At 41.6% G+C, this 72089-nt stretch overlaps 1 protein-coding gene across 1 annotated transcript; it reads right to left on the reverse strand.

Moving 5' to 3' along the window:
- Positions 1-1739: 1739 nt before the first annotated feature.
- On the reverse strand, positions 1740-42861 carry thumpd2 (THUMP domain containing 2). The gene is made up of 10 exons (XM_073055939.1): positions 42519-42861; positions 34671-34803; positions 19555-19961; positions 13365-13442; positions 9739-9791; positions 9430-9517; positions 6939-7010; positions 5594-5708; positions 4629-4749; positions 1740-2826 (listed from the first exon to the last, which is right to left on the reverse strand). The coding sequence occupies exons 1-10, from the start codon at positions 42651-42653 to the stop codon at positions 2511-2513; spliced, it is 1518 nt and encodes a 505-aa protein (XP_072912040.1). The 5' UTR covers positions 42654-42861; the 3' UTR covers positions 1740-2510.
- Positions 42862-72089: the final 29228 nt, after the last annotated feature.

Genomic DNA, 72089 nt, shown 5'->3' on the forward strand with positions numbered 1-72089 from the left:
TTCCCCCACTCTCCTCTTTCCACAGGGATTGCTCCCTGTGATTTCCTTGACCACTTGTCCCTCCCTACTGATCTCATTCCTGGCACTTAGCCACATAAACAAATGAAATACTAGACCTGCCTATTCACTTCCTCCCTATATTTCATTCAAGGTCCCAAACAGTCCTTTCAGGTGACTTGCTTCATCAGCAAGTCTGCAGGATCATCTACTGTATCAGGTGCTACCACCTCTACATTGGTGAGACCCGATGTAGATTGGGGAACCACTTTGTCGAGCACCTTTGATCCATCAGCAACAATCAAAATTTCCTGGTGGCCAACCATTTTAATTCCAGTTCTGACACATCGGTCCATGGCCTCCTCTACTGCTGAGCCCACTTTCAGGTTGAAAGAACACCTCATATTCCATCTGGCTTCCCTCCAACCTACCTGAACAAATATTGATTTCTCTAACTTCAGGTAATTTCTCCTCCCTCCTACTTATCTTTTCCCAATCCAGCTCTCCCTTACTTCTTCCCTTCTCTTCACCTGCCTATCATCTCTCTCTGTCACCCTCCTTCTTCCCATGGACCACTCTCCTTTCCTATTGGATTTCTTCTTCAGCCTATCACCTATCCACATTTCCCACCCATCACCTCTCAGCTTGTTTCATCCCTCCTTCTCCCTCACCTGGCTTCACCTATGACTTTCTTGTTTGCATTCCTTCCCCTCCACCCACCTTCTTATTCTGGCTTCTTCCCCCTTTCTTTCTAATTCTGATGAAGTCTCGGACTCCTCATTCCTCTCCATATTTGTTGCCTGACCTGCTGAGTTCCTCCAGCATTTTGTGTGTTTTACTTTGGATCTCTAGCATTTGCAGAATCTCTTACTTCTGTGAGAATGAAGGCCTTGATATTTTCAATTAATTCTTCTCTGGAGAGAACTGTGCAGAAGATGAAACTTCACCAAAGATACCAAGTCTGAAGGTAATAAATCTTGCAGGTCTGATAGTGCATTCATTAATATCACCTATGTGTATAGGATATGTTATCTGTGTAATTATAAAACTGTCACCCTGGACAAGCCAGAGCAGTAGGGAAAGAGACAGTGTGTTGGAGAGAACTATATTCAAAGTCTGGGTTGCCTTTTCTCATAAATGTGTATTCTGTGCTCAAGCCCAGGAGTATGAGGTATCCTACAATTCCCTAATACATGTGATCAAATTGATTGAGTAGGAATATAAAGTGATTTAAACAATTGAACACAACAATATACAGATAACAATATACCAAGCATGAAATGTAATTTCACAGTCAGCCTGTTACAAAGACACTGAAACATTTTGACTATTTCCACAAAGCATGCAATGCACTAGCAGAATTGCTTTCACAGACATTGATTCAGTGTACAGCATGCTCAGTACTAGAAAACATTAATTTCACGAAACACAAGAGAATCTGCAGATGCTGGTGAAGGGTCTCGGCCCAAAATGTCGACTGTTCATTCCCCTCATAGATGCTGCCTTATTTGCCCAGTTCCTCCAGCATCTTATGTGTGTTGTACATTAATATGGCTGTTTCCCTAATGTCAAGGCTGCAGGATATGCTGCTTTCAATGCGAAGATATTACAGGACACCATTACTATATTTTTCCCTCAATGTGAAATCCTAATTTACAAATCATCAACAGGAACCTGTTTGGATGCTGTTACACCAGACAAAACCTAGTGCCTTTGTAATAAAAGAACAAATAATCATGCTATAAAATACTCACACCTTTATTCTTAAAATACTAAGTGCTAAAAATAAAGTGCATTAAAATTGTACAAATGTCTGACATAATGAAAACATACCATATAATTGTGATAACATGTCCTGCTGTTCATAAACAGAGGGAATCATTTATTTCAGGAATAAGTTGATTCAATATGTTTTCTCTTCATTCACAAAGAAATCTGCAGTGTTCAATGCAATTCTTATATTCTGTCCTCTTGCTATCAACATCAATATACTATCAAATATGTAATGCTTTAGACTGCCAGCAGTTCAAGGAACATTTACTCACAGAGCTCTAAAATTTCAGCGTCTGCATTAAGATATTGTAACAGTATCAGAGAAAACTAAAAATTATAAAAAAATTATTTAGATTCAATCTGTTTGAATAGCATTTTCTCGCCCCATACCCCACTTTGTAACTGCAACTCTGTTGCTCGAGGAGTACAATATTGGGACTGTTGACTGAACAGGCCTGTGAATGGCTGAACTTTCACTGATAGGTTTTAAATCATAGTCACCAGATAAAATTGGCAGATCCAACTGAGGTTAAAATCATAGGAGCATGACACATGTTACCTTCCATTTCACCTTGTACCATAAACAATCTTAAGAGGTGAAAGTTAGGATATTACTTGAGGTCATATTCCCTACCAAGAAATTACTAATTTTATCTTTCTGATAACTTTTTCTGCTCACTTTGGATCCTTGCATTGTGCTTAACAAATTGAATATATTCTGTCTATGCCATTCTTTTCACTCATGTTACAGAGATTTTCTTGTACTTGTGTATAGCGGCTTCTGTAACACCAAGACTGACCGGGAAGATACCCTTTAGTATCAGAGAGGCCAAAACTTCCATTTTAACTTCAGAGTGCTCATTTTCAGCTGCTGCTAAGTCCTTCACATTTTCAATTGCTTCTGGACTTTGCTTTGTTGGTAAAGGATTTCCATCCTCCTGGACAGCATATTTTCCTTCATTAATCTGGTGACTCTTTGGTTTCTGCCATTGCTGTATATCCAGTGAGAGTTCTTGGCTAAGTAGTAGCACAAGCGTCCCATCTGCACGTAGCACCCTATTAAAAAACATGACTAAAGGTATTAGAGAATTGACTATAATCATTGAAAATTTTAGAAGACTCAGATCAAGGAAACAGAACTGAGGGTTATTGTTGGGAGTATGGTACTGTAATGGCTATATTACCGAACCAGGGTTCACAGAGGTCCGCACCTTTGATTTACAAATAAGTTCAAATCCCACCATGACACCTGGCAAATTAAAGTAACTAAATTACTCTAATTAAAATAAAAGCTAGTATCAGAAACGGTGACTGTGAGAGTACCTGAATGTCAGAAAATCCATTTGATTTACTAATGTCCTTCAGGGAAAGAAATTTGCAAAAATTTCCACATTTCTTCACGACAAAAAGGAGGCTATTTCAGCCTAACAAGTCCACATTAGGTTATAGAAAACTCCCATTTCCTTCCCTGTAATCTATTCTATACCACCTCCCCTACCTATATTCTAATAACCTGCAGATTCTACCACTCACTCTGAAATTGGGGCAATTTACAGTGGTGAATTAACCTAGTAACCTGCATGATTTTGGGAGATGGAAACAAACCAACCACACAGGTAGCACTGCAGGTCAGGACTGAACCCGGGTTGGTGAAGCCGTGAGAGAGCAGCTCTAACAAATACACTACTGTACCATGATTTACATTTGCCTCCATAAGTACCAACGTAATTGATCTTAACTGCCCTAGCAAATTACATTGTGCAAGGACTACAAACCGCAGCTTTAACAATGACATCCACACCCTGTGAATGGATGCAAAACGGCAGACCAGTCTCTATCACCAATTCCCATGAACACTTTTCCTTGCTGCTAGTTGCATCCAAGTTATTAATAGCAGCACCTCCACTAACATTCAGGGTTCTGATAGGAGAGAATAATTTGTATGGCGAACACAGCTCTTTGGACGCTTGCCAATTCTTTGAAGTACCAATATTTTGGGTGAAAAGCATACAAGCTACAGGAGGCACTACACAAGCTCAGCAAGGTTATTCTGACAGCCCCTCCATCACTTGCGACCTTTTACCACCACAACATCACAAGGTAATTATAAGCAAGTTCCCCAGTGAATCACATCTACCCTGCAGCACCTTCACAAGTATTACAGATGGTAAAAGAGGACTAATTCACCAAGGTGTCAGTAATAAGAAAACGGCAGAAAAGTACATTTAAACAACTAAGTCTGCAGCCAAATAACAATAAAAGGCTGAGTCTATGTGCTAGCATGTTATTCATTTTTGTTTATAACTTATAACTTCCCAAATCTAAATTAGTTACAGATCAGGATTTATATGCTGCAGATGAGACAGATTTTATGTTGTACATGAAATTGTTCACCTATTTAAATGAAATAAGTTTTCCAAAAATTCAGGTCGCACATTATTATTTATTTCAGTTCTATGCAATAGTGCCATATCAGCACTAAGGCAAAGACAGCATTACCAGGGGACAAAGACTAGCTTGAATGCTTCCATCAAAATAAAAAGTACAGACTTAAAAGGTTCAGAATTGGTAGGAACTTTCATTCTACAATGCCTCAGGGTTAGGTATGACCACAAACAGTGACCCAAATAAATGTTTTACAAACAATGGAAGAAAGGTTATAGGGAGAGAAACTAATTTGAATTCCCAGCAGGCAAAATAAGTACTCGAGGAAATAGCTGATAGCTTTGAAGATATCAGCTTAAATGAGATAAAATATGAAGTAGATTGTTTATACATCTGGAAGACTGAAGAATTTATTTCCTTCCTAGCCATATCAAATTTGCAACTTCAATAGAACAGTTGAAGAAATAACATACCTCACCATCTCCTTGAGGATACAGGGCATCATTGCTTTTGTGTCCTGAGTAATTTTAAATTTTTTCCCAAATGGAATATCACAGACGACCACATCAATACTTTCCGTAAGTAAAGGTAATTCTGCAACACACAGATCAATAGTCAGAGTTATAAATTTTAAGCATTACAAATACAAATAAATCATTTTGTAATCCACCAAAAATGTATAAAGTAATTGTTTTTCTATATATTACTAATACTTTTTAACGCCCTTTAAAAAACTGATACAAAACATGAAAATCAACTTTGTATTCTGCCTTCATTAATTTTGAACAAGATTTCTTTAAGCAATGATAAGGTTGAGTATTATTAACTGTCCCTATGAAAGGGAAAATATTTTGAGATGCAACTAGGAGATCATATATAATTTAAGCTACCTTACACAGGCAAGATCATTGAAGTTATTTATCACATCTGAGCTGACACCAAATGTACATTTAATAATGCTCTTAAGGCTGTGACTTATAATTATAAATTACTGTTGTGGATTTATTATATATTGTTTTATTTCACAGTGGCAATTACCACCATATGATAAGGTTGTAAATATATTAGTTCCATGGAATTTTTCCAAAAACAATTCCCTCTCCCACTATATAATATTTAAAAATTTGAGGGAAGTCAAAGGTACTTCCACATATTTAATCCTCAATGAAATTTAAATCAACCCTCGGTCAGGTTGCACTAGAAATAAGAGCAAGATAACTGCATCTAAAAAAACAGGAAGCAGCAACCATCTATCCATCCATCTTAGAATAGAATTTAAGACTACTTAAGAGATTTCCACAGATACAATTTGATCAAATGTTGCATAAAATATTTCTTCTACTAACCATTCACATTCATTAATGTGATGGATAATAACAAATTTCCTCTTGCAAAGATAAGCAGAACGGCTGCTTTGATTCTTAGAACTCCTTATTACCTGTGACAGAAGATCTTGTTAAGTCAATGTTGCTCTCCAGCTTTGCAAAACACACATTAACAGATGCCATCTGCAGTTGTATGGCTGTATTGTCTATTCCATGATAATATGCGTTCTGAGGGAAACAAGAAAAAGATGTGGTAGCTACCCTGAGAGAATAAAAAAGCTCATTTGATAAGCAGATTGGAGTTACACTGAGATTACTAAGAAGATAAAAACATTCCCTTTAGGTTGGGGCTGCATGATATAGTGTAGTGCTTAGCACAATGTTTTACAGTACCAGTGACCAGGGTTCAATTCCTGCCACTGCCCGTAAGGAGTCTGTACGTTCTCCCCATGACTGCGTTTCCTCCCACAGTCCAAAGACGTACTGATTGGTAGGTTAGTCGGTCATTGTAAACTGTCAACTAATTAGGCTAGGGTTAAATTGGGGGATTTTGGGTGGTGTGAAACAGAAATATTACTTACAAGCTATCAACTACATGCTCAATAATTTTTCCTCCAGATGGATAAACATCTGGTCGATAATCAGCACTTTGTTGTAATACATATCTTCAGGGGAGTGATTCCTGTTTGAGAGAGCTGTTCAGTGAAGAGGGATCGAGTATGATTGGGCTATGCACACTAGAGTCTTAAAGAATGAAAGAATATCTAATTACTGGATTTGCAAGGGAATGGCAGAGAAAATGTTATTTTCTTTGAATGGAAAATCTAGAACGGGCAGACATAAAACTTAGATTAAGGGGTTGCTGTCTGGAACAGTGATGAGGAAAAAACTTATCTACAGAACTCAAAGAGCTGTGAATGCTCAGCTGTTAATGAGATTCAATGCTGAAATGGTGTAACTTCTGGAACTGATGGCTAGCAGATAATTAAGGCAGAAGATAAACCATGATTATAGTGACTGAGAGAGAAGGGTACCTGTTGAGCAAAACAATATTTGCAGTTCAGCAATAGTTTGAGGATACACTATATAAAATCATGGCAGGATGTTAATGGATAAAAGACAAATAATTTGAATCAGCACATACTTCTGGATTTAAAACACAATAGTGCAACTCTACAGAGCTTTAACATTCTTTTAGCTGACACAAGAAAAATGAAGCAATCTTCACTATGCGAGATGAGTACATCTGCTAATTTGTTTTGCATCTCTTGGAAATGATTTTTATCAGACTTTTAAATTTTTTGCAGTAGCTAAAAATTTAGAGCACAGCAGCTTTTAATAATTGCAAAACATTATTTAAAGGTGCACATGAATGTAATACTTGCAAAGCAATGTGATTTTTGATACTGTCAGAAGAATGTTGCAGTCTGTAAGCAAGCTGAGTGGGAAGTTACTTACAGGCCACTCTTTGGCAGCTTCCAGCAAAATGGTCCCTAACCCACACATTGGGTCAAGCACAAGTGAGCCAACCTAGAAATAAATAAGTGAATTGTACAGTCAATCACAGCACGGCTGTCTCTCAAATCTTAAATTGTAATGAGTAAAATCTGATCCGATAGTTCAGCAATTGCATGTTGGAAAAAACTGGCTAGAATATTTCACTACTTCGCACATTGTGGATATTTAGTTAAGGAATCTGAAAACAACAAAAGAAAAATCACTGAACATACCTGGGAATGGCATCCTTGTTTTCAACTTTTTAAAGTGTACTTACTATCTAGCATATAACAACTTTGGAAATTATTTCCTCTCCAAAGTTAAAGGTTGCTTCAAAACCAATTAGATCACAAAATGTCTAAACACTTGCAAGGTTAACCTCCAGCTCATACAATTACATATTTAGAATCAGAGAGTTGTACAGCACAGAGATGGGCCCTTGAGGCCAGCTTATCTATGCTGCCCATTTTGCCTATCTACACTAATCCCATTAGGCCTATATCCGTTTATTCATTCCTATACAAGTACCTGTATCTTTGTACCCTTCTCTATCACTTTCTCTGGCAATTTGTTCTACATAGTCACCAGCATATGCGTGTGAAGACTTGCCTCTTAGATCTCCTTTAAAACTTCCACCTCTCACATTAAACCTATATCCTCTAGCTTTAGAGTCTTCCTCTCCTCCCCCCCACACCCAGGAAAAAGACCATCCACCCTATCTATGCACTTCATAAACCTCTATAACAGGGGTTCAAAGACCCCTTTTTAACAAATTTCACAACATATGCCGGTGATTCTGATTCTTAATGGCACAAAAAGATTGGGAACCCTAGCTCTATAAGGTCATACCTCAGCAACCTATTAGAAAGCCTAATGTAATCCGTAAAAGCTTCAGCCCATCTATCCATCACTCTCATGCCTTGTTGCTGACATTTTTCAACTCTTAGCTTAGCTATTCTACATGGATTAAAGCAAATTAACTTTGCACTAGTTCCTTCTATTACTTTCAAAATTTTAAAATTAATTCCTCAGAGATGTCAGAACACTGAGAGCATACAAAGTCAAATCTGTCTTAAAATCCACATATTTTAATTACGTCAAAACAGACTTTAAATAGCACCCAATAAATGATCATGGAACATAAAATTTTATAGATAGTACACTGACTCCAAAGATGACACTTCAGTACAGATGTCAAGAGGAACAACTTTAAAGTTTTGATAAAACAAAGTAAACTACCCGGGTTGATGATGGAGCTTAGTATTTTCACAATACTTAAGCAGAATATGGATGAGTGCTTGAATCACCAAAACACAGAAGTCTATAGACCACGTGCTGAAAACAGGAATTAACAGAGATGGTTGCCATGAATATGACAGGCTGCAAGTTCTATTTCCATGCTGTTTGACCCAAAACATGGAGATATAATAAACAGGGAAGGAGGTGGGATACAAATTAGCTTGAAGTGGTAAATGAGGAGGAAGCATGGAGAAGCAAAATACTGTAAGTCACACAAAGAAAGGAAGGCATGAACAAAAAGATTTGGGAGATTCATAAAGATTACACTTTAAAAAGAAATAGAGACTTAATAAAAACAAAAAAAAAGCTATACTAAACTTGCATAAGACCCATTAGCAGGAGCATTTTTAAATTTTTGAACAGTATATTTTAGAAGAGGAGTTTTGCTAGACTTGGTATTGTAATATGGTCATTGATTAAATGCCAAGAAATGATTTTTATGTTCCTAGGAAGAGGAAGCTTACAAGATTTAAAATCGTACACAAAATGTTACATGCACCTAATGGGTTCTTTTTTTTCCTCACCTTTTTCTTGCTTTAGTAGGGTTTTTTTTCTTCTCTTTTTTTTGTGTCACCATATTTTTCAATCCTTAATATTGTTTTGTTTCTTTTTTGAGACATTGTAAGTGTTACTTACTTTGATGTACTCTTGTATTTTGGATGATAATAATAATAAAAAGATTTGAAAAGAAAATGTTACATGCATACATAGTTTGGATACAAATAAATAAGACTATTTGTGCTTGGTTCAGTAATCTGAAGACAGGCTGAAAGTTGAAAGAATGAGAGTGGAGGATTTGTCCTTTTTCTGAATGTAGCAATACTTTATGATTTTGATTGTATTACATTTCAAAAAAGTAGACGTAAATTCCCAGTAATTTAGAAGAGGAATGACTTTATGCCAAATGAAAATACTGTATTGCTATGGTAAAAAAAACAGGGAACAGAGACTAATTCAATTAATCTTTTGTATCACTTGTACAGAGAAAATGGACTGAATAGCCTCATTCTCTGCGATTCATGGTTCTATAATTTCATTTCGGTATTGGATTATCTATGTATATTTATATTGTCATGGACCCTTCAAATTGCAATTGCTTTGTATGCCTATCATTCAACATATAAACAGAAATTCTAGTTACTGGATTACCTACCTGAATATCACCAAGAGAGGCCATGGCCCATGCCACTGTAGATCTCAGTCCTGCACTTTTAATATAATCCCTGCTGGCTAAAGGAAGTCTAGAAATATAGAGACTTATTTTGAACTGTGTGGGTAATTAGTGTGGAAAAAAAGAAATAAATACAAATACAAAATTATACTATTCTCCTATAATTTTCTTTAAAAGCTATTAAGATATAACTACACTTTTGTATAAATGACATTTTATAAATTTGTATGCATATTAAATATTCCTGGTTTTCAGAACAGTTTTAATTGATTAGTAGTAGAAAATGTCTACCTTAGAATAGGAATTCCAACCACACAATGATTGTCATTGAAATGAATGTAGATCTGCAAAAGGAAAATGAAATATAGCTTAGCTGATACAGTAACATGCTCAGCCTCATTTGGTTCTGAGAAGCCATAGCATGACAATCCTTTAAAACCCTGAACTAAAAATATCCTAACTCCAATTTATTATTCATGATGTTACACTCGGGATGGCCAGTGTGGGGTGGGGACAACCCGTATAGAAGGTCTTGATGATCCAGTGGAGTTAGTGAAGCAGGTTAGGAGGGCAGCAGGAGTTAAATGGATCAGTGCATAAAGTTGTAATCCATGCTCACGTTAAATTAAAAATTTATACTGCCACCATTTTTACATTTCATCCAGTTGGGCTGTTGGAGTGTTAAACACAAAAGATCAAAGCACTCATTAGGTATACACTTCTAATGGTCTGAGGTCAAGTGAGGTTAGAGAAATCAACTGGCTGTAGCAGGTTAAGTGGACTGTTGTTTAGGAATAATGTGAAGCATACATGTTAAAGCAGAACCTTGGTTAGGCCTAGTTTCACATTTTGGACTAAAGAGGCATGCAGATTTCACAAAGTTATATTTGAAATCTTGATGTTCTCATAAGTAGTCTTGAGAACATAAGAAACAGAAGCGGGGAAGGGCAATTGGCACGTCCTGTCTGTTCTATACCTGCCTTTAATATCTCAGCCACTTTTCTCCACAAAGCCATTATCTCTTAAGTCCCTTAATACTGAAAAATATATTGATCTCTATCTTGAATATACTCTGCAAATGAAGCCACAACAATCCTTGAAAAGAGAATTCCAAAGATTTATCATTCTCCAGATGAACAATTTTTTTCCTCAGTAATGTACTGAATGGTTGAACCCTTATTTTGAGAAGTGAGCCCCAGTTTTAGACAACACATTTGGAATGAAGAGATGGGAGGAGGAATGGAAGCTTAGAGAGAGAAAAAAGTAATGAAATCACTGATGTTAACCTTCTCCCCCCCCCCCCCCCGCCCCGTCCTATAAGAGATTCAATCATAAAAAGGATTTAGATTTGGACTACAGTGCATAGAAATAGAAAATCCTGTCACCAGCATCGAAGTTACCAGCACTATAAAACACAAAATGCTGACAATGACCAATTAAGGAAATAACTTTTCCATAAAATTGGAAATATCCAAGAGAGCTTGCTCCTAAAAGGTTAATCAATCTTGGTTCATCCCTTTCCATTTACATCCATGATAATTCACATATTCTCAAACTCAATAACTTTCAATTCCCTATCATTGACTGCCTCATTTTCACAATGGATGCTACATCCACCAAAAGCAGAATTCCCCAACAGTCAAGCATTTTAATTCTTATCCCCATTCCTATTCTAACATATTAGTCCACGGCCTCCTCTTTTGCCATGATGAGGCCACTCTCAGGGTGGGGGAGTAACACCTCATTTCCCATCTGGGCAGCCTCCAACCTGATAGCATGAACATTAATTTCTCCTTCCAATATTTTTCCTCCCCTCTCCACTCTTTTTCTATTCACCATTCTTCTCTTCACCTACCCATCATCTCGCTCTGGTGCCCCTCCTTCTCCCCTTTCTTCTATGGCCCACCCTCCTCTCCTATCTGATTCTTTCTCTCCAACCCTTCTTTCCCACCTACCTGGCTTCACCTATCACCTTCTAGATAATCCTCCTTGCCTCCATCCCCAACCTGTTTATTCTGGTGTCTTCCTCCTTCCTTTCCAGTCCTGAAAAAAGGTCTTTGCCTTAAAATTCAACTGTTTATTCATTTCCATAGATGCTGCTTAACCTGATGAGTTCCTCCAGCATTTTGTGTGTGTTACTCTGGGTCTCCAGCATCTGCAGAACCTCTTGTGTTTACGTTAATCAATCTTTGTTACACACAATGTACTTGGCTGTTCCCAGTACATTTCCACTCAGCTTCAACAGATTTCACTACTGGGCCATGAATCTGAATTTCTGCATTTTTATTCTGACAGGGGATTCCTTGCTGAGACATTGGGTATGAAAAACTATTTCATTTTTTGGCCATTATATGCTTCAACTCAGATGCATGAATTCAAAAGTATTCTAAACTTGTTCAGCTAAAATTAAGATAGTAAATTATTAAAGCATACACTCTGCTTTTGGAGATAGTTTTTACTCTACTCAATGTCTCAAATTTCACAGTTACATGTAATAAAGATAGAAAATCTTAATTTATGTAGGAGATAGAGAGAGACAGTCATTGATCAGTTCTGATGAAAAGTTATCAACCTAAAACATTAACTTTGTTCTTTCTCTATAGATGCTGCCTGACCAGATAAGTGTTTTCAACATTTTCTGATTTTGTTTGAGAGTCCATTTGAAGTTTTAATTTTACTTACTATTAACAGTTACAAGTCATCTTTTCAAAGTGATTTAATTTTTGCTCAAGCACTATAAACTCCAGGGCCAATAAATTTGACATTGTCAAATAGTATTCTTTTGAGCAGTCGTAGAAGATTCTAATTAGAAATCACAGATCATTCCTAACTGATGATACTGTATTTCCCCACTAAGTGCAACAACTGTAGCAAAGCCGTTGCTGTGACTCTTATTATAGTTTGGGGCATTCTGGAGTTTGGCGTTGAAATTTGGCACTGCCTGCAAGGAATTTGTATGTTCGCCCTGTGATCAGAGTGGGTTTCCTCCGGGTACTCCGGTTTCCTCCGCAGTCGAAAGACCTATCAGTTAGTAGGTTAATTGGCCACTGAAAATTATCCTGGGATTAGACTAGGGATAAATAGGTGGGTTGTTGGACAGCATGGCTCATTGGGCTGGAAAGGCCCGTTTTCTGAATAAGATAAAAATAAACTAACAAATACATTTTAAAACAGGTAAGACAGGAGCTGTTTTCATTGGAACAGAGTAGACTTACCTGAGCTATATAAAATTTTGAGAAGTCTAATAATAGAAAGGACCTATTATCCTTAGCAGAAAGGTTTAAAAGCCAGGGGAAATTGTTCTAAAATAATTAGTAGAAATATTAGAGGGAAGATTAGGGCATTTTTCCTTCAACTGTAGGGTGATGGCCCAGAGCTCAATGTTCAAAGGAATGGAAGAGACAGCAACCCTGATCGCATTTGAAAAGATGTATTTGGCTGCATAATTGAAGAGATGGAACCAGCAGGGTTTTTGACTTTTTGCTGGAAAGTAATATTAGGCTAGTAGTTCCTTTTCAAACAGCACAGAAAAGGTGTTCTGAATCATTTCCTTTTGTGTCATTAACATACAATGACTCTTTATGAAATTCCAATGTTTTCTCAAATTATTATATTTTCCACTCCATGAAATCTACTGTGGTATTTTTACTGTGATTTAACCTAGAGAACATATGCAAAACAGCTAATATGTTTACCTTCAGCAGGATTCTTCAAATTCAAATAGGAGGCTCTTTGTTGCTATAATAAACACTTTCAATTACATCATTATAATTGTTCTTAAATAGTCAAAAATAGTCCAAATAATGAAAAAGAGGGTCATACAAAAAAAGTAAAAGTAGATGTGACACTTCTGCATAAAGTTTTCTTTGATGTCTAAACTTTTGCACATCTTAACCAATATCACATGTCCACCAAACCTCCAGCATGGGGTTCCTCAATTCAGCTTTCCAACCAAATTCTCTGCTGAGTGCAATCCCAATTGCTCTTCCTAGCTCCTGTGGAAAAAAACCAATTGATTTCTGAGTAATTAATACATTTCCCAATTTCCAAAGAGACAAAATTTTTAGCTACTGTAAACTTCACTTTCTACCATTATGAAAATGTATTAAACCATGAGGTCTTGAGTGAATGAAGATAACTTCATAGATACTTTTATATGGGAGATTTAATAACTTGGATAAAATCCACATTGCGGTAACTTCATGGATTCTTAAGTATTGGAATATTTTCTTAAATGTCCTTTCAGTATTTCAGTTCCAAATGATCCTGTTTAAAGATATACTCTATTGAGCTTCACCATGTTTGCTCAAAGGTGATACAAAATTCACAGCAATATAGTTGACCCTTAATTGCATACTGAAATAGCTGGGTAAGTCACTCAGTGGCAATAAAAACTGCGATTTCAAATACATTTTACTAACGCCTGAGATGAGAACTAAACAGAGAGATTAGCCATGCAACAGCCACGTCAAGCCTGTCTAAACAAGCAGAAACATACAAGCACAGCAGAATCTGAATTCAGCTATGCACCTAAACTTGTTCCTGACAGCAATGTTCCCAACCCTGGCTATGCACTTGGACTACACAATCTGGACTCTGCCAGACAGTCCAGACCACACACCCAGTATGTACTCCAGACTTCTAATGAATCACATGCTGAACTGCTGAGATTTCCAAATAATCAGGTAGCAACAGATCTAATAGATGCAGTGGCACATTGATAAACAGGTCACAGCCCAGGCAATCCTCAACATTGATTAATTCCACAAAGCCCTGAGGCTACAAGGTCAGAAATGAACAATTCAGATAGGCTTTTAACTTAAGCAGTCTCGTGTGTGTCACCTTGTTAAAAGCCTTCTGAAAATCCAAGTACACAATATCTACCGATTCTCCTTTGTTTGTTATTTCTTCAAAGAATTCCAACAGATTTGTCAGATAAGATTTCGCTTCAGGGACTATGCTGACTTAGCCTATTTTATTATGTGCCTCCAAGTACCCCAAAACCACTTCTTTAACAAATGACTCCAGCATCTTCCCAACCATTTCCTTTCTTCCACCTCTCTCCCTTCTTGAAGAGTGGAATGACACCTGTCATTTTCCATTCCTCCAGAAACATGCCAGAATCAATCGATTCTTGAAAAATCATTACTAATGCCTCCACAATCTCTTCAGCTACCTCTTTCAGAACCCTGGGGTGTATACCATCTGGTCCAGGTGAATCATCTACTTTCAGACCTTTCAGTTTCCAAGAACATTATGGATTGAACATAATGGCAACTTCACATACTTCTGCCCCCTGACACTCTTGAACTTCCAGCATACTGCTGAAGTTTCCCCACAGTGAAAACTGATGCAAAATACTTATTCAGTTCAACTGCCATTTCCTTGTCCCCCATTACTACCTCTCTAGCATAATTTTTCAACTGTCTGATATCTACTCTCGCCTCAGGTACGAGAGTACGTTTTTCTCAGGTACGTTTGTGTAGCTTACCTTCGTATTCCATTTTTTCCTTCTTTATGACTTTTTTAGTTGCCTTCTGTTGGTTTTTAAAAGCTTTCCGATCCTCTGACTGTACTAATCTTTGCTTTATTATACGCCCTGTATTTGGCTTTTATGTTGGTTTTAATTTCTCGTCAGCCACAGTTGTGTCATCCTGCTTTTCGAAAACTTCTTCCTCTCTGGCCCAAGATGGCGCCGTGTACGGCAGCTGTGTTGTGTACTCCAAATTAGCATTGTAATTTTCTGCTTTCTCTCTACTTCTTTCTGCACTTCTCTTACAAGAAACTGAAAGTCACATCAGATAGATAGATAGATACTTTATTCATCCCCATGGGGAAATTCAACTTTTTTCCAATGTCCCTTACACTTGTTGTAGCAAAACTAATTACATACAATACTTAACTCAGTAAGAAAATATGATATGCATCTAAATCACTATCTCAAAAAGCATTAATAATAGCTTTTAAAAAGTTCTTAAGTCCTGGCGGTAGAATTGTAAAGCCTAATGGCATTGGGGAGTATTGACCTCTTCATCCTGTCTGAGGAGCATTGCATCGATAGTAACCTGTCGCTGAAACTGCTTCTCTGTCTCTGGATGGTGCTATGTAGAGGATGTTCAGAGTTTTCCATAATTGACTGTAGCCTACTCAGCGCCCTTCGCTCAGCTACCGATGTTAAACTCTCCAGTACTTTGCCCACGACAGAGCCCGCCTTCCTTACCAGCTTATTAAGACGTGAGGCGTCCCTCTTCTTAATGCTTCCTCCCCAACACGCCACCACAAAGAAGAGGGCGCTCTCCACAACTGACCTATAGAACATCTTCAGCATCTCACTACAGACATTGAATGACGCCAACCTTCTAAGGAAGTACAGTCGACTCTGTGCCTTCCTGCACAAGGCATCTGTGTTGGCAGTCCAGTCTAGCTTCTCGTCTAACTGTACTCCCAGATACTTGTAGGTCTTAACCTGCTCCACACATTCTCCATTAATGATCACTGGCTCCATATGAGGCCTAGATCTCCTAAAGTCCACCACCATCTCCTTGGTCTTGGTGATATTGAGACGCAGGTAGTTTGAGTTGCACCATATCACAAAGGTACGATCAATTGACTCTTTTGAACATCGGAAAGACGGCATTCAATCATAATGTGTCGCCTTTTTACCACTGGGAACCCCTGCTCACACGAACCACAGGAGGTCCATTCGCCACACCAACATTACTGAGGAAGCATCGCTGGAAGCGGGGAAGAAGAGCTGGTGTCTTGGTTAGGTTAAGATGGCGCACAAATCAACCGCTGCTCCCTAGCAAACTCTTGGCCAAAGTACAGTCCCTGGACAACAAGCTGTGTGAGCTGTGAGCCAGAATATCCTACCAAAGGGAAACAAAGCACTGTAACATCTTACACTTTACTGAAACCTGGTTGTCAGAAGAAATCCCAGACCAATCCATTGAACCCATCAGGTTCTCTGTGTTCCAAGCGGACAGGTCTAAAGACCTCGCTAGGAAAAGGTGGGGGAGTATGTTTCATGCTGAACAATGCTTGGTGCGATCCAGGTAGCGCACACACCCTCAAATCCTTTTGCTCCCCGGATCTGGAGTACCTGATGCTGTTATGTCGACCTTTCAGGTTGCCTAGAGAATTCACATCTGTTATTATTACAGCTATGTACATCCCGTCATAGGCCAACACAAATCTGGCTCTCAATTAACTTTGCGAAATTATCAATATCCATGAAACCACACAGCCAGAGGCTGCTTTCATCATCGCTGGAGACTTTAACCACAGTTTACCTGAAGTTCTGCTAACACATCAAGGTGAGCACACGGGAAGGAAGCATACTCAACCACTGCTACTCTCCCTTCTGCAATGCCCACAAAGCACTTCTCTGCCCTCTGGGTGGAAAGTCTGACCATTTCTCCATCTTGCTCCTATCCACCTACAGGCAGAAATTGAAGCAGGAAGTGGCCAAAATGAAAACTATCCACTGCTGGTCCAACCGATCAGACTCAATGTTACAAGACTGCTTTGATAGCAGCAACTGGGAGGTATTTCGAGCTGAGAACATCTCCGAATACACAGAGGTGGTCACAAGCTTCATTCGCAAGTGCACTGAAGACAATGTTTCCCAAAAATCAGTCCGGGTCTATCCAAACCAGAAGCCTTGGATAAATAGTTCAGTGCGTGTTGCTTTCTGTGCAAAGGATAAAGCCTTTGCCTCTGGAGACCAACAGGAGCTCAAGGGATGCCATTACTTATGTAGAGCAAGGTGGCCAAACAGCAACACAGACAAATTTCAGTCAGAACTCTGTGACAATGACATGCAGCGTATAGCAAGGACTGCACACCATCACGGACTTCCAAGAGGAAACACAGCAGTACAGCCAACATTGCCACCTTGCTCCCAGATGAGCTAAATGTTTTTTTTTTAAACACTCGATTCAAGACTGATAGCACTGAACCCCCGAGGAGAGCCGTCGATGAGACCTGCACCTTGGTCATTTCCAAGGCTGAGGTACGTAGAACATTCCAATGTGTCAACAGCCACAGTGCAATGGTACCAGATGGCATCCCAGGGCGTGAACTCAAAGTGTGTGCTGAACAGCTGGCTGCTGTGTTTACGGACATCTTTATTCTTTTCGCCCTCCCAGTGTTAGTGCCCCTGTTTCAAATGGTCCATCATTGTCCCTGTACCTAAGAAAACCAAGGTAGCATGCCTGAACAATTGGGGCCCTGTCACACTCACCTCAATTATAAGCAAATGCTTTGAGAGTCTGGTTGAAGACTACATCTGCAACATGTTACCACCCACACTGGACCCACTATAATTTGCCTACCGATAGGACCAGTCTACCTCTGACGCCATAGTCACAACTGGAGAAGGGGGACGCATACATTAGAATTCTGTTCCTGGACTACATTTCAACATTCAAAACCATAAGTTCCTTCAGACTTGACAGGAAGCTCAAAGATCTAGACCTGCACCCTACCTTGTGCAGATGATCCTCGACTTCCTATCTGATTGACAACAGGTGGTAAGGATACAATGATCTCTGTTAAGATCCCAGCAATTTCCTCTCTCAATAACCTGGGATAGATCCCACCAGGCCCTGAGGACCTATCACCTTAATGTTCTTCTGGAGACCTAACTTACTTACTTCTTACTTCTGCAGCAGTTCAAGATGGCAATTCTCTAGTACCATGTCAAGGAAAATCAAGGTTGGGTAATAAAAACTGAACTTACCAGTGACATCCCTATCCTATGTATGAATAAAACCAAACAAATACAGAACATCCAAAATATTATTTATTCAATGAAAAATATAGTTTGATTGAAATTTGCAAGATTTATTTTACATATCACATGACATTTGATAATTCAATGAGGAGATTATAGTATTATAATCTGTGGACAATGTTCATGAATCGTTTCAAAATATAAAACTATAATTTTTATAGTGTCTTCAATGTAATTAAATCACTCATTCGCAATCTATACATTGAGGTTTTTTTTTGAAAAACTACCAGACAATGATGTAAACTGAATTTAAAATTAGTGGTGATGGAATGATGGATTTTTTTCCAGTATTTCCAGTAAACTGCTTTTGTTTATGTTCTCTGATTAGAGACCAAAAACAATTCTATACTATGGTGACAAGTAGATGTCTTGCTTTCAGGTTACACGGTATTATTTTACAGAATTTCAAAGAAGATTGATATTCTGTCAATAACTAATTTCTTGAACTCATTAGTCTACCAACAAGCTCCACACAGTGGGTTTACTTATACTCCAATGCCACTGTGTCTAAAGTACCATTATCAGCAAGGTCAAATGATATAATGGAAGAATGATGTATGAGTGAATCTACTAACTTCAAATGGTACAGTTGATGATTTACTCACCCAATCAAATCATTCATACCTGAAATAGTATCTTATATTAGCAAGCTATCTGAAATGGCCATTGGGAATCACTGAATACCATGCTGATCATCAAGCTGTCCATCTATTAGAATGATTTCAATGGGGCTATGATTTATTTTTAATGTTTAATTATGCTCATGAATAACAGTTCTTCCATTAATAGCTCTAATTGTGCTTTTAATGATATGCTTTTGCCATCAACATCAAGCACTGAAAGTGAATAGAAGCAACTCCCCCAACAATCAGAGAACTGGCTTACTGTTGTTCACTTTTAAGACAAACAGTGCATAACTGGGTGAGGTGTTGAGTGCCACTCTTATCCGTAGATCAGTAAAAAGTCAACAACTTCGAGAGAAAAGGAAAAGAAAGCAAAAATAAATGAATATAAAATACCACACCTGCTTACGTTACACCATTATTCAGTTTGGAATTGTTTTGTTATTTAAGAAATTAACACCAGTACGAGCAGAAAAATCCCAATGTCATCACATGAACTTATTCAGATACAAGCAGATATTTGACATAGTAAAGGATTTAAAAATAACATTGCTACCCAAGTTACAAACCTACCTCAGTTTGAAAACCAGCAATATGCACAGCATTTATCTTTGAAGCTTTGCTTAAAAAATGCCAATTTCAGAGTGTCTTAAATACAGAACTAGCATTAAAAAAAATAGAATTTACCTGTGACATAAATTTTTTAGCAATCTTCCCACTACAGCGACACGATACTCTGAAAGGCATGCAGGATACAGCACTTTCACCCTTGGGATTATGCAGCTTTGCTGGTGAAGATGGTGGCTGTACCACATTATTTGGTGTGCTTCTTTGATTTACTGAACAAAGATCATGGTGTCCTGTTAGACTTACATCAACAGCAGTGGTATGAGGTACAGCCAGTTCTAATTTTGGTTTTTTTCTTCTTTGGCTGTCATTCTGTTGTGTTGACTGTTCTCTCCCAGTTTCTGTAACTTCCAAAGTACATTCATGTTCTTTACCGATATTCCAAAGACACTTCCATTTGGAAACAACATCCAGCCATTTATTTGGTTCTCCAATCACATACTTCTGAATTGTATGAATTCCCTTACCTAGGAATTCAAAGAAAATTCTTGTTCACTTTTTTTTCTTGTGGAGTATACAGCCAAACTGAAATGTAGCAAGTTATAAATCCAATAAAAACGTTACTGAAATAACCAAGACTGGTGAAACACAAATTCCTCAACTTGCAAGTTTAAAGAAATGCTGTGAAAATACTATGTCATCATATGCCTTAATACCTTTAATTCACTTAGATTTAAGTAACTCTCATCTATATATATTTAAAAGATAGCATTGTTTTCTACGTGTTGATGCTAGAAACTACCAGAAACTCCAATTACCAAACCCTACAGAGCACACTACCATTTATTTCACTCAGGTTACTAATGAGTTTCAAGAAAAGTCACTTACCTTAGAAAACTACAACAGGGAATATTTTTACCAGAGTAGCTATTAATCTAATTCTGCCTTCACTTAATGATATCCAAAGGTCACCAGATAACAATCAAAAAGCATGAATGATTACTCTCTCCTGTTGATTCAGATCATGATTAGCTAATTCAGCAACCATTAGTGATCAATTTGCGGCCAAATCCATATGGTTCAGCCAACTGATCTAGATCAATTGGATATATCAACTTGAAAAATAAATCCATTTTCCAACTTGACAATTGTCAAATTAAAATTGAATATTCCTGAACTCTTTTGATTTTGTGTTTTATATTCTGCCATTTTATCTTTTTTTTTGTTGCTGTTTGGACAATTTTTTTGGGATTGCACAGGGGCTGATGTTGTTTCCATGGTTCTCTTTGTTGCGTGGCTGTCTGTGGGGAAGATAAATTTCAAGGTTGTATACTACATACATACTTGAATAATAAATTTACTTGGAATTTTAAAAAGACACATCATGCCATTTCATGAAATGTTTTCATATCTTTCAGGATGTTGGTGTTGACAAGGCCAGCATTTATTACCCATCCTAGCTGTTCTTGAGGTTAGATGAATCACTTTGGGGTGATGAACGTACTCTGACATCAGTTTGGTAGGGAATTTCAAGGTTCTAACCCACCAACAATGAAGGAATGTGGTGAAATTAGTTGTTTTGTGGCAGCAATACATTGCAATACGTAAGAATAAAGAAGTATATTTAAAAAATCCAATTAACTCAGCAGTGGAAAAAAAAGAAAAAATATTGAGGTAGTGTACATGGGTTCATTGTCCATTCAGAAATCTGAAGGTAGAGGGGAAGAAGCTGTTTCTAAAATATTGAGTGTGTGTCTTCAAAGTTCAAAGTAAATTTATTATCAAAGTACATACATGTCACCATATACAATCCTGAGATACATTTTCTTGTGGGTATTCATAATAAGTTCCTTAATGATGCATGCCGCCTTTTGAAGATGTACTTGATGGGGGATGGGAACAAGTGCAGAGAGACAGAGGGGTGTAAAATGAGGGTAGAAGCAAAAAGTAGTAAGGTGAAAAGTAAAAGTGGCAGGCAGGCAAATCCAGGGGAAAAAGCAAAAAGAGCCACTTTTCAACATAATTGTATAAGGGCTAAGAGTGTTGTAAAAACAAGCCTGAAGGCTTTGTGTGTCAATGCGAGGAGCATTCGTAACAAGGTGGATGAATTGAATGTGCAGATAGTTATTAATGAATATGATATAGTTGGGATCACAGAGACATGGCTCCACAGTGACCAAGGATGGGAGCTCAACATCCAGGGATATTCAATATTCAGGAGGGATAGACAGGAAAGAAAAGGAGATGGGGTAGCATTGCTGGTTAGAGAGGAGATTAACGCAATAAAAAGGAAGGACATTAGCCTGGAGGATGTGGAATCGATATGGGTAGAGCTGCATAACACTAAGGGGCAGAAAACGCTGGTGGGAGTTGTGTACAGGCCACCTAACAGTAGTAGTGAGGTTGGGGATGGCATTAAACAGGAAATTAGAAATGCGTGCAATAAAGGAACAGTAGTTATAAATGGGTGACTTCAATCTACATATAGATTGGGTGAACCAAATTGGTAAGGGTGCTGAGGAAGAGGATTTTTTGGAATGTATGCGGGATGGTTTTCTGAACCAACATGTCCAGGAACCAACTAGAGAGCAGGCCATTCTAGATTGGGTATTGAGCAATGAGGAAGGGTTAGTTAGCAATCTTGTTATGTGAGGCCCCTTGGGTAAGAGTGACCATAATATGGTGGAATTCTTCATTAAGATGGAGAGTGACATAGTTAATTCAGAAACAAAGTTTCTGAACTTAAAGAAGGGTAACTTTGAAGGTATGAGACGTGAATTAGCTAAGATAGACTGGCAAATGATACTTAAAGGGTTGATGATGGATATGCAATGGCAAGCATTTAAAGATCGCATGGATGAACTACAATTGTTCATCCCAGTTTGGCAAAAGAATAAACCAGGGAAGGTAGTGCACCCGTGGCTGACAAGGGAAATTAGGGATAGTATCAAGTCCAAAGAAGAAACATATAAATTAGCAAAAAAAAAGTGGGACACCTGAGGACTGGGAGAAATTCAGAGACCAGCAGAGGAGGACAAAAGGCTTAATTAGGAAAGGGAGAAAAGATTATGAGAGAAAGCTGGCAGGGAACATAAAAACTGACTGTAAAAGCTTTTATAGATACGTGAAAAGAAAAAGATTGGTCAAGACAAATGTAGGTCCTTTACAGTCAGAAACAGGTGAATCGATCATAGGGAACAAGGACATGGCAGACCAATTGAATAACTACTTTGGTTCTGTCTTCACTAAGGAGGACATAAATAATCTTCCGGAAATAGTAAGGGACCGAGGGTCTAGTGAGATGGAAGAACTGAGGTAAATACATGTTAGTAGGGAAGTGGTGTTAGGTAAATTGAAGGGATTAAAGGCAGGTAAATCCCCAGGGCCAGATGGTCTGCATCCCAGAGTGCTTAAGGAAGTAGCCCAAGAAATAGTGGATGCATTAGTGATAACTTTTCAAAACTCCTTAGATTCTGGATTAGTTCCTGAGGATTGGAGGGTGGCTAATGTAACCCCACTTTTTAAAAAAGGGAGAGAGAAACCAGGAAATTATAGACCGGTTAGTCTGACATCGGTGGTGGGGAAAATGCTAGAGTTGGTTATCAAAGATGTGATAACAGCACATTTGGAAAGAGGTGAAATCATCGGACAAAGTCAGCATGGATTTGTGAAAGGAAAATCATGTCTGACGAATCTTATAGAATTTTTTGAAGATGTAACTAGTAGAGTGGATAGGGGAGAGCCAGTGGATGTGGTATATTTAGATCTTCAAAGGGCTTTTGACAAGGTCCCACACAGGAGATTAGTGTGCAAACTTAAAGCACACGGTATTGGGGGTATGGTATTGATGTGGATAGAGAATTGGTTGGCAGACAGGAAGCAAAGAGTGGGAGTAAATGGGACCTTTTCAGAATGGCAGGCAGTGACTAGTGGGCTACCGCAAGGCTCAGTGCTGGGACCCCAGTTGGTTAAAATATATATTAATGATTTAGACGAGGGAATTAAATGCAGCATCTCCAAGTTTGCGGATGACACGAAGCTGGGCGGCGATGTTAGCTGTGAGGAGGATGCTAAGAGGATGCAGGGTGACTTGGATAGGTTAGGCGAGTGGGCAAATTCATGGCAGATGCAATTTAATGTGGATAAATGTGAGGTTATCCACTTTGGTTGCAAGAACAGGAAAACAGATTATTATCTGAATGGTGGCCAATTAGGAAAAGGGGAGATGCAATGAGACCTGGGTGTCATTGTACACCAGTCATTGAAGATGGGCATGCAGGTACAGCAGGCGGTGAAAAAGGCAAATGGTATGTTGGCATTCATAGCAAAAGGATTTGAGTACAGGAGCAGGGAGGTTCTACTGCAGTTGTACAAGGCCTTGGTGAGACCGCACCTAGAATATTGTGTGCAGTTTTGGTCCCCTAATCTGAGGAAAGACATTCTTGCCATAGAGGGAGTACAGAGAAGGTTCACCAGATTGATTCCTGGGATGGCAGGACTTTCATATGAAGAAAGACTGGATCGACTAGGCTTATACTCACAGGAATTTAGAAGATTGGGGGATCTTATTGAAACGTATAAAATTCTAAAGGGATTGGACAGGCTAGATGCAGGAAGATTGTTTCCGATGCTGGGGAAGTCCAGAACGAGGGGTCACAGTTTAAGGATAAAGGGGAAGCCTTTTAGGACCGAGATGAGGAAAAACTTCTTCACACAGAGAGTGGTGAATCTGTGGAATTCTCTGCCACAGGAAACAGTTGAGGCCGGTTCATTGGCTATATTTAAGAGGAAGTTAGATATGGCCCTTGTGGCTAAAGGGATTGGGGGTATGGAGAGAAAGCAGGTATAGGGTTCTGAGTTGGATGATCAGCCATGAGCATACTGAATGGTGGTGCAGGCTCGAAGGGCCGAATGGCCTACTCCTGCACCTATTTTCTATGTTTCTATGTTGGGGAGGCCAGTGTGCATGACAGAGCTGGCTGAGTTTGTAACTTTCTGCAGCTTTTTCTGATCTTGTGTAGTCACCCCTCTACACCATAACGGTGATGCAACCAGTTAGTAAGCTCTCCACTATACACCTGTAGAAATCAGAGTCTTTGGGGTCATACCAATCCTCCTCAAACTCCTAGTGAAAAACAGCTTTTGTTGTGCCTTCTTTGTAATTGCATCAATATGTTGGGCCCAGGATAGATCCTCAGAGATGTTGGCACTCAGGAATCTGAAACTGCTCACCCTTTCTACTACTGATTCCTTGACAAGGACTAGTGTGTGTTCCCTCGACATCCCCTTCCTAAAGTCCACAATCAATTCCTTGGTCTTGCTAACACTGAGTGCAAGGTTGTTGCTGCAAAACCACTCAACCAGTTGATTATATCACTCCTGTATGCCTCTCCTTGTCACCATCTAAAATTTTGCCAACAATAGTTGTCATCAGCAAATTTATAGATGGTGCTTGAGCTGTGCCTAGCCACAGTCGAGGTTGTAGAGAGAGTAGAGCAGTGAGCTAAATACACATCGTTGAAGTATGCCAATGCTGATGTTATTTCTGATCCGCATTGACTGTGGTCTCCCAATGAGGACGTCAAAGGTCCAGTTGCAGAGGGAAGTACAGAGGCCCAAGTTCTGGAGCTTGTTGATTAGTAAAGATGTGTTAAACTTGGAGAGGAGCCTACAAATGGTAGTGTTCCCATGTGCCTGCTGCCTTTAGCTCTCCATGATGTTACAGGTCATTTGAGAAAAGGGGCAGTTCATTTGCTGTAACTAAACTATTCCAGTGGATGTAGGAATGAATGTTTAGACTGCTTGATGAAGTGCCAATCTAGCAGATGTTTTGTCTTGGATGGGGTTGATCATTTGTGGATGTACACGCTGCACTCGTTTAGTCAAGTGAACGTTATGTGAATGATCAGAAATCAAACAGAGATCTAAATTTTGGTATCCAAATTTAGACTTACTTTGAAACTTCATTGTTATAATTGTGTTTAATTTAATCATACTAGTTATGTACCGAGTAGACAGGATGGCAATTACTATTACAAAATGAACCTTTGATTTATTCCAACCCAGTGAATAGATCAATAGTCGATTACACAATCCCAAGTTTTGGGGTCTCAATGTCATGCTCACCAGAAACGCAGTAGATCTGTATGCCATCAGTTTCAACATGGATTTGAAAGCATTAAACAAAGTATTTATGCTTTGTTTACTGGCAATTTAATACATTAGAAATGGAGAGTAGCTTGTGAGTTTACAGAGATTTACTAATTTTAGTTCTTTCTCGCTCTACAATAACAATTCCATATACACTCCAGAAATTCCTCCTCTAGGATATTGTCACTAATTCAGTTGATGAGTGGATAAGAACCACCCACAAATTACAGCTGTATCCTTATTTTCTACACCTCTAATTACATGCTTAATATCACCTCTAGCATCACTCCTACAGTTTGCAGGGCAAGTTTTTTCTGCCCAGTGGTAATTCTTAGCTCTGCCCATACAGATGCCACATTATCTGAGCTAATATGCTTCTTCACCTATGCATTAACCTCCTCTTTACGTAGCAACACTCTCCTAACTCCTTTTCCTTTTTGTCTTTCCTTCTTAAATTATTGGAAAATCTCTCCATTGCTAACTATTAGGAATTAATACATAGTTTTATAGTACTGTAGTAACAGAGGTAGCAATCTAGTTTGTTCTGTATTTCATTCAAATACAAAATTTGTTGCTCAGTTCAACAGTAGTTTGCCTTTTTAAAATTATTTCCATAAAACTTCAGCTAATTGGGGCAGCTGGTTAATTGGGTCAAAATATACTGGTCTCGATGTGTCCCAATGAACCAGAATCCGCTATATTCCACAATCTATCAGTAGTTCTGGCTCTATATAGATTGCAGCTGATCATTAGCTACATCTTTGATACTCTAGCTGCACAAATGTGTACCAATGACAGTGAACATGTTGCTGATCTCCCATGTAGACTGAATGGAGCATGCCAACATTTAGAATTCTCCTGCCATGACTTATCCTTCAATTGCTTTAAATTGAATTGTGTCCTAATAACACTAGGGCCTTATTTCACTATTAACACTCCCCAAGACAAAGACAATGTAAACTTCCTGTTTCTGTAACCCCACCATTTTTAAACTCCTGGGGTCTCTATTGCTCCTCCTTTTAAGCTTCAATTGCTTTTAAGAAGGCAATTAGAAATGTATTAAGGTTGAGGAATCAAAAAGTACATATTATTAGTTTACAGCGAGAGGGGAAAGATTTAAAAGGAACCTGAGTAGTTAGTTAATGCCTGTTATGTTGCTGACATTTAGGGCAGCAATGAAGGTCCTACATCGCTGCCTGTCCTTGGCCATCTTCTCTATTGTGCTCAAAGTGTGGAATGGCGGCAGCTCAGCAAGGTTGTTCTCGGTCACGCACCAGCTTTCTGACCCATACATCGCAGCTCTGGCACAGTTTCATCTTGGTGTGGATGCTGTACTTGATAGATCCCCATAGGTTGCTTATTGATCTGAAGACATTTCTAATTTTGCTGAGTCTGCACTGAATGTGGTCCTTGGTCCCTTCCATTCTGCCAAATGCTGCTGCCCAGGTAGATGAATCTGCCGGTGCTGGGTAAGTTGATGCCATATGCCTTGACAGGAGGAAGAGACTCTGTCAGGAACCTGAGGGGCAATCTTTTTCACGCAGTAGGTAGTGCATACATGGAACAAGCTGTCAGAAGAAGTGAAAAAGGCATGGACATTTAGAACTATTAAAAAACATTAGAATAGTTATGTGGATAGGAAAGGTTTAGAGGGATATGAGTGAAACCTGGGCAAGTTGGACTGGCTTAGATGAGAATTTTGGTCAGTGTAGACCAGGTGGGCTGAAGGGCCCAGTTTCTGGGCTGGATGACTCTACAACAACCATTTGTAGGTTATAGGGAAGAGCTTGGTCTGGAGAAATGCAGACAGATACCTTATGGGTTTCTTTTTACCTGTCATACCTACAAACTAACCTTTTCTGTAAGGAAGTTGAACTGGAAGAGTAAAGAATAATTATTGCAATTACATAGTATATAGAGCTTTTGGTCCATTTACCTACATAAGGACACACTGGGCTTAGACAGAATGCAATATCTCTGGGATTGGAAAGCTTTCTTACAACAAGAAATAGGATGGCCTTACAGTCCCTAGAGTTGAGTAAGAGAGGTGATTGTATTGAAATGCATAAAATTCTTGAGAGCTTGGAAGGATGAATATTAAAAGGCTCTTTCTTTTCCCAAGTTGAAGAGTGTAGAAGGGTCAATGACAGGATAAAATATGTATCCATCTAGCGCCAAGATTTTAATCACTTTATCACTTAGCTTGCTGCAAGTTTCTGGAACTGACCTGAAGGCCATGGATGCTTAGTCATTCAATGCAGTTAACAGAGAGAGATAGCTTTATTCAGCACTGAGCTCATGAAGACATACAGTGACTGGAAAATAATGATCTTAATTGAACAAATTCAAGGGATGTTATTGTTTTATTCCAATGTCTCTTTCATATACTTGCCTTATATTAAATTGAATGGTCCTATCTGGTCATTCTATGCTAAGATATTATGTATTATCATCCGATGATTCATAGAAACATATTGAGCTTGACTAAGAAAAAGCCATCCTCTCTCGAAATATACTTGCCATTTAAGATATTATTCTACTTCTCCACTTTGTGTCCATGATCCTCATAGTTTTACAATTATTTAGCTTAATTTAATAACGTACTTGCTACTATTTTGACTACTGTATTTCTTGAACATGCTTTCTATCAGTTAGATCTGTAGAGGTGAGTGTGCAAAAATGGTTCACAAATTTCTTTAATTTCAATGTTTACTTGTAGCTAATTCATCTACCCCATGTTATTTCAGTTCAAACCTACTTCCCCCCCTTTATTTCATCACCATTGTTCATAAGTGTATATTACATTATTATTCAGATTAATTTATTTATCACGAGTACATCGAAGTATACAGTGAAATGTACCATTTGTGCTAATGACCAACACAATCAAGGATGTGCTGGGAGCAACCCACAAGTGTTGCCACACAATCCAGTGCCAACCTAACATGCCCACCATGTTCAGCATAACAACACTTCAAGAAAACAACAGCAAAACAAGCTCCTTTGCCACCCTCCTACCCATCAGCCCACTCATATACACAGACAGGACTCTAAACCCAGAGCAGACGCCTCTGGGCTTATGACCGCCAATCCTTGGCCCCAGACTCTCAGAATGGGCGGACTGGCCAGGACTTGCAGACATCAGGCTTTGAACTCTGAACATGCCAGCCCAGGGGTGGAGAGGGTCAGTAACTTTAAAGAGTGTTACTATTTTAGAGGACCTGTCCTGGACCTATCATATAATATAATTGCAAAGAAAGCATGACAACACCTCTACTTCCTCAGGAGTCTGCAGAAATTCAGCATTTCATCACAAATCTTGGCAAACTTCTATAAATGTGTGGTGGAAAGTGTGCTGACTAACTGTATTGCGGCCTGGTATGGGAACACCAATGCCTTTCAGCTGAAAATCCTATGAAAGGTAGTGGATTCAGCCCAGTACATCATAGGTAAAACCCTCCCAACCATTGAGCACATCTATATGAAGCATTCTCGTAGAAAAGCAGCATCCATCATCAAAGATCCCCACCACCCAGGCCATGTTCTTTTCAAGCTGGTGCCATCAGGTAGAAGGTACAAGTGCCTCAGGCTTCACACCACCAGGTTCAAGAACAGTTACTACCCCTTTGTCTTGTTATTTCATGCTCTTATTATCTATTGCTATTTATTTATATTTGCATTTGCACAATTGTTGTTCATTGATCCTGTTTACAATTACTGTTCTATAGATTTGCTAAGTATGCCCAAAGGAAAAAGAATCTCAGGATTGTATGCGGTGACATGTATGTACTCCGATAATAAATTTTAATTTGAAATTTCAATCTTTAGGCATGCTGGCCCAGGGTCTTCGAACTTCGGGCCTCAACCTTCAAATTTGCTGACTTTGGTCTTCGACCTTCAGGCTTTGATCTCTGGACTCACCTGAAAGTTAAAGACCAAAGTCGGCTTCAACCTCTGGTTGCCAATCCCTAGACTCGTTCTCCAGATTTCACTGATCTCTGGGTATCAACCCTAGCACTTGTCAATCATGTGACATGATTTTGACCTCTAGATTTGCATGGGCCTCACCCTGCAGCTTGCTGACCTAAGAGGTCACTGGACCTCATACTTCTTGCCGCCCAAACCTCCAACCCTAGGATTTACCAACTTGCGTATTGACTGTACGCTGTTCTGCTCTTTTGATTAACTGTAAATGAACAAAATCAGCAGAGTCAACTAGTACAAATAATGGACTGCCTGCATACAATGCATTCAATGACTGCATCTCCCAAGTCTTAATTTTCTTTGTAATATTTAAGATTATTGTCAATACCTTCAAATTCTTCATAGTTCCTAACTTGAAGTAGTGAAATCATTTCATTTTCACTCCCGATTGTTTCTGGCATCTCCAAGCCTGAATGCTTGAAACAGTTAAACATAGAAACATAGAAAATAGGTGCAGGAGTAGGCCATTCGGCCCTTCGAGCCTGCACCGCCATTCAGTATGATCATGGCTGATCATCCAACTCAGAACCCTGTACCTACTTTCTCTCCATACCCCCGATCCCTTTAGCCACAAGGGCCATATCTAACTTATTTATCTTCTGATTTATCTTCCTGCTTATTTCTCACCAACTATCCCAGTGACAAAAATCACTGCTTTTTGAACACACACAACTGACATTATTTAAAAATTCATTTTCTCTAAGTACAGTACAGTGTCTAACAGCCATAAGAAGTGACAGACACTATTTAGATACAACAATCTCCTGTCCCAATTAAGTAGCATGGTTCTCAAACAAATGAAGGGAATCCCAGCTATTTTCTTGATTTGTTTTTGTTCTCTATGAGTTGTCCCAAATAACTGACTGCTCCTATTAACCGAAGGCCCAATGAACCGGAATCCACTGTGAAACATCTAAAATATGTAAATGAAAAGTGTATTGGGGTAATAATAAGCATAATATCCAAAAGTGTTAAAAAAACAATGTCTGTCTGGCACCAAAGTGACATTGATGCAGAAAATTATTTTCAATTATGAATGTGTACATATATCACATTTTTTGCTGGTTTCTTATGTCAGAAATTAGAATCGGAACCACAACAAGAGGTCATTCAGCCCATCATGTCTGTGCTGGTCAACATTGATCTAGCAGCCCAAGACTGGGCATCTATGAGACTCTGTGGGCCAACAGCAACAGCAGAATTGTATTCTACTACAATCTGTAATCTCATGGCCTAGCATATCTCCCGCTCTAACATTACCACAGGCCAGGGGATCAACCCTGGTTCTATGAAGAGTGCAGCAGGGTGTGCTGAGAACACCACCAGGTATACCTCAATATGAGGTGTCACCTTGATGAAGCCACAATACAGGATTACTTACATGCCAAACACCATAAGCAGCAAGTATTACACAGAGCTAAGTGATCCAACAATCAGCGGATCAGATCTAAGCTCTGGAGTCCTGCCACATCCAGCCGTGAATGGTGATGGACAGTCAAACTCACTGGAGGAGGAGGCTCCACAAATATCCCCATCCTCAATGATAGAGGAGCCTAGCACACCTATGCAAAAGATAATGCTGAGGCATTTGCAACAACCTGCAGTCAAAAGTGCCAAGTAGATTATCCAGCTTGACCTCCTCCAGAAGTCCCCAGCACCCCAGATGTCAGTATTCAGCCAATCCGATTCACTCCATGTGATATCAAGAAACAGCTGAAAGCACTGAATACTGCAAAGGTTGTGCGTCCAGACAAAATCCTGGCAATAGTCCTAAAGACTTTACTTGCCACACCACTAGCCAAGTTGCTCCAGTACAGCTACAACACTGGCATCTCCCTGACAATATGGAAAATTGCCCAGGTATGTCCTGTACACAAGAAACAGGACAAGTCCAACCCAGCCAATTACCACCCTATTAAGCCTTCTTTCAATCATCAGCAAAGTAACAGAAGGGGTCATCAACAGTGCTATCATGCAGCACCTACTCAGCAATAACCTACTTACGGATGCCCAGTTTGGGTTCCGTCAAGGTCACTCAATTCCTGACCTCATCACCTCCTTGGTCCAAGCATGGGCCAAAGGGCTAAATCCAGAGGTGAGGTGAGAGTGATAACTCTCCACATCAAGGCAACATTTAACCGAGTATGGCATCAAGGTGCCCTAGCTAAAATGGAGACAAAGGGAATTAGGGGAAAACCCTCTGCTGGTTGGAATCATACTTAACACAAGTGAAGATGGTTGTGGTGGTTGGAGATCAATCATCTCATCCTCAGGACATCACTGCAGGAGTTCCTCAGGGAAGTGCCCTAGGACCAACCATCTTCAGCTCCTTCAACAATGACCTTCCTTCCGTCATAAGGTCAGAAGTGGAGAAGTTTGTAGATGACTGCACAATGTTCTGCACCATTCGTGACTTCTCAGATGGTGAAGCAGTTCATACCCAAATGCAGCACGACCTGGACAATATCCAGGCTTGGGCTGACAAGTCACAAGTAATCCCTCCACCATCGATGAACAGTTGCAGCAGTGTGTACTATCTACAAGATGCACTGCAATAATGCACCAAAGTTCCTAAGACAGCAACTTCCAGACCCATGACCACTACCATCTAAAGGACAAGAACAGCAGATACCTGGGAACACCACTATTTGGTAACCCCCTCAAAGTCACTCACAATCCTGACTTGGAAATATATCGCCAGTCCTTCATTGTCGCTGGGTCAAAATCATGGAATTCCCTCCCTAACAGCACTGTGGGTGTACCTACACCTCAGGGACTGTAGCGGCTTAAGAAGGCAGCTCATCACCACCTTCTCAAAGGCAACTAGGAATGGGCATTAAATGCTGCCTTAGCTGATGACACCCACATCCCGTAAATTAAAAAAAAATTAAAAATGACCTGCCCAATGTAATCCCCCATATTCCCTCACTAGTTTCATATCATTTCAGTTATCTTCAAAAATAGCCCCAGGTGATATGATCTACCATCCTTTCAGATACCACGTTCCTATGATTGGGAAAAAAAATTAGGCTGGATATGTTTTCACATTGATGACTGATTAGTAATCTTTTTATTAATCCATCTATTAATATGAAAATAAATCCATCCTAACTAACCTATTTGGGTCACGCATGATTTTAAACCTCACAATTAAATTTCACTTCAGCCTTCTCTCTTCCAAAGAAAACAACTGCAGCCTCTCCTTCATAGCTAAAATCTTCCAGTCTTGGCTGCAAAATAATAAATTTCTTCTACGTTCTCACCAAAACAATCACATTTGTTAAAGTATATTTCTGTAAGATATTGAATTAGGTAATGTAACCCACCAAATTAATGCCTGTTCTCAGAATAAGACTATCAATTGCACTCCTCCACTTATTTCTTTGTTACCAGGGAGGATTGGACAGCTAGTCAGAGCCTCGGTTATTTGGTGATTTGGATGCCTCGGGTGTATTTCATCAGGGCCAAATGCTCTGTTTTAATATGTTTATCTCACTTAATGTTTCACACACATTCACTTCAACTAGAATGAAATTCATCTGCAAGACTCCATCTTCTGTGAAACAATTAGACTGACACATATTTAGACCAAGGGAAATGTATGAATTTCCCCAAGCACTTCAGATCATAAAAATAAATAAAAATAATTTACATTTCCAAGCATTTGTCTGCTGTTCACTTGTTAATAGCAAACCAGAAAATATTTTGCATAAAAATATTGTCAAATAGATTGCGAATGAAGAAAGTACTTTAAGGACAGTATTTTCTCATAACTCACAGAATATATTCTTGACCATCTCTTAAAAGCTTCCTCAATAATTAGATCACATGATTGAGAAATACCAACATTGTTCAAAGGGCCATATTTTGGATGAGATATTAAATTGAGGCCACGTCTGCATTTTAAATGGATGTAAGAGATCCCCTGATTGTTTCGTTTTTTGAAATCAAGCAGGGAAGTTACTCCCAGAATCCTGGCTAATACTTGCCCCTCATGGGCCAATTAAAAATTAGACAATGCAAAGCAGGGATTCCCAACCTGGGGTCCATGGACCCCTTGCTTAATGGTATTGGTCCATGGGATAGAAAAGGTTGGGAACCCCTGTTGCTGAGCAACTGGAGATTTGACTTTCACCTCGATCTTGACCAGCATTAATATCACTCGTTCATCTATTTGCAACATCTGGAAGGTCATCATTTATCAAAAGCTTTCCTGGAACAGCAATGTCAACATCAGGGCTTCCAAAATAGGAACAGAGGATGGACAATTAGAATAAGTGGTTCACTCCACTCAAAGGCTTGGCATTATTTACAAGCACTAGAGGAAACACATTTTCCTTCCTTTGTTTGCTGCAGGTTGAATTATACTTTCAATTCAATACTTTCTAATTTGGCTAAAAATCCAAGTGTTTTGATTGATGATTGAAGAATAGGCAACCAAGACTGAATTTCCTTTGAGATGATTGCTACCTGGCACTAATGGGATTCAATTTTTATTTGCCACTTGGCAATCCAATCCTATAGTTGAAGTGGGCTGCTTCATTATCAGAAAAGTTTCATATGTCACTCAATAGTGTCAGTAAATAGCACAAACAGTGAGAAAAACAGTAGGTCACCAGTGAAGCTGTTGAAGGGCATGTGACAAATGACCTCTAACAACTGCCATTTGCAGAATGATAAAGTTGTAGCCACCAGAGGGCATTTTCCATTTTAGAATTAGCATTCTCAGTTTTTGCGGAGGGTTCTGAAACCACCTTCAACAAAAGACTGTCCTGACATTGAGGTAAGCTACTCTTTCCTATTCCAAGATAATTAGGCCTCGCATACATGCCTATGGGGTGAAGTCAGGTTGTGGGTGAGCTGGTATTATTCCTGAATTCCTGCGATCATTACACTCTTATAGAAAACTGACAGAACAGTACTTCACCAAAATAAATGCTTTTTCCTACATTTGTTATACCCAGATAATTGACATTATCTACAATGCCAACATCTACTATATTGCAACAAAAACTATTTAGAAAAAAATGCACAAATAAACTATGTCAGAACCACAGTTAACATTAGAAACAAATATGAAAGTTAAAGATATTTTATAGCACCTTTGTATCTTGGCACCTGGATCGGGGGCAGCTTTTTCACCAGTAAAAATAGTCGCTCTGCACATTTCAGACTCTTTAGCTGTTTTAAATCTGTCTCAGCTGTAAAGAACACTTTGCCTGATATCTGCTCCACCTATATGAACAAGGGAGGAATACAAAGTCAGTATACTTTCGCCTTTATCTACAGGCCATTTTTGTTGTATTTCCCTGGTTTTCTTTTTGTTTCAAAACAACTTTATTTCAAAATACATTAAATTTAAATGTTTTGTGGTCTACAGTGTAGTGCTCTTGTATACCCATTAGTTGTGGTAGGCCTGTGGGAAACCAGAGGATGCTACATATACATTCTCCAGGACACCAAAGCATGAATACAAACTTGGAAGGGGGCACGCAGATGTCCGAGTCACCCTGCTCACCCAGGCTATTTAACAGCGTATCTCTATGATGCTATACTAATTCAATTGCAGAGTCTACAAGCTTCTACAAAACAGATACATTAGCACACATATTAACAACTTAATACAATAGTGGTAAGTACATAAGACAAAAATTAAATCTCAAAAGTCTGTTTGAGGGAAATTTTAAATTATAGTGTATTCAAAGGCTGCAAGAACGCTTCAAAACCTATGTAATTCATAAGTGCACTGATGTAATCCTACAACTTGCACGCAACTAATTGTTTAAATATTCATAAGTCATTAAAAAAAACAATAGATTAGCACAGAATTCTGATGAGGAGCTTCAAATCAACCTTTTGAATGGTATGTATCAACCATTTCTCAATAAACCAATCTTCTTGGATGAGGAACATTTACTTCACAGTTCCAAATGACGTATCGATCAAGTTATAAGCATTCATCACTTTTAACGGAAATAGGTTTCATCATGTGATGACAGGAAAATCAGTGGTTACAACATGCAGTTTTATTTTCCTGCAGCTTTATTTCATCAATGTGAAATTTGATTCCAACTCAAAATTATGCCCTCAGTTATCTACATTCTCAGAATTTCAAACTATATAAACAATATAATTTCATTAAACAAGGTCATGATTGGACTGGTTTCAATCCATGAGAGTTTCATCAAGATATTGTCTGATTAGGGAATTTCTGCTAAAAGCAGAAACTGGACAGGCTGGGTTTGTTTTGTTGAGTAGACTGAAAAGGAACCTAATAAAAGGTACACAAAATTCTGAGGGACATAGATAGGGTAGAGAGTAGGATCTTTCCCCCCACAAAAGTACAGATCTCAGGGCCCACACCACCAGGTTCAGGAACTGGTGTGGATACCTACTCTGAACGATATTACAACCTACAGACTCACTTTCAGCTGTCCTTAGTATTTTTTTTATTTGCATAGTTTACCATTGTTTGCACTTTGGCTGTTTATCAGACTTTTATATATAGATAAAGTAGTTAGAAATTGGCAGGTGTGATGTGATCTTCACAGAGTCATGGTTGAAAGCATGGGACGCATGAAATCACAGCTGGGAGCTTAACATTCAAGATACATATTGCAGGAAAAGCACTAGCAGGTGGGCAGAGTTTTTTTGGGTTAAAAAAATCAAATCTTTCAAAAGAAGTAAATAGGATCAGAAGATATAGAAACCTTGTAGGTAGAGTTAAGAACCTGAAAGGGTAAAAGGATCCCAAAAAAAGTTACATGCAGGCTTTTGAATGGTAGCCAGGATGTGGGACACAAATTACCATGGGAGACAAAAAAAAGGCATGCAAAAGGGACAATATTACTCTGGTCATGGTGATTTCAATATGCAGGATGATTGGCAAAATCAGGTTCCTTCAAGATAAGGAATCTGCAGAATGTGTACAAGATGGCTTCTCAGCAATACAGACAAAATGCTGGAGGAACTCAGCAAGTCGGGGAGCATCACTGGAGAGAAATAAACAGTTGAAGTTATAGGCTTAAAATGGAATCCCGTGAGTCTTTGTAAATCAATAAAACAGTATTTTACAAGTTACCACCTAACTTTATAAAATGTTTCTAAGCAAACATGTCTGTTTATGACATCCTCTACTGCAAAGATAAGGCTGAACTCAGAATGAAAAAGTAATACCTCAAAAACAGCATAAAAGCAAAAGAGAGGGCATACAATAGAGCAAAAACTAGTGGGAAGCCAGAGGATTAGGACACTTATAAAAACCAACAGAAGGCAACTAAATAAGCAATAAGGAGAGAAAAGATGAAAAATTAAGATAAACCAACAATATAAGAGGATACCAAAATTATTTTCAGTTATATAAAGAGTGAAAGAGAGACAAGAATGGACATCAGACCATGAGAAATTGATGCTGAAGAGGAAGTAATGGGGAACAAAGAATTGGCGGGCGAACTGAATAGGGATTTTGTGTAAATCTTCACTCTGGAAGACACTAACAGTATGTCAGAAATTCAGGAGCATCTGTAAGCAGAAGTTATGTGCAGTTGCTATTACTAAGGAGAAGCCGTTTGGGAAGATGTAAGATCTAACGATGGACTACATCCCAGGGTTTTGGAAAAGATAGGTGAAGAGATTGTGGAGGCATTATTAATGATCTTTTAAAAATCACCGTATTCTGGAATGGTCCCAGAGGACTAAAAAATTGCAAATATCACTCCACTCTTTAAGAAGGCAGGGAAGCAAAAGACAGGTCAGTTAGCCTGACTTCAGTGTGTGGAGAGATGTTAGAATCTATCATTAAGGATGAGGTTTCAGGATACTTGGAGGGACAGGATGAAAAAAAAGGCCAAAGACAGCATGGTTTCCTTAAGGGGAAAACTTGCCTGACAAATCTGGCTGCAAATCTTTGAAGAAATAACAGGCAGAATAGTCAAAAGAGAATCAGTGAATGTTCTTTGCTTGGATTTGTATCACAGGAAAGATATTAGCATGGACAGAAGGCAAAGAGTGGGAATAAAGGGGACATTTCTGGTTGACTGATCATGAACTGTGGTGTTCCACAGAGGTCAGTATTTGGCCCATTACATTTCATGTTATCTGTCAATGATTTAGATGATGAAACTGATGGCTTTGTGGCCAAGTTTGCAGATGATATAAAGATAGGTGGAGCAGCAGTGTTGAGGAAGTAAGAAGTAGGACTTGAACCAATTAGGATAATGGGCAAAGAAATGGCAGATGAAATAGCATAAGGAAATATATGGTCATGCACTTTGGTAGAAGGAATAAATGGGGAGTAAATTGAGAAACTGGAAGTGCAAAGGGACTAGTAAGTTGTGACTGAGAGCACACAGTGAAAGCACTCCTCACACACACAAACACTGCCTTGTCATTCTGCTGTTGTGGCCCTGAATGTACACACTTCAATATCTTCTCCAGCATATTCTCAAAATGGGTCCTAAACCAAGATGATCTGCTCAGGTTGGCTTTGTGATGCCTTTCCTGCCAAACACAACAGAATATTCTATTTCTTTAGTAATAGGGATGTGTACATGTGTATATGGTGTTTGTATTTCAGTGGTCTCAGGGCCTCAAGCTGCGAGGTTGCTTGATCTTCAGCCACTGAAGGAGAGGCCTCCAACACATCGCGCTCTACCGGGGGCCGTGTAGCGCAGTTGTGGTGACTGAACATTTAAATTGGACTTAAGGGTCTGGACTATATACATTTGTCTAATTGGGTTTTTACTAATATTCTATATATGCTTGTATATGTGAGGACTGAGTGGCGTCACGTGTGGGGAGGTGGGGCCTCAGGACTCTTATTACATGATTGTGATCTTGTGCGTGGTTACTGTGTGTGTCTGTTGGTAATGTGCTTTTGCACCTTAGCCCCATCATAACACTGTCTCACTAAGCTGTATTCATGAGTATTCATATACTGTATGGTTAAATGACAATTAAACCTGAATCAAATTGAATCCTGGATTTAAGGTCGATTCTTCTGTTTATTTTGTAACATGATTGTACTTACGTTGTGGGATGCATCATATTCTAATTCATGTGTAGTCTTAAGTAAACTTTGTTGGTAATTAAAGATGGTATGTCCGGTTACCTAAAAAAAGATCTCTTCACCCTCAGTGGGTGAGAGTATGGGAGCTGCCAGATCACAGCGAGTAAAAAAAAAGTACAAAGCTAACATTGTGTTTTCTGGTAGATATCTTTTTGTAAATATTGGCAGTTTTCTTTTCATTATTTTCATTAATTTATGTAAGTTTGATTTATGATGAGACTCCAGCCATTTTCCCTTTGGTCATAACCCACGTATCTAACAGGAGTCTTAGTGCAGGATAAAGGTTAATTTGCAAGTTGAGTCAGTAGTAAGGAAGGCAAATGCAAAGTTAGCATTCATTTTGAGAGGATTAGAATATTAAATCAAGGTTGAAATATTAAGGCATTGGTCAGACCACGTGTCAAAGTCAAAATACATTTTTTCTCAAAATATTCTGAGCAGTTTGTGCCCCTTATCTAAGGATGTGCTAGCATCGGAGAGGTCCAGAGGTTTATGAGAATGATCACAAGGATGAAAGGGTTAACGTATAAGGAACATTTGAATGTTCTGGGCCTGTACTCACTGGAGTTTGGAATAATGAGGGAGGATCTCATTGAAAACTACCAAATACTTAAAGGCCTAGATAAAGTGGACATGTAGAGGATGTTTTCCATAGTGGTAGAGTCTAGGACAGAGGACAGCTCAGAATTAAAAAAAAATTCTCTTTTGAATGGAGAAAGGAAGAATTTCTTTAGCCACAGGGTGGTGAATCAGTGGAATTCATTGTTGCAGATCCTGTGGAGGGCTAGTCATTGGGTATGTTTAAAGTGGAGGTTGATTGGTTCTTGATAGGTATGGGTGTCATAGATTACAGGGTGAAGTCAGGAAAATAGAACTGAGAGGGTTAATTAATCAGTCACTATGGAATGGCTGAGCCTAATTCTGCTCCTATGCCTTATGGCCTTACAGTTTTTTGTAAAATTCTATTGCATTTCCTTTTTCCTTATAAATTCCTGTAAGAAAATGAATCTCAAGGTAATACAAGGTAACATTTATTTGATAATAAATTTACTTTGAACTTTGAAAATTGGAAGGAATAGGTTTAGAGTAAGGTGCAAGAGGTTTAGAGAGGGAATGTTTTTCTTACCCAGAGGATGGTTGAAACATGTTTCTTGTGGATAGTAGAGGCAGATATTCTCACAACTAGTCAAGGTAAAGAGGCTATGGATCACACATTGATAAATGGGATGAGTACTGACAGGTACTTCATAGTCTGCATGAACGTTATCAGACGCTTCTTGCTTTCCTATACTACTCCAAGGCTCTACAAGCTTAAGAGCTGCATAAACAGCCATTTTTATTGTTGGTTTGTATGGCTGATCCAAATCTTATGATCAGGTTAAACTGAAATCTTGTGAAACTTCACAGTGGAGAGAAAAAAAGAAAAGAGACTGGGGGTCAAGGAAAAATCAGAATGGTGGGAAATGAGAGGATAGGGAGCAGATCATATAAAAAGAGGATGAAAAACTAAAGAATCTGTGCAATCATGGGGACAGACAAGACCAGCCAGGGTTCATCTTAAAAGATAAAAAAGACACCACCTGTGGGCAGAGTGGAAATAAAAGTTGGAGCAGGATTGATTAGGACCTATCATTGTTTGAAATGGTTTGGATTTTGTGGTTACTTTGTTCTTGACTCCAATTTAATCCAACATAGCAGTGGCAGAGAATCACTAATAATGACCTCTCTTCCTGTGTCCAGCAGGATAGCGAAATGCACACATCCTTTTACGTGCACACCTGTTTCATCCTGCCCATGAATGGCATCTTACAGGCACAAATGAGATTACAGTGCAGCTGAAACATGGCTGAAAATAAAAGACAGCGTTGGGTAATTAGAATTGTTAAGTAGAAGAGGCGGTGTTGGGTAATTAAAATCGCCAAATGTTGAGAGAAAAAAATGAGGTTAAAAAAAAGAGGCAGGACAGTACCGATTAAGGAAGACATAATTTGAAGGGAGATGTCTCTGATGTGTTGACAAAACAAATTAGGGTAAATCTAAGAAGCAAGAAGGTTGTCATCACAGAGATGGTTTGTCGATGGTCACTGGCATGAAAATTGCTGAAAACAGTAAAAAAAAAACAGTAGTGATATTGGAAAACATGAACTACAAAGAACTTAAGGGATGGTAGGGAATTCTGTAATATGATCAAGAAAACTTGAACAAAATATATTAGATAGATAGATAGATAGATAGATAGATACTTTATTCATCCCCATGGGGAAATTCAACATTTTTTTCCAATGTCCCATACACTTGTTGTAGCAAAAACTCATTACATACAATACTTAACTCAGTAATAATATGATATGCATCTAAATCACTAACTCAAAAAGCATTAATAATAGCTTTAAAAAAAGTTCTTAAGTCCTGGCAGTTGAATTGTAAAGCCTAATGGCATTGGGGAGTATTGACCTCTTCATCCTGTCTGAGGAGCATTGCATCGACAGTAACCTGTCGCTGAAACTGCTTCTCTGTCTCTGGATGGTGCTATGTAGAGGATGTTCAGGGTTTTCCATAATTGACCGTAGCCTACTCAGCGCCCTTCGCTCAGCTACCGATGTTAAACTCTCCAGTACTTTGCCCACGACAGAGCCCGCCTTCCTTATCAGCTTATTAAGATGTGAGGCGTCCTTCTTCTTAATGCTTCCTCCCCAACACGCCACCACAAAGAAGAGGGCGCTCTCAACAACTGACCTATAGAACATCTTCAGCATCTCACTGCAGACATTGAATGACGCCAACCTTCTAAGGAAGTACAGTCGACTCTGTGCCTTCCTGCACAAGGCATCTGTGTTGGCAGTCCAGTCTAGCTTCTCGTCCAACTGTACTCCCAGATACTTGTAGGTCTTAACCTGCTCCACACATTCTCCATTAATGATCACTGGCTCCATATGAGGCCTAGATCTCCTAAAGTCCACCACCATCTCCTTGGTCTTGGTGACATTGAGACGCAGGTAGTTTGAGTTGCACCATATCACAAAGTCCTGTATCAGTTTCCTATACTCCTCCTCCTGTCCATTCCTGACACACCCCACTATGGCCGTGTCATCAGCGAACTTCTGCACATGGCAGGACTCCGAGTTATATTGGAAGTCAGATGTGTACAGGGTGAACAGGACCGGAGAGAGTACGGTTCCCTGTGGCGCTCCTGTGCTGCTGACCACTGTGTCAGACCTACAGTCTCCCAACCGCACATACTGAGGTCTATCTGTCAAGTAGTCCACTATCCAATCCACCATGTGAGAGTCTACTCCCATCTCCGTTAGTTTGTGCTTTAAGATCTTGGGCTGGATGGTGTTAAAGGCACTAGAGAAGTCAAGGAATGTAATCCTCACAGTTAAAGAAACTAGCTGCAGTTCAAATTAATAATTCAAGATAAGTGGAATTGTAAAGACTAAAGTTATAAATTATTTGCTTATCAACAGTATATACTCGAATTATGTGGCTGGCGTGTTTTTATACATTCATTGTGAGCAATACACACAAAATGCTGGATATTTTGTGTGTGTTGCTCTGGATTTCCAGCACCTGCAGATTTTCTCATGTTTCTGATATCTAGCATTATGTTGTATTTATATGCCAAGTAATTTATGGTAGCTATACCGATGAAGAGACAGAAATGCACACCACACCACTGGGGAAACCCAACATTGACGGGCAAAAGCACAATGGGCCGAATAGCTTCCATGCGGTCAGTTTCTGCGACTGCACACAGACTCGGGGTCACAGTACGGGACCGTTCCACGCCACTGCGGCCCTTAACCCCCTTTCAACTGGAGTGCACCGGGTAGCTCAGAGGCCGGGGCCCGGCCCGGTGCGGGAGGCCTGCCGCCTCACTCACCTCGTTGGTGCCCAGCTTGGCGCGCACCTCCTCGGCCAGAAAGCGCTCCAGTCCCCGGCTGACCGTGCAAAAGTAGCGGCCCGCAGCACTCGGGCACCCGACCGTCAGCCGAGCCGGTTCCTCGGGACAGAGCATGGGCGGCGGGCAGCGATCGGCGCCGGCTGGGCCGCGGGAGGGCGGTTGCCGGGGAAACAGACCGGAACTCCCGTGGCCAGCCGGAGCCCGCGGTTACCGGGCGCGCGAGCGCTGACTCGTGTTTGAAATTCACCCGGCAGACAGAGGGACGGGAGGGGGCTGGAGTCCTTTCCACCGGGCAGGATGTACATTGATCGGCGGGCTGAGGGGCCTATTTCAGTTTCTGTCCTGCTGACACGGGGGTGGGAATTCGGCTGCACTACTGAGAGCAATGCACTGGTGGGGACGGGGTGGGGGGGGGGGGGGGAGCCGCACTGTTTGCACTGGTGGGACAAGGGGGGAGCCGCACTGTTTGCACTGGTGGGACAAGGGGGGGAGCCGCACTGTTTGCACTGGTGGGACAAGGGGGGAGCCGCACTGTTTGCACTGGTGGGACAAGGGGGGAGCCGCACTGTTTTCACCGGTGGGACAAGGGGGGGCTGCACTGTCTGCACTGGTGGGACAAAGGGGGAGCTGCACTGTCTGCACTGGTGGGACAAAGGGGGAGCTGCACTGTCTGCACTGGTGGGGCGAAGGGAGGAACTGCACTGGTGGGAAGAAGGGGAAGCTGCACTGGTGGGACGAGGGGGGAGCTGCACTGTCTGCACTGGTGGGATGGGGGGGCTGCACTGTCTGCACTGGTGGGACAAAGGGGGAGCTGCACTGTTTTCACTGGTGGGGCGAAGGGGAAGCTGCACTGGTGGGACGAGGTGGGGAGCTGCACTGATGGGACCAAGGGGGAGCCACACTGTCTGCACTGGTGGGACGAAGGGGGAGCTGCACTGTTTGCACTGGTGGGATGAGAGGAGAAACCACTGTTTGCACTGGAGCAGAAGGATGGGGTTGCACTGAGGAGGGTCAAATAAAATGGTATGGAGATTACAGAAGGGTTTTCTATAACCTTTTGATATTCATTATCTATGGGGAAATAGTAGGAAACTATGAGGTATCTATGTAACACTTATTAAAATATTTGGAAGGACAGGACCACCAACAGCAGACTAATTAATTTAACTTCATTGGAGGGCAAAATTAATCAGAACTTAATGCAGCTTTGCACTAAAAAGTAGGCTAACAGTTTCCTTAAAAGCAAATAACATTTGATCAACTTGTGACTTTTTTGATGATGGTAGCTGAAATGACTGCTGAAAGGAGTGCATTAAATACCTAATTGGATTTTCAGCAGACATTTGATTTTAAAAAAGACTGATTAGTAAATTGTGGCTCAATATAGTTAGTGGTAGCAAGGATAATTGGCAAAGGCAGAAATTAGAATAAATGGTTGTTTTTCAGACTCAGAATAGTGAACTGTGATGTTCTTCAAGGGTGAATGCGAGAACAACTGAGGATTTCAGTGTTTACAAGTAACGTAAATATCTGAGACGTGGTCGACCACGTGAAGGGTAATAATGGGTTACAAGAGGCTGGCAGAACAGATTAATCTGTGGAGCTGAAATTTAGTGCAGTGTGGACTAGTATATTTTTCGAGAAAGAAGAGACAATGCAGATTAATTTTAAAAATAATATAATGAAATAAACATTATTCATAATAAATATATTTCTGAGAATAAATGTTGCATGCCTTTTCATTCTTTACATTCAAAGTCAATGGTTTCAGTACTGTTCTATGACATTCCTACATATTCCTACAGAGCTAAGGAACTGCAAGGGTAAAAAGATCCCAATGTGAGTTGTATATAAACCCCCAAACAGTAGCAAGTTTGTGGTCTACAAATTACAATGGGAGATAGAAAATGCATGTCAAAAAGCCAATGTTACAAAAGTCATGGGGAATTTCAATATGCAGGTAGATTGGGAAAATCAGGTTGGTGCTGGATTCCAGGAGGGGTAATTTCTAGAGTGCCTAGGAGATGGCTTCTTAGAGCAGCTCATGGTTGAGCCCACTAGGGGATCAGCTGTTCTGGATTGGGTGTTGTGCAATGAACTGGAATTAATTAGTGAGCTCAAGGTAAAAGAGACCCTATGGGAAAGAGATCATAATATTGAATTCACCCTGAAATTTGAGGAGGAGAAGCTGAAGTCAGATGTATCAGTCTAACAGTGGATTGAAGGGAACTACAGAGGCAAGAGAAAGCAGGTGGCCAAAATCGATTAGAAAGGAACACTGGTAGTGATGATGGCAGAGCAGCAATGGTTGGAAATTCCGGAAGCAATTCGGAAGACACAGGATATATACCTCCCAAAGAGGAAGAAGTCAAGGCAAGTCGACACAACCTTGGCTAACAAGAGAAATCAAGGCCAACACAAAAGCCACAGAGAGAACATACTGTATAAGAGAGCAAAAATTAGTGGGAAGTTAGAGGATTGGGAAGCTTTTAAAAACCAACAGAAGGCAACTAAAAAAAGTCATTAAGAAGGTAAAGATGGAATACTAAGGTAAGCGAGCCAGTAATATTAAAGAGGATACTAAAGTTTCTTCAGACACATGAAATGTAAGAGAGAAGTGAGAGTGAATATTGGACTGCTGGAAAACAATGCTGGAGAGGTTATAATGGGGGATAGGGAAATGACGGTTGAACTGAATAAGTATTTTGCATCAGTCTTCACTGTGGAAGACAGGAGCAGTATGGTGGAAGTTCCAGCTGTCAGGGGTCATGAAGTGCGTGAAGTTACCATAACTAGAGAGAAGATTCTTGGGAAACTGAAAGGTCTGATGTCACCTGGAGCAGATTATGTACACCCCAGGTTCTGAAAGAGGTGGCTGAAGTGATTGTGGAGGCATTAGTAATGATCTCTCAAGAATTACTAGATTCTGGAATGGTTCTGGAAGACTGGAAAATTGCAAATGTCCCTCCAAGAATGGAGAGAGGCAGAAGAAAGTAAGCTATAGGCCAAATAATCTGACCTCAGTGGAAAGATGTTGGAGTAGATTGTTAAGGATGTAGTTTCAGGGTACTTGGAGGCACATGATAAAATAGACTGTGGTCAGCATGGTTTCTTCAAGGGAAAATCTTGCTTGACAAATCTGTAGGAATTCTTTGAAGAAATATCAAGCACGATAGACAAAGGAGAATTGGTGAATGCTGTGTGCTTGGGATTTTCAGAAGCCACACATAAGGCTGTTTAACAAGCTACAATTCATGGTATTTCTGGTAGAAATGGTTAAAACTAGTGTATGATGGGATACTTGACCACTCTGGAGCAGCTGGGCTTAAGACTGCTGACGCATGTTGAGAATAACTTTGAACGATAAGTGCAGTTTCAGGAACTCCAATAAGTAAGATATTAGGCCCCTGGAATCAGAAGGGAGGATGCCTCTGGGGGTAAATTATAAGTCCTGATAACAGGAAACAGGAAGAATTGTTAGACTCATGCTGAGAGATAATTGATATGTCTTTTAAACAATTGATCATGTACTGACTGTGAGATACCAAACAAAGTTATGTGAAGTTGTTTGTCTTGCTGTATAAATTTGGGCTCTGTGCAACCTAAAAATCAGAGCTCTGGTGGCGGTGGAGACTGCTGCAGACTCTCCATGATATCATGTTAATAAACTCTTACAATGAAACTTGAAGTCACTCTGGGTGTTATTACTAGTTAGTGTTTCCATGATAGTATTACAGGAAAGGTTCTAGCATGGACAAAGTAGCGGCTGATTGGCAAATGGCAAAAAGTGGGTATAAAGGGAGATTTTTCTGGCTGCCGGTGACTAGTGATGTTCCACAGGGGTTTGTGTTGAGACCAATTCTCTCCACTTTATACGTCAATGATTTAGATGATGGAATTAATGTCTTTGTTGCAAAGTTTGCAGATGTTATAAAGACAAGTGGAGGGGCAGGTAGTTTTGAGGAACTAGAAGGACTTGGACAGATTAGGAGAATGATCAAAGAAATAGCAGATGGAATACAATGTCGGGAAGTGTATGATCATGCACTTTGGTAGGAAAAATGAAATGGAGAGAAAATACAAAAAAATTGAGATGCAAAGGGACTTGGGAGTCCTTGTGCAGAGTTCCCTAAAGGTTAATTTGCAGGGTGAGTCTGTGGTGACAAAGGCAAATGCGATGTTAGACTTCATTTCAACTGAACTATGATATAAAAGCAAGGATGTAATGTTGAGACTTTATAAAACATTACTGAGGCCTCACTCAGATTATTATGAGTAGTTTTGGGACCCTTACCTTAGAAAGGATATACTGAAACTGGAGAGGGTTCAAAGGAGGTTCACAAAAATGATTCCAGGATTGAATGGCTTGTCATATAAGAACGTTTGATAGCTCTGGGCCTGTATTCACCAGAGGTCAGAAGAATGAGGGGTGATGTCATTGAAACCTATTGAATGGTGAAAGGCCTTGATAGAGAAGGTGGGCGAGGATGTTCCCTGTGATGAGAAAATCTAAGACTGGAGGACACAGCCTCAGAATAGAGGGGTGCCCTTTTAGAATGGAGATGTGGAGGAATTTCTTTAGCCAGAGAGTGGTGAATCTGTGAAATTCTTTGCCACGGGCAGCAGTGGAGGCCAAGTCTTCATATTTAAGACAGAGGTTGACGGATTCTTGATTGGCCAGGGCATGAAGGGATGCGGGGAGAAGGTGGGACATTGGGGCTGAGAGGAAAATTGGATCAGCCATGATGAAATGGCGGAGCAGACTCGACGGGCCGAATGGCCTAATTCTGCTCCTATATCTTATGGTCTTATATCTATCAATAACTCTGCCGCCGCTCGTGTGGCCCTACTGTGGTGCCCAATTTCAATAAATGAGGGGCTTCCTACCCCAGCCCAGTTCCTCCCTCTCCAGTAGCAGAAGAACCCTCCACAGGGGTCCTTACCTGCCGAGACCACGCGTGAGTTGCACTAAGCTTCGGTGACAGCAACGCTGTGTGTTTGCAGTTTGTGGTCTTTTGCGTGCAGGTTGAGCGTCCAAGTTGGTGCAATCTTTCATCTATTCTGTTATTGTTATTAATGATTGATTGAGCAAGTCCGCAAGAAGATGAATCTCAGTGTTGTATGTGGTGACACTCTGATAATAAATTGACTTTGAACATTGAGCAGTGAGTCCATCAGCATGTATTCCTGCATCCTGGAGAGTGAGGTCTGGTGCTGAGGCACTTTGACAGGTAGTCCGGACAGCCTGCTTAGGGAACCACCCTAGAGTATCCAGCACGTCCTTCTCCTGCAGTGTCTGCATGAGCTTCTGTGCCGACCAGTGATGGACTTGTCAAAGGTCAGGAAGGACTTTTCCATGAGGGACAGGTAGGGTGGCAATGTCCAGCTGACTGGAATGTTGCAGACAATGGGGCCAGACCCGTCCTTTGCAACACTGGGGACAGATGGAACCTTGGCACACAGTGCTTAGGGTCCACACACAATCTGATGCAGCCACACATGAACGTGGTCATCAGAGTGAGGGTGATATTCGGTACGTTTTTATCCCCGTTGTCCAGGGACTTGGGCATTGTGACCTACTGGGTGATTCCCTGGAACAGCAGGAGAGAGGCCACCCCTCACCAAGTACAGCAGCCCCGAGAGCACCACACCACACACCTGATGACCAGGTTCTTCCCCGTTATTGAGAGGGAGACTTCTCCCCACAGTCCCAATTTCTGTTTTACCTTCCCAGTCCACTCCAGCCAATTCTTGTTGCAGGCCTCAGCCCCTCTGACCCAGATCCCCAGCACTTTCACATAATCAGGCCTGATGGTGAAGGGGACAGTGGATCGGTCGGGCCAGTTGCTGAAGAGCACGTCCTCGACCTTCATGTGGTCAACCCTGGCCCCTGATGCCAACTCAAACTGGTCACCTGCTGATCAATCTACGAACTGACTTCTGATCTGAGCAGAAGACGGTCATGTTGTCCAGGTACTGGGAGGTTTCACTTAGGTGCCTCCACAGCCGGACAGCATCACCCTCTTCTGCTTTTGTCCTTCCTGATGGTTTTGGCAAAAAATGGCTACAGCATACAAACCAGACAAGGGAGAGTGGGCAGCCCTGCCTGACTTCAGACTTGATGGTGAAGCTGTCCATTGATTTGAACTGTACTACAGATGTCCCTGTAGAGCAGTTGGATCTAATTCCCGATTCTCTCCCCAAAGCCTATTTTGGAGGGTACTGAGAACTTCTCAAAGGCTTTCTCCTTGTCTACAGAAGTTGCTGCAACTCTGGAGTTTACACAGCTCCCTCTGACCCTGTCTTGGTTTCTGAACCATTTTGCTGATGAAAAACCCCTGGTGTTTCCTAGGTCGCTTCCCACCAGTGAACAGGGAAACCAAACAGAGGTTTCAAGGTTCTCCAACCTGTGTAGTCCTTCTCAAGTTCCTTAATGTTCTCTGGGGTCAGCAGCTTAACGTTCACATTCCGCGGATCCCTGCCTGCCTTCTGGACCTCCCGTAGGTGACCGGAGGCAGCGGTCAGCAACACCGACGTGAAGTCAATGGATCTGACCGTGACGGGCTCTGACACGGAGAGGAAGCCGATCCGGGAGCGGGCTGAGCCGGCTGATCGAGACCGGGTGGGTTGCGGCTGCGCTCCGCCTGCCGGGCTATCTTAATCGTTTCTACCGGACATCTGGAGGCGCTGTCCAGCATAGCCGGCCGAAATTAGCCGGAGAGGTGTTTTCGTCCGTTACATGTGCCACAAGAAGGCGCCCCCCAACCATCTCCCTGATTTGGATGATTGAGGAATTGTCTCCCCGTAGCGGAAAATCCAAGCCGGAACCGTGTCAGTCACTAGCCCCCCACACAGACCAGCCATGAAGCCACCTTCACGACCACCTCCGGGGGGCTGTTGAGGTGTGATAGCCCGCACTCCTGTCGGAAATGTCACACCGGCCCCGACCTTGTCCAGGTATTGTAAGGCGTTGAGACACTTACAGCCCGCTTCGCTCGTTCTGAGCCGCACAGCCTTGGCTAACTCCCGGGTGCTGAGGGTGACCCTCACCGGTGGTGTGCCTGGGAGGAGGGTGGCCATTGCTTCTCCTCCGGCCGAGCCGCACCACCACCCACCTCTCCGGGTGCGCCGGGCGCTTGTCAGCTTTCGGACTCCCGGAGCTCGGTAGGGACGACTCCTGTGCTGACCTGGTCGCCCGGAGATGGAGAACCCCGTCTTCCCGGCCTGGGGTTTCGGTCGGCAGAATTCCTTCCCTAACCGTAACCGGGCGTTGGCACTTCCCCACCATTTCTCTCTCTCAGCCTCCGTCTGCTGCCCTGCCATGTTCCTCACGTTTCATTTATTCTCGGCAGCCCGTTGTCTTTGGGATGACATCTTCTTCTGGGGCTTCATCCTCTTTACCACCGCCATTTCTCTTCTTGCCCCTCTGCCCTTTCCCCTCCTCCGTGGACATCGCCATCTTATGGAGGGGCCTGGGTTTTTTTGGCGGGGTGGTCAGCCGCAGTCCGTGTTTGGGTGTGTGGTGACCACCGTGTTTGCACTTCATGCAGATCACTGCACCCCATTGGGCCACAACATGGCACAGACTGGGTTGACTGGCATACCCTGCGTGATCGTGGCCCCCTCCAATGGCAAAAACTGAGGGAAGCTGGATGATGAATCCACCCTCAGCCTGACCTCCACCTGTAGCATCTTGTGCTGCTGGGGCCCATCCACTTCGAGGTTCAAAGTGTTGTGCTCCACTTCACACCACTGTTGTAAGGTGTTCTTTTTAGTTACTGTCACCTTCCTGTCAGCTTGAACCAGTCAGGCCATTCTCCATTCTCTGATTACCAAAAGCATTTTCGCCTACAGAACTGCCACTCCCTGGATTTTTTTTTCCCCACACCATTCTCTGCAAAGTCCATAAGTCCATAAGACGTAGGAGCAGAATTAGGCCATCCGGCCCATCGAGTCTGCTCCGCCATTCAATCATGGCTGATCCTTCTTTTCCATCTCCTCCTCAACCCCAGCTCCTGGCCTTCTCCCCGTAAAGTCTAGACTAGAGGCTGTTGTGCGTGAAAATCCCAGGGGGTCAGCAGTTTCTGAGATACTCAAGCCACCCTCTCTGGCACCAACAATCATTTTACAGATGTTAGATCAAATTCTTCCCCCCTTCTGATGTTTGGTCTATTCAACAACTGAACCTCTTGACCATGTCTGTGTGCTTTTATGCATTGTTCTGCCACGTGATTGGCTGATTATATATTTATATTAACAAGCAAATATACTGCTGTACCTCTGAGTGTACAACCTTGAGATTCACTTCTTGCAGGCATTTAAGGGTTAAGAAAAAGAATACAATAGAATTTTATGAAAAACTATACATAAACAGACAAAGACTGACAAACAACCACGGTACAGAAGAAGACAAACTGTGCAAGAAATAAAAAATACCGAGAACCTGAGTTGTAAAGTGTCGTTGAGAGTGAGTCTGTGGGCAGTAGTATCAGTTAAGAGTAGTGGTGACTGAAGTTACTCCTGCTGGTTCATGAGCCTGATGGCTGTAGGGCAATAACTGTTTCTGAACTTGGTGGGGTGGGAACTAGGACTTCTGTACTTCCTGCCCAGTGACATAGCTGGACAAGGCTATATGGCCTGATAGTGGGGGTCTTTGCTTTCTTGTGAAATCATTCTATCCAAGTTTACTCAATAGTGGGGAGGGCTTTGTCTGTGATAGACTGTGCTGGTATCCACCACTCTCTTTTTCCTGGGCATTGGTGTTTCCATATCAGGCTACGATATAACTAACCAGTTAGGATGCTCCCCATGATTGTTAGTCAAGATAAGTGAGTTGTCCCCATTGGTAGATTGTTCAAGGAACAGGAAACACTGGTTTAAAATGGTGGGCAAAAAAAAAGCACGGGGTGGGAGTTAAAAATATGTTTTTGAATATGTAGAGCATTTAAGACTTTGGACATACAGTATATGAAAAAATAATGTACAAACCTATTTGGAAAGGGTAATAACATTTCGCCGGCAGGATTGGTTTACAAATTAAAAGGGTTTGATGAATCAAATGGCTACTTTGATCCTGTGACAATTTCATGACGGTGATGCAGCTTCATTCTCATTACACTAATTAGAATTATGCAAAGCTGTTTTTTTAATGCAGCTAGAAAAGGATGTTGCAGCAATATTGAATTTGAGGCAAATCGATTATTTGGAAAAAGTTTGGAGATAAATAAATTATTGAGCTCATGTCAGGAGACGTGCCCATTACAGTGCTGGATACATCGAAGAGTTCATGAGTATAGTTTAAAAGAAAATGACGAGGGATGAACATAGAACAGTACAGCACAGTACCAGGTCTTTCCAGCCATGATATTTGTGCTAAAAATGATGCCAACTTATACTATTCCTCCTTTTTCCATGTGATTTAGATCCTTCCATTCCTTATATATTCTTTGGATGACGACCAAGGACTTAACATTTTCAAGGAAATAGGATTGAATAAATAATGAAGTATGACAGGTCCTTAATGTGGTACCAGTTTTTAATAATGGACTTACGAAGACTGTAAATTTTAGGCTTTTGCAGCTGACATCAATGATAATTAGACTGGTCTGTCAAAGGCAAGGCATTATAAGACCATAAGACATAGGAGCAGAATTAGGCCATTTGGCCCATTGAGTCTGCTCTGCCATTTCATCCTGGCTGATCTATTTTTCCTCTCAGCCCCAGTCTCCTGCCTTCACCCCGTATCCCTTCATTCCCTGACCAATCAAGAATCTATCAATCTATATATACATAAAGACTTGGCCTCTTCAGCTGCCTGAGGCAAAGAATTCCACAGGTTCACCATTCTCTGGCTGAAGAAATTTCTCCTCATCTCCATTCTAAAAGGACACCCCTCTATTCTGAGGCCGTGTCCTCTGGTCTTAGACTCTCCCACCATAGGAAACATTCTCTCTACATCTCCTCTATCAAGGCCTTTCACCATTCGATAGGTGTCAATTAAGTCACCCCTCATTCTTCTGAATTCCAGTAAATACAGGCCCAGAGGCATCAAACACTTTTCATATGATAAGCCGTTTAAATATAGAATCATTTTCACGAACTTAGTTTGAACCCTCTCCAGTTTCAACACATCCTCTCTAAGATAAGAGGTCCAAACATACTCACAGTACCCCAAGTGATGCCTCACCAGTGCTTTATAAAGCCTCACCATTATATGCTAGCTTTTATATTCTAGTCCTCTTGAAATGAATGCTAACATTGCATTTGCCTTCCTCACAACAAATTAACCTTTAGGGAATCTTGTACAAGCACTCCCAAGTCTCTTTGTGTCTCAGTTTTTTGTATTTTCTCTCTGTTTAGAAAATAATCAACTCTTCATTACTTCTACCAAAATGCATGACCAAACACTTCCCAACACTCTATTCCATCTGTCACTTCTTTGCCCATTCTCCTAATCTGTCTAAATCCTTCTGTAGATGCTCCCTCAAAACTACCTGCCCCTCAACCTATCTTCATATTATTTGCAAACTTTGCAACAAATCCGTCAGTTCCATCATCAAAATCATTAACATATAATGTAAAAAGTATCGTTCCCAACACAGTCCCCCGTGAAACACCACCAGTCACCAGCAGCATAAAAGGCTCCCTTTATTCCCACTCTTTGCCTCCTGCCAGCCAACTACAGCTTTAGCCATGCTAGAATCTTCTCTGTAACACCGTGAGCTCGTAGCTTGGTAAGCAGCCTCATGAGTGGCAGCTTTCAAAGGCCTTTTGAAAATCCAAGTACACAACATCAACCGATTCTCCTTTGTCTATCCTTCTTGTTATTTCTCAAGGAATTCCAACAGATTTGTCAGGCAGGATTTTCCCTTGAGGAAACCATGCTGACCACAGTCTATTTTATCATGCGCCTCCAAGTAGCGTTGACATCTATTTTAGGACACTCTGGAGGACTTTATAACCATTGAGTACATTACAGCGTGGCCACTGATCTCATGTAGGAAACTGACCAGTTGAGTTGCACGTCGCAAGCTGCCATAAATAGCAAAATGATTACGTTTGGAGAATCTGCTAATGGTGTTCTTCGGTAAAAGATAACTGTTGGCTTGGACTCGTGGCATAACGAAATGAAATTACAGAATGTTCTATATTCATCTAGAGAGCAAACTTGGCCTTGCTAAGCATCTCCTCAAAAACAGAGCATCTCTGGCAATGCAGCACCTCCTTAGAGAGCCAGCTGAAATTTTGGCTGCACGTTGCTTGGATAGATCCCAGAACCTTCTAATGCATTTCTTGAGCCATTATGTTGGCTTCACTATTCCCACAGTCTCAGTAATGAATAGAGACTTATTTGATCACTCTCCTGTAGCATTCCTCAGCTACACTTCTCAACCTAAACATTTCCTTCTTGATCCATCCTAGAGTATGCATGTTAACAACTCATCTACCTCCGTAGGTCCATAACTTCAATTGTCAAGCCTTGGCCTTCCAATTGATATTTTAATTTTCTCAATCCACCATGCTCAGCCTCTTCAGCTAATTACTCACTTAACCTGACTGCTTCTTCACTACAGTCCTCATTTCCATACTTTCAAGTCCTATGAGTGCATACAAATAGTTCTGACAAACATCTGCTTCAGGCACTCATTTCCATGTTTGCTTGGTGCCATAAATCTCTAATATGTTCTGCTCTAATTTGCCGTGACAGCACACTAATTCAGGATCGCTTTGGAATACCAAGTTAAACCCTCGTTTTCTTCTCTCAACAGCAAATCATCTTTTAAAAAACTTGTTACTGTATCCTCTGCTCTGACAACTTTCACGTTCTTGCTGGGGACGTCAATCAGGCTAGCTTGAAGAAATCGCTGCCCAATTACCACCAGCATCAGAGGACCCAACATACTCGACCACTGCTTCACTACCATCAAGAATGCCTACCGTTTCATCAATCGACCATGTTTCATGAAATCTGACCATCTGGCAGTCCTCCTCCTACCTGCATGTAGGCAGATGCTAAATATCAAAGCACCAGAGGTAAGGACAACAAATACGAGGTCACAGGAGGCAGACGAGTGGCTACTGGACTGCTTTGACTTGGTGGACTTGGCCATGTTCAGGGTCTCATTAGGGACCTGAATGAATACACAATGGTTATCACGGACTTTATAAAGAGATATGTCCCCACAAAATGATTCAGAATCTTCCCCAACCAGAAGCCCCGGATGAAACACGAGAATCACAATCAGCTGAGAGCTAGATTGGTTTTGTTTAAGACTGGTGATCTGGGAAGGTACATGAGATCCAGGTATGACCTCCAGAGGCCTTCTCATGTGTAAAATGGTGATTCCAGACTAAACGAGAATCATAGAGGGATGCTTGACAACTGTGACAGGGCTTGAATGCCGTCACCTCTTACAGAGTAAACTGAGCAATGTAAAAGGCAAAAAGGTTTTGCTCCCAGATGAGCTCAAAAGCTTTTATGCTTGTTTTGACCAACAAAATGTGGAGGGATCTTCATGAACCCTCACAGTCTCTGATGAACCTGTGACTTCAGTCTCTGAGGCCAACATGACAGCATCCTTCAGGGGGTGAATCCATGGAAGTCAACTGACCCAGAATGTGTACTTGGCCAAGTACTGGACACCTGTGCTAATCAACTGGCTGGAGTATTTGTGGATATCTTCAACCTCTCACTTCAGCAGTGTGAGGTACCCACCTGCTCCAAGAAGGCATTAATTTTACTGGTGCCCAAGAAGAATGTGGTAACCTGCCTCAATGACTTTCATTCAATAGCACTTACATCGACTGTGGTGAGGTGCTTTGAGAACTTGGTCATGAAGCGTATCAACTCTTGCCTGAGGATTGACCTGGATCCACTCCAATCTGCCTACTGTCACAGCAGGTCACCTGCAGATGCCATTTCATTGACTCTTCACAACATCTAGAATGTGAAGATGCATATATCAGGTTGCCCTGCATTGACAAAAGCTCAGCACTCAATCCTATCATGGTCCCAAAACTCAACACTAAGCTCCAAAACCTGGGCCCTGATAATTCCCTGTACAACTGGATATTTAATTTCATCACTGGCAGACTCCTGTTAGTATGGATTGGCAATAGTACTTGCTCCACACTCACCATCAGCACAGGTGCACTACAGGGCTGCGTGCTTAGCCCCCTGCTCTACTCACTTTATACTTAATCTTGGGTGGCTAAGTACAGTTCAATCAGTTTTCTGATGATGTCACTGTTTTTGGCTGAATCTCGCTACTACCACTGGGCAGGAGGTATAAGAGTCTTAAGTCCCATACCACCAGGTTTAGGACCAGTTATTACCCTTCAACCATCAGGTTCCTGAACCAGTGTGGATAACTTCATTCACTTCAATGCTGAACTGACTCCAAAATTATAGACTCACTTTCAAGGACTCTACAACTCAGTCTTACTTATTAACTTTGAAAAAAGTATTTGCAGGATTTATCTTCTTTTGCACATTGTTGTAGTCAGTTAATTATAGTTTTTCGTAAATTCTATAATTTCTACAAGAAAATGAATCTCAAGATAGTATATGGTAAAATACATGCACATTGATGATAAATTTACTGAACTCTTGCCTCCACCGGTTAGTAAGAGGAGCAGTTGAACTTGTTTATCACGAAGAACAACCATAAGCTGTTATGCCATTCCCTCCTCTTCCTCAGGACTTCTGGGCCAACACTATAGGTTCCCCAGTTCCAGACACAAATTACTTCTTTCTCATTTTTGTTTAGTCCTTGTGGAAACCAAGGGGGAATGTTCCACAAGTTGGAGTCATAGCCAGCACGATGAAAGATTCTTGTTATCAGTTCAATTAGTTCATCCCAGAACACTGCTGAACAATGTCCTCTATCTCTTTATTCACTTCATCAATGACTTGCCCTCTGTCATCAGAGCAGTAGGGCTATTTATTGATGATTGAACATGTTTAATTCTACTCAGAATGCCTCTCATAATCAAACATGTGCTTACATGCAGGAAGACCTGGATAATGTTTGAGCTTGACCTGATTAAGGCTAACTCACATTAGTGCAAAGCAAGAGCCATTCAATGACTGTCTTCAACAATCAATAATATCACCATCATCATTATGTGCCATGTCATATGGCATGGGCGATCATGGTCTCCATGACCATCATTGTTCTTGGCAAACTTTTCTACAGAAGTGGTTTGCTATTGCCTTCTTCTAGGCAATGTCTTTACAAAATGGGTGACCCCAGCAATTATCAACACTCTTCAGAAATTGTCAGTCTGTCGTCAGTGGTCACATAACTAGTACTTGTGATATGCACCCACTCCTCATACAACCATCCACCACCTGCTCCCATGGCTTCATGTGATCCTGATCAGGGAGCTAAGCAGGTATTGCACCTTTCCCAAGGGTGGCCTGCAGACTAGTGGAGGGAAGGAGCACCTTACATCTCTTTTGGTAGAGACATATCAATACCCCGCCACCCTAAATCAAGGATATAAACCTTTAATAACTTAAAAGTCAATTAAATCACCCTTAAACTCTTATTTTCCAGGGAATGCATCTTAAAATTATGCACAGCTCCTCCTGTCCTCCTAATGTAATCCTAGCGTTGCAGCACCTCACCAAAATGTATTCAACAATGCTTCCCTGAACCATGGCACCTATCATCCAGAAATCCAGGACACTGGGTGCCTGTGACTGTCAAAGCTTTCAGTTTCCTCTATAAGTCAAATAGCATCGTGACTTGGAAATATTTCCCTGATCTTTAATTTTCAAATGGTCAAGATCCTAATGTTCGTGGCCTAACAACAATGCAGGCTCCACAACTTTCTTGTGATCAGTTAATAGAGGGATATTAATTTAAATAACTCTGCAATTCTCTGAGTAGAGAATTTCAGTGATTCATCACTGTTTCTGAAAAGAAATGTCTATGGATGTCAGTTTTAAATGACTGCCCCTTATCTTGCAACGAGCTCTCTTTGCGATTTTCGCATTGGTGAAAGTATCTCAACATCTACCCTGTTAGGTGTTCATAGGATTTTATATTTCAGTAAAATCACCCCTCATTCTTCTAAACTCTGAAAACATTGATCTAGTTTCTTTACTGATAGGATATCCCTTGCTTCTCAGGAATTAGCCTTGTGAATCACTTTAAGATAGCCTCCAATGCCAGTACAGTGGATTCCGGTTAATTGGTCCATCAGTTAATTGGGGCAGCCACTTATTTGGGACAACTCTTAAAGAACAAAAACTAATAGAGAAATTCCCTTCACTTATTTGGGACACTATGCTACCTAATTGGGACAGGAGACTGTAACCGAACAGTTTTAAACTAAAAAAGGATCTAGTGCTTTCCTGGTGTATATGACAAATAAACTCTTCCTGGGCTTCCAGCCAGGTACAGGTATCAATTTTAACTGATGTTTTGATGACAAACTCTGCCACCTTTATCTGGACATGTCTTGTCCGGTGGTATATATACACCCATTGTCTGGTTCTCCTGATTGGTTAGTCCCCATCCAATCAGGTTTCTGCTGACCCACCATATTTACAATCAGATTCCAGTTCTTCCTTAGAGCGAGACCTTCATCTTCGTAAAAATGCTTTTTCTCTGGCTTTATTTCAATAGCTTCCTTCACCAGGTGGTCCCAAATGCCATTGGTGAGGCACAGTAGTTTTGTGCAGTCGAAGAATCTGATGGCCATGCGGATGCAATGTTCTAATTCTGTGGAAACTGGATGAAGATCTCAGATATGGCATCTATCATAAACCCCCTCACATGGACTTATACCTCCACAAGAACAACCACTATCATGCCTCCCAACATAGAGCAGTTCTTTCCACTTTGATTAACTGTGCAAGAATTATTTAAGACCCGGAGTCTCCGCGAGGTACTAAGATGATTATGCATGATGTTCCTACAGAATGGCTACAAGGTGAGGGAAATCAATCGGGCCCTTAAAAGGGCCGACAGAAAAACCAGGAAACCTAACAACAAGGAGGAAATTGTCGCTACCGCCTGTCTTCCCTATATTTCCAAGGTTTCTGGAAGGATTGCCAGGATCCTCAAGAAATACTGGATTAATACCATCCACAAACTGGTAAGGAAGCTCAAATTGCAGCTTATGCAGATCAGAGATGACCTGGGACTCAGAACGGCTGGTGTTTACAGGATTCCCTGTGAATGCAGAGCAGCATATATTGACCAGACGGGATGCACGGTGGAAACCCACAACAAGGAGCACAGGAAGTGTATCCGTTTGGGTTACCCAGAGAAATCGGCAGTAGTAGAACATTGCATTCACAATGGCCGTAGGATTGACTTCAACGGTACAAAACTACTGTGCCATACCAGTGGCTTTTGGGACCACCTGGTGAAGGAAGCCATTGAAATAAAGCTAGACAAAAAGAATTTTAACAAAGACGAAGGTCTTGCTCTAAGTAAGAGCTCGAATTTGATTGCAAACAAGATGGGACAGCAAAAACCTGTTTGGATGAGGACTAAGCAATCAGGAGGGGCGGATGACAGGGGTATATATACCATTGGAGTAGATGTGCCTAGGCATCATCCTTGATGAATATGGCAAAGCTTGTCATTGAAACGTCAGTTAAAATTGATCCCTGTACCCGGCTGGGAGCCCGAAAAAAGTTTATTAATTTCTAACTACTATCAGTCATGATGCTCTCAATTGTGCCCCTGTAGAAAGTTCTTAGGATTTGGGGGCCCATACCAAACTTCCTCAACCATCTGAGGTGAAAGAGGCGCTGTTGTGCCTTTTTCACCACACAGCCGGTACGTACAGACCACGTGAGATCCTTGGTGATGTTTATGCTGAGGAACTTAAAGCTGTTCACCCTCTCAACCCCGGATCCATTGACGTCAATAGCGGTTAGTCTGTCTCCATTCCTCCTGTAATCCACAACCAGCTCCTTTGTTTTTGTGACACTGAGGGAGAGGTTGTTTTCTTGACACCACTGTGTCAGAGAGATGACTTCTTCCCTGTAGGCCACCTCGTTATTGTTTGAGATTAGGCCAATCAGTGTAGTGTTGTCGGCAAATTTAATTAACAGATTAGAGCTGGGGGTGACGACACTGGTATACAGGGAGTAAAGGAGGGGACTTAGTACACAGCCTTGAGGGGCTCCTGTTTTGAGAGTCAAGAGGGGTGGGGTGAGGGAGCCCACTCTTACCACCTACCGGCGATCTGACAGGAAGTCCAGGATCCAGCTACACAAGGCAGGGTCAAGGCTGAGGTTTCTGAGCTTCTTGTCGAGCCTGGAGGGAATTATGGTGTTGAATGCTGAACTGTAGCCCAAGAACAGCATTCTCACATAAGCATCACTCTTCTCCAGATGTGCAGGGACAGTGAGTAGACTAGTGGCTATTGCGTCATCTGTCAATTGGTTGTGTCAGTAGGTGAATTGTAGGGGGTTCAACTTGGGTGGTAGCAAGCTGCAAATGTAGTCCTTGACCAGCCTCTTAAAGCATTTGCTTATTGTTGAGGTGAGTGCGACAGGATGCCAGTCCTTCAGACACATTATCTTGGTCTTTTTTGGTACAAGGACAATGGTGGTTGACTTGAAGCAGGAGGGCACTCTACACTGGGAGAGAGAGAGATAAAAATTTTCCCCAGGTTCTCCAGATTCCTCCCACAGCCCAAAGATGTATTGGTAAGTTAATTGGTTAATGTAAATTGGCCTGTGATTAGATTAAGTTTCAATCAGGGTTGTCCAGTTTGCTGGGGCACTGTGGCTCGAAGAGCCTACTCCGCACTGTATCTCTAAATAAATAATGAAAAATCATTCCTCTGTGGATAATTATTAGGAATTAATACACAGCTTTATAATATGTAGAGGTGATTGTAGTGTTCTAATTTGTTCTGTATTTCATTTAAATACATGAATTGTTACTCATTTTAAATGGTACTTTGCCTTTTTTTATACCTTTTAGCTATTTCCATGAAACTTCAGTTAACTGGTCCGATGTGTCTGTCTCAATTAAGCAGAATCCACTGTATATCCTTTTGTAAGCAGGGGGATCAAATTATGCACAGTATCTCAGCTGTGGGTTCATCAACACCTTGTATAATTGCATTGATTCCTCCCTTTTCCTAAACCTCAGACCCCTTGAAATAAAGGTCAGAGTGTTGCTTGTCTTCTTTACTATTTGTGTACTTCCCTGTATATTTTTGTGATGCATGCACCAGGACACTTAAATCCCCTTGTACTCTCTCTCCATTGAGAAAATATTTGATTCCTCTTGCCAAGATGCATGACTTAACTCTTTACTATTTGAAATCCCACTTGCTGAGTTTTGGTGGCAATTCATCCAGCCTAACTGTAACATTTTATTTTGCATTCTGTGTTCTTGCTTTTCCTTCTAGTACCTCACTGTTCTGATATGATGGAGTGCTCTATATGGATCCATGCAAAACAAAGTTTTTCACCGCAGTCCAATGCACGTGACAATAATAAACCAGTTTATTACTTTATACTCCATTGCAAAGTCATGATATGTCCTTCAGCTATGTTTGTACCAGTGGCAAAAACTGACTATTTCATACTTTACCCCATCTTCAGGTCATTAAAATAAATGCTGTGGATTACGATTAATTGGGCCATCAGTTAATTGGGGCAGATGCTTATTTGGGACAACTCTTAAAGAACAAAAAACTAATCGACAAAATAGTCAGGATTCTCTTCATTTATTTGGGACACTATGCCACTTAATTAGGGCAGGAGACAGTTGCTAACCTGTTTCTAACTAGCGTCAGTCATGTGTATTTGCGTGGCCATTAGAGACTACGTTGTGCTTAGAGAGAACAATTTTTAAATAGCATTGTGTGTGTGTGTGTGTGCTTGTGTTCAAAAAGCAGGGGTTTTTCTCTCTGATAGTTTGTGAGAAATAATCAGAAAAGACAATTCAGAACTGTTTTGCTTCCTGCGTTTTCCAGCTTTCAGGCTTGGAAATGCCAGAAATAGCCAGGAGTGAAAAGAAAATAATTTCACTACTGTAGCAAGTTAGGAATAATGAAGAATTTGAAGGTATCAACAATAATCTTGAATGTTACAATGAAAATGAAGATTTGGAGAATGCAATTGTTGAAAGGCAGTCCATTATCTACACTAGGTGTCTGATGTTGTTCATTTACAGTCAATCAAAAGAACACAGCAGTGTTCACTGGATTAATTCCTCTGTTGATAGCTATTAGGAACTAATACACAGTTTTATAGTACTGCAATAGTGTTGATAGTGCTCTAATTTGTTCTGTTTTTTATTTAAATATATAATTTGTTACTCAGTTAAATGATAGTTGGTCTTTTTTATACCTTTTTAATCCTAGCCCTAAACTTCAGCTAACTGTGGCAGTTGCTTAATTGGGAAATTGTACTGGTCTCAATGTATCCCATTTAACCAGAATCCACTGTAATAATGGTCAAGAATTGATGCAAGATTAATTAAAGGCCCAACTGGTCCACATCAATCAAGATTCCTTTCTAAACTAATCCCATTTCCTTGGACACAGCACCAGCTACATCCTTTCAGCCTGAAAAAGATGTTATGATTCTGAATCCCTGTCTTCTAAGTGATAATCAATTTCCAATCTATGCTACACATTTTCCCCAGTACTGTGAGCTTTTATCTTGTGACAATACCACTTACATGCATTGTCTCAACCAGTTCTTGTCCCATGTAACTTACTTATTCTTCCCTTGACTTTATTCTTTTACCCCCTTGTCCAGATTCTTCCCACTTAGATCCACGGTGCCTTTGTTGCCCTTTGATACTTTCCAGTTTCCTAGTTCCAGCAAGTACATCTTCACCATGGATGACCAATCTCTCTACTCCTATATCTGTACCTGGATAGTCTGAGGGGTATTCACCCCTTTTAACAGACTAGTACTTCACCACCAGTTCCTTCATTTTCTCTGCCAAGCTTGTTCTTACATCAAACAAGTTCCTTAATTTCATTCACTTTCTCCAAATTAATGCATGTGAACTCAGCTATGTCGTCTTGATATGTGGCCTTGTTTTCATCCTGCTTAGTACCTCTCCCTCTGCTTTTCCAGTGCATAGATGATGATCGTGATGCTGCTCCCTGCTCTCATTCAGAACTCAATAATGTCATTCCCTTTGTTGCCAGTTTCCATTTGAGATTATGGTCCCACGGTCCAAATTGCATTTTTCCTCCCCTTCTCAATCTTCATTTCAGCAATGTGATAATGACCAACATTCACTACAAGCCCACACACCCCATGACTATCTAGATTACACCTTCTTAGGTTGGTTATTATTTAACTTTCTTACATGAACCTTTTAACGTTTATCCTAAAAAAAATTGCTGAAGTGACTGCATTATTGTGATGTAGAATAGTGACAATAATTAACCTTATCAAAATGCAGTATAAGGGTCATTTGAAATGTAATTTTAGTGCACATATATGCATTTCCATTTATATAGACTTTAAAGTGTACAATTAAAATTTACATCATAAAGCGTAGTGTGTAATTACCCAGACTAGCTGGGTCTTAACAATAATTACATTCTAAAGCAGTTTGTCTCCAATGAATTATTGCTAAATAAGAGCTGGTAATTTTGCAATGTACAGCAAACATTTTTTATTTCAGTTTTGGTTTACATTTCACTCACTGCAGGTCATAATAATTTATTAGGCTATCATATTCACTCAAGAACACATCTTAATCATTCCTCAATTTTAGTATGCGGATTTTACTAATAATAGTCAACATTGGACAAGTTAGGTAATCCAGCTTTTCAGGCTACCCTGTTATTTTACAGAATCATAGCTGATCAAACTGTGATTTCCTTGTCATGACTGTTTCCCTTTATTGCAGGGGTTCCCAACCTGGGTCCACAGATCTCTTGGTTAATGATGGGCGTCTATGGCTTAAAAATGGTTGGGAACCCCTACTTTATATAACAAAAATCAAATTTAAAAAATGCTAATTTGGTGAAAGTTAATTGATTTGACACTTCCTCTGCATCTCTCTACATGAATGCTACCAGTTCTGCTAAGTATTTCTAGTGTCTTCTATTTTAATTTAAGACTTATAACTAAAAGTACCAATAATATATGGAAATGTTGTTGAGGATAATGAAAGTTATGACAATAGCACTGAAAAATATTGACGTAACTCAAGACTGCAAAAGGTACAATGTTGTGATGAACAATCAGAATAAGTACTAAATTCTAGGCATAATCTTGGAAGGACTGGAGGTGATCACATTTGTCAGACCTGAAGAGAGAAAGGGAAAAGTGGGTAACAATAGATCAGTCAGACCAACACTGGTAGTGGTACTGATAAAGAAACATACACAAAATGCTGGAGGAACTCAGCAGGCCAGCCAACATCTATGGAATGAACAAACAATCAACATTTCGGGCCGAGACCCTTTGAAAGGTCCTGAAGAAGGGTCTCAGCCTGAAATGTCGATGAGTCTTGAAGAAGGGTCTTGGCTCAAAACATCAACGGTTCGTTCATTCCATAGATGCTGCCTGACCTGCATATTTCCGGCATCATTTTGTGTGTGTTGCTTTGGGTTTGCAGCAACTGAAGAACCTGTTGTGTTTATGGTATTGATAAAATCTGCAGACCTTAACAAATTATCAATTAAATACTTGCTTAGCAAGTTACAGCATAATAATAGGCATACGGATGAACTTATTAAAGGAAAATGTTTAACAAGCTGCTTTAAGCAGTATGGCTTAAGAAATGGCATGGATCTTACGTAAACAGATTTTGATTCAGCTGCATGATGGCACTGAAGGGGATATGGCAACTTAGACGGTTGGCTGAAGAATAGAATTAAGTAGCAATAATGGAAATTTTGCAGACAGGAGGGATGCAAACTGGAGAAGCAGATCATAAACAGAAGAGGTGCTGCAGGTGCCGGAAACCCAGATCAACACACAGAAAATGCTGGAGGAACTCAGCAAGAGAGGCAGTATCTATGGAGAGGAGTAAACAGACAATGCTGAGCTCCTCCATCATCTTGTGTGCGTTGCTATGTAAACTGGAGATTTTGTGAGGGACAGTGCTGCAGAATTAATGCCTTTAAACCCACAATTTATTGTTGGTCGACGTCGTTCATCTATGTGAGATCATGCATATTCAACTTCCAAATTTTATTGAGACCACCCCGTAAACTGTGGGCGTTATCACCAAATAAATATCTTCTGGAAATACAGGGTCTACCACAATTGCCCCAAGTAATGCTGTATGCCAATTAATGTTTCCACAGGCTTGTTAAACCATATTGATCATCATCCCTACCCACAGTCAATGTCTCCATTCTTTTCTATCACCACCTATAGTTTCTCACTTGTCAGTTTGAATCATTCAGATCCTTTTGAGTAACATCCTTAAAATGTCACCTTGAGTACTCCATTGACATTTGTCCTGGACCACCTTCTGGGTGGTGATTAGGTGAAGCTATTCATCCTATGAGTATATCTGAACCAGCAATATCTTCATTGCCTGATGAATGCAGTGGTACTTGAGAGTTTTGCTTTGCAGATTACAGTTGTACTGGAAACTTCTCCCTTCAGCAAGATGCCAAGAATATGGCATGAACATCAGAGGCAGAAATTGCTAAAAAATAATTTCAAGGAAGTTGATTTTGGCGCTGCTTTATTGCCAACTTTGGATTTCCATTACAGTTCATTGTATGATATACATAGTATGTACAACCCATTGCCCCACCATCCAGGCCGTGGTCTCTTCTCGCTGCTGCCGTCAGGAAGGAGTTACAGGAGCCTCAGGCCCCGCTTTACCAGGTACACGAACTGTTATTTCCCCACAACCATCTGGCTCTTGAACCAGAAGGGATAATTTCACTCAACCCAGATAGGCTGGGGGCTCCTCTCTCCGCAAGACTGCCCCCATCTGCTGTGCTTTGTGCCTGTGAACTTTGCAGCTATTTGGTCTGTTAACATCATGAACCGATTACCGAGGCTTTGGGCCTACTCTGGGCTGCTCCAGGGATTTGGATCTAAGGACTCAATTTGGTTCGGAATGTTGCTGCTGGCTTCTACTGTTTGCATGATTTGTTTATTTTCTCTTTCTCTGTGCGCATTGGGGCTTGATCTTCATGTTTTTTTAAAATTGGGTTCTTTTGGCTTCCTTGCTTTGTGGCTGCCTGTAATCAACCAATTCTCAAGATTGGATAATTTATACATACTTTGATAATAAATATCCTTTGAACTTCACTCAACCCAACACCGAACTGTTTCCACTACCTATGGACTCATTTTTAAGGGCTCTGCAACATACATTCTTGATATTTATTGCTTATTTCTTTCTTTATTATAATCTGTTATATTTTTTGTATTTGTACAGTTTGTATATTGTTTGTCCATCTTTGTTGTATGTGGGTTTTCATTGACTCTGTTGTGTTTCTTTGTGTTTACTGTGAATGCTGGCATGAAAATGAATCCCAGTGTCTCAGTATGTGGTAATATATGTGTACTTTGATAATAAATTTACTTTGAACTTTAATGAATATAACTCAAAGGAAAGATGTGATTGCACTAGAGGGTGCAGTCATTTACAAGCAATGTGCCATTAGTGGGAAATTATTGCTGGTGGCATAGTGGCATTAGCACAGGGACTTTGAGATGTGTGGTCCTGGGTTTGAATCCAGCCGGCTCCTTGCACACTTCCCAACCATGCTGGATTGAGAATCAAGCTAGCAACTTGGCCTTGTTAAGGAAAGAAAGACAAATATGAAGGAAATGGCGTGGTTGCCCCCGATGCGCCACAAGGCATGTGTGGTGAACTACATATACCTGTCTGGACACGCCCCCCCCCCCCCCCCCCCCGCTGACTGTTCCTGTGGCTCCTCCCGCAGACCCCTGTATAAAGGCGATTGGAGGCACTGCTCCTCCCTCAGTCTCCAGGATGTTGTGTGATGGTCTCTTGCTGCTGACGGTGCTTTCTTCCAGCTAATAACAGCCTATCTCACCTCACGTCTCCGAGAGTTATTGATGATGCATCAATTTTATTAGCTGGAATTTTAAAACGTGTAAAGTATTTTACATCTGGAAAAATTGGACATTGATCCTCAAGCCCCAGAAGCAGCCATTGCCTTTGAACTCTGGCTTGCATGCTTCCAATCGTACCTGGAAGAGATTCCTGTGACAGCCTGCTATCGTGCACAAAATCCTCCTCTCCAGAGTCAGTCCGAAGGTTTACTCCCTTATCAGGGACCTGCCAACCTAACAAGGGGCACTGGGCACCCTCAAAAGACAGTACCTGCGGCCGGTGAACACCGTCTACGCAAGACATCGCTTAGCGACGCGGCGGCAGCGGGCCAGAGAGTCGAGCGGGGAGTTTGTCCGGGCCCTACAGACACTCGTGCGGGCCTGCGACTGCAGGGGACAGATGGCGGAACAGCATGCGGAGCTCCTGGTACGAGATGCCTTCGTTACAGGGATCAGGTCAGTGTACGTGCGCCAGCGGCTGCTGGAAAACGCCGATCTTACCTTACATTCGGCGATCGAGCTGGCTGACGTGCTGGAGGCTGCTCTGCACAACGCTGACGCTGTCCAGCCGCGCGATCTCCCGCTGGCCCCGTGGACGCCGCAGACCCCGCCACCCGCAGACGAATCGACCACAGCTGCGGCCACTCGCGAGTCCATGAAGTCCCCGCAATCGACCACGGCTGCTGCCAGTCGCAAGTCCATGCAGTGTTACTTCTGTGGGCTCGAAAAGCACCCCCAAAAATGCTGCCCGGCCCGAGAAGCTACCTGCTCCAGCTGCAGAAAGAAGGGCCATTTTGCCAAGGTCTGTAAGTCTAAACCACGAGCAGGGTCGAGCAGCGCCACGTGCGAGACATGGAGGCCGCCATCTTGCCTGCCCGCCTCGTGCGAGGTATGGGGGTAGCCATCTTTGTCGGTGTCACCTCGCCCCACCTCCGACCCACGGGTGCTTACTGGGCACCAAGACGGCGATTCAACTCTGGCCTCTGTAACCCTCGACCAAAGCGCCCCACACCAGCTTGCAAGGTCAATGATGGACATCCTGGTGGAGGGGCACAGGACTAGCTGCCTGTTTGACATGGGCAGCACTGAGAGTTTTATTCACCCGGACACGGTGCAATGCAGCGGATTTGTGACACAGCCGGTAAGCCAGAGGGTCACCATGGCTTCTGGGTCGCATTCCACAGACATCCGGGGGGGGGTTGTGTAGTGACATTGGTGTTGCAGGGCACAGAATATCGGGACTTTGTGCTACTGGTTATGCCTCAACTGTGTGCGCCTGTGCTATTGGGGCTGGACTTCCAGAGCCACCTAAAAAGTGTGACTATGGCATATGACGGGCCCCTCCCACTGTCAGGAATCCTCAGTTTTGTGGGACTTCGTCATATACCCTGCTACTGACCACACACACACACCGACTCACACATCCCACCCAGCACCATGCTGACAGCTGCGCTACTGACACCACTTGCAGCCTCTCCACCCTCAAGATCCCTCCCCCATCGCTGTTCACCAACCTGACCCCCGACTGTAAACCTGTGGCAACTAAAACCAGGAGGTACAGCGCGGGGGACAGGGCCTTCATTCAGTCGGAGGTGCAGCGGCTGCTCAGGGAGGGGATCACTGAGCCAAGCACAAGTCCTTGGAGTTCCCAGGTGGTTGTTGTTCGGACCGGGCAGAAAAATAGGATGGGTGTGGACTATAGCCAGACCATCAATAGGTTCACGCAGCTTGACGTGTACCCCCTACCCCGCATCGCGGGTATGGTCAACCAGATAGCTCAGTACAAGGTGTACTCGACCATAGATCTGAAATCCGCTTACCACCAGCTCCCCATCCGCCCGGAGGACCGCCCCTACACCGCCTTTGAGGCGGGCGGCAGGCTCTATCACTTCCTGCGCATCCCCTTTGATGTCACGAATGGTGTCTCTGTCTTCCAGAGGGAAATGGACCGGATGGTGGACCAGTGCCAACTGAAGGCCACATTTCCATATCTGGATAACATCACCATCTGTGGTCACGACTGGCCAGATCACAACGCCAACCTCCAACGATTTTTCCAAGTGGCCAAAGCTCTGAACCTTACTTATAACAGGGACAAGTGTGTGTTTGGAACCACCCGACTCGCTATCCTTGGGTATGTCATGGAGAACGGGGTCATTGGCCCTGATCTCGACCGTATACGCCCCCTGTTGGAACTCCCTCTTCCCACCGCCCTCAGAGCCCTCAAATGGTGCCTGGGCTTCTTTTCCTATTACACCCAATGGGTCCCTCGTTACGCAGACAAGGCCCGTCCCCTGGTCAAGTCTACCACATTTCCCCTCTCTGCCGAGGCCCGCGCGGCCTTCAGCCGCATTAAAGGGGACATTGCCAAAGCAACGATGCATGCGGTGGACGAGACCATTCCCTTCCAAGTAGAGAGTGACGCCTCCGACTTCGTGCTGGCTGCTACCCTCAATCAGGCAGGAAGGCCAGTAGCATTCTTCTCTCGTACCCTTCAAGGCTCTGAAATTCGGCACTCCGCGGTGGAGAAAGAAGCCCAGGCCATAGTGGAAGCTATTAGGCACTGGAGGCACTATCTTGCCGGCAAACGGTTCACCTTGCTGACCGACCAGCGCTCAGTTGCGTTCATGTTTAGCAACCAACAGCGGGGCAAAATCAAAATGATAAAATTTTGTGGTGGAGAATAGAACTCTCCACCTACAACTATGATATCCTGTACCGGCCTGGAAGGCTCAATGAGCCCCCTGATGCCCTATCCCGGGGAGAGTGTGCCAGCGCACAGCTTGACCGGCTATACGCCCCCCATGCAGATCTTTGCCGTCACCTGATTTTACCATTTCGTGAAAGCCCGGAACCTGCCTTACTCCCTTGAGGACATCAGGACGATGACCAGGGACTGCCAAGTCTGCGCTGAGTGCAAACTGCACTTCTACGGTCCTGAAAAGGCGCAACTTATCAAGGCCACCCACCCCTTTGAGCGACTGAGTGTTGACTTTAAGGGCCCCCTTCCCTCCACCGATCGCAATGTCTACTTTCTCAACATTATCGACGAGTACTCGCGGTTCCCCTTTGCCATCCCCTGCCCCGACACCACTGCCACGTCCATCATAAAAGCCCTGCACCAGCTCTTCACTCTGTTCGGATATCCCTGCTATATCCACAGTGGTAGAGGGTCCTCATTTATGAGTGACGAGCTGCGCCAGTACCTGCTGGCTAGGGGCATTGCTACTAGTCGGACCACGAGTTATAATCCCTGGGGAAATGGACAGGTGGAGAGGGAGAATGCCACAGTGTGGAAGGCCACACTTTTAGCCCTTAAGTCAAAGGGGTTGCCGGTCTCTCACTGGCAGGAGGTCCTCCCTGAGGCACTCCACTCCATCCGCTCCCTGTTATGTACGTCCACCAATGCCACCCCTCATGAGCGCCTATTCTCTTTTCCCAGGAAGTCCGCCACTGGGACCACCCTACCGGCTTGGCTGATGTCCCCAGGGCCAGTGCTGCTCCGGAAACATGCGAGGAGCAATAAATACTCCCCGCTGGCTGAGAGGGTTCACCTACTACATGCGAACACCAGTATGCCTACGTGGTCTTACCTGATGGGCGGGAGGACACGGTCTCCGTCCGCGACCTGGTGCCCGCAGGAGCAGCAGACCACTACCCCGAACACTCCACGGTAACTATGAACTCTGTACCCACCGAGGTGTATATCCACCTGACACCGCCCACACCAAGCCCTACACAGACTCCTCACGACACTCCCATACCGGGCACCTTGCACACGTATGAGGGATTACACCTCAAGTCAGGCCGGAGCCAGCACAACCACCGTCTCCGGTGCAATCACCACCGGTGCTACGTAGATCGCAGCGACAGATTTGACCACCTGATAGACTTAACCTGTAAATATACTTGTAAGAAACTTCACCCAATGGGGACTCTCTTTTAAAACAAAAGGGGGGGTGAATGTGGTGAACTACATATACCTGTTTGGACACGCCCCCCCCGCTGACTGCTCCTGTGGCTCCTCCCACAGACCCCTGTATAAAGGCGATTGGAGGCACTGCTCCTCCCTCAGTCTCCAGGATGTTGTGTGGTGGTCTCTTGCTGCTGACAGTGCTTTCTTCCAGCTAATAAAAGCCTATCTCTCGCCTCACGTCTCCGAGAGTTATTGATGGTGCATCAGCACGGAAAGGAACAACACTGCTATGAGTAATATTTTGATAAGCATACATTGCTTCCTTTGGACACTGAGAGATTTAATTGAAATGCATCAAATTATGAGCAGTCTGGATAGAATAATATTTCCTTAGCAGAGCAGTCAAAGTGAAACAGAGATATGAGGTGGTTTGGTGGAATGGTTAGAGGGGAGATGAGGAAAAATCTTTTCAACTGTGGGGTGCTAGAGGTCTGGAACTGATAGAGATAGAGACAATTATTTTATTTAAGAAGTACATGGACTCTTATTTGTAGAGTGATGACCTGCAGGGCTACGGACCTGGTGCTGGAACTTGAGATTAGACTGGGGAACTGTCTGCCATGGATGTGAGGAATGGACCTCTGTGTATTAAAATGTTTATGACTATAATTCTATGAGATACCTTCAAAGTGACAAACACTTTTGTTTTTAATTTTCCAACTATTCGTGTCCATGTTCCCATAGAAGTTGTTTAGGAAACTGGCAACCGTACAATAATGTATCTGTAATCTCAGAAGCTTCATACTTCAGAACTAAGTGTCTATACCACTTTGTCTTGAACACATGAATATAGATAAAGGCCAAGTACTTGGCCAATTGTTTGACAGTAGAACTTAATCCACATGGTTCAGTGTTGGTACTTGTATGTTAAAGTGATATTTGTGACTTGGCTGCGCAGTATTTAGAAACTTTGGATACTATGAGTGATTATGAACCAATTCTCTTTCAGTTGAATACTTTCAGGACTAACTCTGAGGAGCTGCCTAGAAGTTATTTTTAACATGGACAAAAGGACTGCATAACCCAACTAGAATCTGTTAACACTGAATCAAAGGTGGTGACAATTCAGCATCTACTGCAGGAAGGAGATTGGAAATCTGGTTGAATGGTGACACAGCAACAACCTCTCGCTCGACGTCGGGAGAACCGAAGAGCTGATTATCGACTGCAGGAAGAGGAGGAAGACTACTGGAGGTCCATGAACTACTCCTCATGAAGGGATCAGAGGTGGAGCGGGTCATTAACTTTAAATTCCTTGGTGTTATCATATCAGAGGATTTGTCCTGGGACCAGCGTGTAAATGCCATTACAAGGAAGGCCCAACAGTGCCTGTAGGAGCTTCTTAGAAGTTTGTGCAGATTCAGCGTATCATTTAGAACTTTGACAAACTTCGAGGGAGATGGGAGGGATTTTGAACGATTTCTTCTCTTCGGTATTCACTAAGGAGAAGGATATTGAATGGTGTAAGGTGTGGGAAACAAGTAAGGAAGTTATGGAACCTATGACAATTAAAGAGGTGGAAGTACTGGCGCTTTTAAGAAATTTAAAAGTAGATAAA

This window comes from Hemitrygon akajei, chromosome 9 (genome assembly GCF_048418815.1).
Source record: "Hemitrygon akajei chromosome 9, sHemAka1.3, whole genome shotgun sequence".
In the NCBI taxonomy this organism is placed as follows: Eukaryota; Metazoa; Chordata; class Chondrichthyes; order Myliobatiformes; family Dasyatidae; genus Hemitrygon; species Hemitrygon akajei.

What these genes read in the sequence shown, in the direction of transcription:
- thumpd2 (XM_073055939.1), bottom strand. Translation starts at nt 42,653, where the DNA reads ATGCTCTGTCCCGAGGAACCGGCTCGGCTGACGGTCGGGTGCCCGAGT. An exon ending in AACAAGATCTTCTGTCACAG is followed by an intron (nt 4,750 to 5,593) that starts GTAATAAGGAGT and finishes TGTGTGTTGCAG; the next exon opens with AATTACCTTTACTTACGGAA. An exon ending in ATCCTCAAGGAGATGGTGAG is followed by an intron (nt 2,827 to 4,628) that starts GTATGTTATTTC and finishes GTTTTTTAATAG; the next exon opens with GGTGCTACGTGCAGATGGGA.